This window comes from Nuphar pumila, chromosome 6 (genome assembly GCF_984573655.1).
Source record: "Nuphar pumila chromosome 6, dmNupPumi1.hap1.1, whole genome shotgun sequence".
Lineage (NCBI taxonomy): Eukaryota > Viridiplantae > Streptophyta > Magnoliopsida > Nymphaeales > Nymphaeaceae > Nuphar > Nuphar pumila.
In genome coordinates this window covers 88908920-88977412 of record NC_143254.1, presented here as the reverse complement: position 1 = coordinate 88977412, position 68493 = coordinate 88908920, and the positions used below count along the sequence as shown (strand labels likewise).

Here is a 68493-nt window from a genome sequence, read left to right as displayed (position 1 = left end):
CATTAATAATGAATGCTTTATTTTGGTTAAAATATTAAGATTCTTTATTAAATAGCCTAAGTGCATAATCAATGATGTTTTTAGGAATTAGGGTTTTGATTTTATTTTTTCAAATGACATGAATGTAACTATGGTTTTAGGATTTTTAGGTGTTTTTATTTTTTAATTAGTATTAAACATGAAAATGAATGTTTGATTTTGGTTAAAATACTAATGCTTTTTCTATCAATCGGCATAGATGAAAGATCTATGATTTTTGTTAGGATTTATGTTTTCGATTTGCATTATTTCAAACGATATAAATGTCTAATTAAGGTTTTGATAAAAAAAATTCTTTTTTTTTTCTTTTCAACTACCAATACTAGTTATTCTATGTTTGATTTCTATTAGAATTTTAGGGTTTTCTTTGTCTGTTTTTTCAATTAGCATTAATTATGATTTCTTGTTTGATTTTATTAAAATTTTAGGTTTTTGTGTTTTTTCCATGATTTTTTTCTTTTTATTGTGCGTTTGTGTCCACCCTAATTTAAATTCTTGACTCTATCCCTGATGACATGCTAAGCCAGCGCAATTAGGTCTTTGTGCCTAGTGTGGTTTCTCTGAGATATACAAAAAAAAGTGGCCCATATAACCTGTGCTCAATATGAGTTTGAGCTCTAACTCAGTTCCCCACAGAACAAGGTAAACTTGAACACCCCCTACTCTTAAGTCTTAATCGGGTCTTCTTATTTGCCACCATACCCAGATCCTATAGGGTTTGGTTCGGGGTTAACCAGGCCCGTTGACACCCCTAACACAAACTACCCTTGGGGCAAAATTTATTTTATTTTTATTTTTCAATCTTGTTATACCCATAGTGACCAAAGTTTAAAATGGCAAAATATTAGCAGCCAAAAACTCGTGAATAATTGTTTTTTTAAAATCTCACATTTTAAAAATAAATTAAAAATTAAAAATATTTTTATAAAAAATATAAATAAAAATATTTAAAAATAAAAGCACACATTTTTTATGATAAATAGCAGATAAAAACATAAATATCATGTTTAATATGCGATATTTATGTTTTTAACAAAAAACTCATGAGAAATTATCGTTTTTCACTTTCAGGTAATTTCTCGCGATATTATGATTATACCCTGTTTTGTTTGAATGATTTTCAATTTTTAGAATAACTACGTACATTTTGTTTTGTTGTATTTGTTGCGCATTCTTGATTTTGTCCTTACATCATCCTTTTAATCTTTTGAATGACTTTTATATTAGTTATAGCCAGAGTGAAAGGGTCCATCTCTGTATGGGGTGCAGGAATACTGTGAAAGGAAAATGGGTAAGCACAGATTATGGTCTCCCAATCTCTGTCTTTAAATATCCAAACATGGCTTCAATCACATTCATCACGATAATTAGAATTTATCACAATTTTGTCATGATAATGTAATAGTCCAATTTTTCTCCTAGATATGCAAACATGGTGATGAATATTGTGAGATTTCCAAAAGTATAGCAAAAACCTTGGAACATTTTGCCAGCCATTTTAAATGGTCAAGAAAACCATACTTTAAAAATATCAATATACATTTTTATCAATTATTGTTGTGTGGGTGTCTTGAATTTTGGACCCTTTTTAACCCATGCTGGCCCAGTCTGAAAATAAATATATATATGAGATTGCACAATGGGAATTTTCAATGAGATTTGCATTGATGACAGAGGTCGTGGGTTGATAAGAATTTTCAACCTGAATAGTTTTGTAATATTTTCTTTTGTATCAAGAGTTCCGGGTATATATATTGAGGATTAGAGTAGTTTTGAGAGCTATGTACGTATCTATCTTTCTATATTGAGGATTTTTTGCTCATCCTTCACCCGTGGATGTAACTATAAGTGTTGAACCATCCCTCTGCTACACGGAGCGGCTGTTGTTCTAGTAGGGGTGCCTTTTAAAAAAAAAAGTTACCCTTAAACATAATGATGACCCACATTTTCTATCTTTTGAAAATAAGGTTCAAATTAACTAAAATACCTCTCAACATGAGGAAGAAAACTCGCTAACCCTAATAGAAAAAAGATGAGTGATTAATATCACTTAACCCAACACTAACCATGTCAAGCTCACAAGAAAACAAATCACGTAGATGAGGTTCAGACCCGGAGATGGGCTCACCAAATTCAAAGCAAGTGGGATCTCATCCTACAACATAAGATGAGATATCCTACCAGTCCAACTTAATTAATGGTTATGGTTAATCCGCATTTTCATCCAAAACAAGAACTAACCCCTAGCAACTTTTTTTTTTAGAGCAACTCAAATGCATCATCATACGATAGGATCCTTTCTCTAAGTATCTAACCTTCTAACAAGCAAAAGAATTGAAAAAATAAGTTGTTTTTTTCACAACAAAATAATAATGTAATAATAATAATAATTATTATTATTAAACAAATTCAGCCTATTCTCCAACCACAGATGTTTTGCTGACTAACAAGTTGGATTTATATTATAAATGAAGCAACATTAATTGAGGACATATGACATAAACTAATAAAAGAAAATCCATCATCTCTTCCAATGAAATGGAATAACAAGCATCCAAATTTCAAAAAATGATGCAAAGACAGATTCAAGAATCTGAAGCATTAAAACTTGGTCAGGGGGAATACAATTTATTGGCATAAAGCGCACAAATTATTCATCCCTGTCAATCCTAAACCATAAACATGACAATGTGCTTAGCAATACTTTCATGTACCTAACTTCTCGATTTTCCAATTGATATAGTTGGATCAGTATTCAGACCACATCGTTTCACAATCAACATCATAATAAAAATCAGAACAAGTATCAATACAATAATCATGATTAACAGTCGATCGAAACATAAACAGGGAGCAAACATGTCAATTTCCACATAATGTCAAAATTCAGACAAAAACAAATGACCAAACAGATGCATATAACATAATAGAAACAATAAAAACATGTTAATATTATGGAATAGGCTAAGGCGTACGAAAGTACTTCCCTTAGAGAAGATTCGCCCCCACATACGGTGCAAATAGGGTCCCGCATTCTTCCCCCAGGATACAATAGCCTCGAAGATCTAGATCGATGCACTCCGACGGTAGATCGTCCTTCGAAGACAACCTTTCAAAACTATTGTTGCAGAACCCCTCCTTTTAGGAACACTCAGGAGAACGAAAGAGAAAGATAGCAGCAGAGACAAAACGAAGAGTCATGCCACTTCCTCTGTATACGTAACCCCAGCCCTAACTACGTTTTTATAACCCACGAACAGTTACAAAAGCATGAAAGAGACCTGCTATGAAATACGAAGAGTCGTGACCCGATAACGAATGTATCCGTTATACATTCTCTTAACCCATTATCTAATCCGAATAAACACAGAAAAATGGGACAAAAAGGTCATTGGACTTTGATTGGATATAGCCCTAAAGGGCCAATTACCCGAACCCGAACCCAAGCCCGGCTCGGCGCGACGCGGCGGGTGGGCACGCGCACGTGTGTGTGGTGGTCATCCCACTCCCTTGTTCTTTGGAACAAGTGTAAGAGCTTCATTGCAGGTTATAAAGCCCATAACATTCTTGAAACTCTTCAACATGGGACTATTCCACTTCATCAAGTCTAAACATACTCCAAAAAGGAGTGGTACTGACATTTTCTTTATTTGAATTCCCTCTTGTCCTCTTCTTACAGCCAACAGTATACACACACGCGCGCACACACACAGAGAAAGGTGAACCAGTTATATGAATAAAAAACCAAAGGTAACGAATCAAGGATTGCATAATTTCCCATCAGGATGTTAAAGTCAGTTGGCAAACTTGTTACTTGGACTCGAAGTGCTTGATCCTTGACTTGCTTGTCAGCAGGTTGACTGAGTGACTCGGACAAGTTAAGACTATAATTTTTCATGTTATTACACAAACATGGCAAGTAGATAATCAAAATTGAAGTTGCATGATCACTACATTTAGTAAATGATGTCAATGATTAAGCTATACTAGTATACAACTCTACATAATTATTAACATTTATGATTTAACAATATTTAATTCTTTTATAGGAAGTACCTTTACAATGTATTATAATCACGAGATGTATGTCAAAAAATACATAAAGTTCATCCCAATGGGTGATCTTGAATAAACGACTCAGCTGGGATTCGATCTTGCTGGACTCGCTGGGTTTGCCATCTATGGTTAAAATTCAAAGAGAAAACATAATAACATAGTGACAAAGGTTTTTATAGGGCAAAATCTCATTTTCAACAGCAACAATGGATGGTTTACGAATTGATTGAGCAGGAGCAATGACGTCTCCAACACCAGGAAGGAATCACAACAGCAGCTAGGCCACACACCTTAGATAGAGTACAACCACAACCAAGTGCACATGAACAAAAATCGGCTAACACTTTCTTCCCAAATTTCTGCAGAACTTTTCTTCTTCTTCAAAGAGATAGCAACCTCCTCACACTCATTCTTTCCGGATTTTTTTTAAAACAATAGCCAAAACTGCTTGTCGACCTCCCTTATTGGACTCTTAAACACCCAAAATAGAACTTCATAAAGAGGGGAAGGCCTTCTCAAGGCAGCCGCTTTCCAAGGCCAATGAAATGGTCATTTTTTAATGTGCACATTAAACTTTCTTCAACAACCATTTTGACTTTCAAAGTCAAGGGTTGGGTTCACAAGAAGGCTAGAAATGTGCACCAAAGGTGGCGCCACTTTGGTGTTAGCGGGTTTGGATCTTGAACAAGATCCAAACTAGCTATAAATCGGATCTTGCACTAAATATTGCTTAAAACAAAATGTAATAAAAAAAAGAAAACTACCATTTGTCCCCGTACACCCTCTAGTGCCACAAAAAGATCCTATAGAACACTAGAACTATTCGAATCTATATAATTCGACACCTAAAAAAATAAAAATAAAATAAAAATAAATGTTTAATATGATTTCTACTTTAACAAAATGGAATCGAAAATAAAAAATGCAATTTCTGAGAAGGTAAAAGCAAAATTCTCAAGAATTAAAATACGATAATCAAAATGAATTTTATTTCTCAAAGATTCAATTGGATTCAGATAGTCCTGCATGTCATTGGATCTGTGAGGTATTGCATCTTGGATCCAGTCTGGTGAGTTGGATTTGGATCCAACTCATCTTCACTGAATGGATGATCCGAATGCTCTACATCATCCTCTCTTGGGTTGAAAGGCTTCGTTCTCGGAGCCTTGTCCTTCACATGAGAAACTCTAAAATTTCTACAAAGATTCAAAATTACATTAACGCAGAATATGTTCCCAAGAATAAGAATTGAATTATGCAATGCAGACAACATTAGATATATAAGAGAATAATTATGCATACTCTGCAAATATTGTAAAGTGCTATCAATCATTAACACATTAACATTTTTATCATGCAAGGCAAACATATTTGGGTTTTCACTGAGATATTCACATTGATTCTCTCAACTATTTATGGTTCGATAAAAAACATGCAAAAATTAATATTCCTTGCAAAACGTAATTTAGAGAAATTTGATTGAGGCATAAAATTTTCAAGGACATGATGCTGAATCATTTTACCTTGCATCAGAGCTGTAATGATTGCAACAAAATTTGGATCATCAAAAAGCACAAATTTTCTATCTAGCATTTCACAAAAAAAATAAAATATCATATATAATTCACTCTAGGCTGCACTTTCGTTTTCAATGTTAAAAATGAAATTAATTGCATAAATCATCAATACAAATCTACTACATGAGTTTTGTCTAGAAGCAAAGGCAGTATGCAACTCATTTTTAACCTGAATCAAATCTTGATGAGCCCAAAAATTTTTTTTTGGATGTTCGCACTCAAAACACCTAATGTACTCAATTCACCTCTAGGGCTATGGTGACTTTCTAATGATTCAACTTGAGAATTTTGAATTCGTAATTGTTGGATGACACACATCTTGAGTGAATTTTCAGTATTAAGATTGGGTTTTCTAATTTCTAAATTTTCATCGAAGATGGGTTCAATAAAGACATGCATGTGATTATTGTCGAAATCTTCGCATTTGGATGGGATTTCTTCTTCGATTTCCTCATTGGATTCTTCAGAAATCAAGTTATCATAGATACGTTTCTCCTTGCAAAAGGATAGAAAATCTCTTGATTCTCATCGATAGGTTCACTAACAATCTCTCGCATAGGAGCATCCTCAACTTATGGTGAGAGTTCCTCTTCATCCTCCTCATCAACTTTATCAAATATTAGATCTCCAATGATTTCAAGAAAAGACTCCTCTAGGGGTTCTTTCGTGAAGATACCCAATGCAGGGTCAACCATTTCATCCAAAACAAGAACTAACCCCTAGCAACTTTTTTTTTTTAGAGCAACTCAAATGCATCATCACACGATAGGATCCTTTCTCTAAGTATCTAACCTTCTAACAAGCAAAAGAATTGAAAAAATAAGTTGTTTTTTTCACAGCAAAATAATAATGTAATAATAATAATTATTATTATTAAACGAACTCAGCCTATTCTCCAACCACAGATGTTTTGTTGACTAACAAGTTGGATTTATATTATAAATGAAGCAACATTAATTGAGGACATATGACATAAACTAATAAAAGAAAATCCATCATCTCTTCCAATGAAATGGAATAACAGGCATCCAAATTTCAAAAAATGATGCAAAGACAAATTCAAAAATCTGAAGCATTAAAACTTGGTCAGGGGGAATACAGTTTATTGGCATAAAATGCACAAATTATTCATCCCTGTCAATCCTAAACCATAAACATGACAAGGTGCTTAGCAATACTTTCATGTACCTAACTTCTCCATTTTCCAATTGATATAGCTTGTATATGTTGGATCAGTATTTAGACCACATCGTTTCACAATCAAAATCATGATAGAAATCAGAACAAGTATCAATACGGTAATCATGATTAACAGTCGATCGAAACATAAACAGAGAGCAAACATGTTGATTTCCACATAATACCAAAATCCAGACAAAAGCAAATGACCAAACAGATGCATAGAACATAATAGAAACAACAAAAACATGTTAATATTATGAAATAGGCTAAGGCGTACGAAAGTACTCCCTTTAGAGAAGATTCGTCCCCACATACGGTGCAAATAGGGTCCGACATCCTTCCTCCAAGATACAATAGCCTCGACGATCCGGATTGGTGCACTCCAACGATAGATTGTCATGCGAATACAACCTTTCAGAACCACTATTGCAGAAAACCCCCTTCTAAGAACACTCAGGAGAACAAGAGAGAAAGATAACAGCAGGGAGAGAGAAAATGAAGAGTCAGGCGACTTCCTCTGTATACGTAACCCCAACCCTAACTACGTTTTTATAACCCACGAATGATTACAAAAGCGTGGAAGAGACCCGTTATGGAATACGAGGGGTCGTGACTCGATAACAGATCTATTCATTATCTATTCTCTTAACCCATTATATAATTCAAATAAACACAAAAAAATGGGGCAAAAAGATCATTGGACTCTGATTGGATATGGCTCTAAAGGGCCAATTACCCGAACCTGAACCCGAGCCCAGCTCGGCACGACACAGAGCGTTGGGCGGGCGTGTGTGTGTGTGTGTGTGTGGTGGTATTCCCACTCCCTTGTTCTTTGGAACAAGTGTAAGAGCTTTCATGTAGGCTATAAAGGCCACAACATTCTTGAAACTCTTCAATATAAGACTATTCCACATCATCAAGTCCAAACATACTAAAAAAAGGAGTGGTACCCACATTTTCTTTATTTGAATTCCCTCTTGTCCTCTTCTTACACCCAACATTCCCTTACAAATTCAAAGAATAAAAACAGAAGGAAACCAAGATGCAAGATGGAGTAATTTGCAGCAGGACATATCATGCTTTCAGTAATGGTACCTTCTGGTTTGAACCACTACCTTAGTTGACTAACTTTACCTCCACAGGAACGAAGTGAACTAAAGTCTTGAACTTGAACCTTTGGTATAGGAGTGTTCATTAGCAACAACACGATAAAGGTTCTGGTTGTAATCTTTAGGGGTGACACGTTAAAGGCCATGCACCCGAATCCTGTTTTATGAGTGACTTCAAGAATTTAATTTCTTAAACTGCTGCCACACAGTAATACTCACATAGGTGAGCTTCTCCAGAGATGCACTGCTAACATCTTGCCTAAAAGGCTTCGAACCCATTCAGAGTTTTAACTCTTCCTTAACTTGCAGCTACAACACCTTTCCAGAGTCATCAGAGGAACAAACACAGATACATAGTATCACACTAAGAAGGTGCTATCCAGTTCACCCTACAACTTGTTATTACCACATTGAACCTACTTTGTGGGATCTCTACTCAGATAGGTTGGGTTGCTACTGTAGATGAACTACTGATGGGTTTCAGTCCTATCCCCTCTTTGAATTTTAGGACTAATGACTTATCTAGTCCTTTCGTTAATGGATCAATTATGTTGTCTTTGGATCCAATATAGTCCACAACAACCACTAACTGAGACATGAGTTCTCTTACAGATTTTATTCTGACTTGGATGTGTCTTCTCTACTTTTGATTATATTTTGTGCTTTTGATTTTTGCAATTGTGGCCATATTGTCACAATGCACAGATATTACAGGAATTGGTTTGCTCATTAAAAGAAGTTCCTCAAGAAGCCCCTTTAACTACTCAGCTTCCATTCTTGTGATATCTAAAGCACAAAGTTCAGCCTCAAAAGTAGACCGAGACAAGATGATCTGTTTTACTAATCTTCAGGTGACTGCGCCGCCACCCAAGGTAAATAAATACTCTGTTACACCATAACTCTCAGAGTTCATGGATATTCAACTCGGATCACTATATCCCTCAAGAACAATAGGGAATCTCTTGTAATGCAAACTCAATGAAATAGTTTCTTTCAGGTATCTAAGTACCCTGTCCAATGCCTTCCAATGAGTGCAATTTGGACAACTTGTGTATCTACTTAATTTTGTCACAGAGAACAAAATATCCGATCTTGTATAATTTGCAAGATACATCAAACTTTCAATAATCTGGGAATACCTTAATTGAGACACATGAACACCAGTCGTATTCTTATAAAGAGGAGTAGAAGGTTCATATGGAGTTGCTACAGATCTTCCTTCTTTATAGCGAAATTTCTCAAGTACTTTCTCAACACAATGAGATTAAGAAATAGTTATACCATCAGCTGAACAAGTCAGCTTTAGGCCTACGATCACATTTGCAACACTCATATCCTTTATATCAAATTTACTATTAAGAAATGACTTTATCTCATTCACAATTCTCATATTGGAACCAAACAATAGAATATCATCTACATACAGGCATAAAATGATACATGCATCACTTTTAATTTTGTAATAAACACATTTATCAGATTCATTGACAATAAAGTCAAATGATAAAATAACATTATCAAACTTCTCATGCCATTGTTTAGGGGCTTGTTTTAGTCCATATAATGACTAAACAAGTCTATAAACTTTATTTTTATTACCAGAAGCTACATAATCCTCAGGTTGATCCATATAGATCTCTTCTTCAAGATCGCCATGTAAAAAGGCAGTTTTCACGTTTATTTGATGGACCAAGAGATCATAAATGAAAACCAGCATAATAAGCACCCTAATTATGGTCATCCGAGTAACCGAAGAATATGTGTCAAAATAATCTATTTTCTCCTTTCGTTTGAACCCCTTGACAACCAGTCTCGCCTTGTATTTATCAATGGATCCATCTGGCTTCAACTTCTTCTTAAAGATCGATTTGCACCCAATAGTGGAACTACCACGAGAGAGATCAACCAATTCCCAAGTCCTATTAGAGACAATAGAGTCCATTTCACTCTTTATGGTGTCTTTTCAATGCCTTGCTTCAGGTGAAGCCATTGCATCTCGAAAAGTGGGAGGATCATCCTCGATAAGGTAAGTGATATAATCACTTCCCAAATCCTTGGTAATCCATGGTCTCTTGCTTATTCTTGTTTCAACCACTTCCTTAGACTCAATTGGTCTAGGGTGAAAACAAGATGACTCAACTCCCACATCTGTCATCCTTTCTACATATTCGAGAATGAAACCAGAAGTTGAAGGTATATCTAAAGAAGAAAGATCTTCAGGTACACCAACTTTCATGGGAAATACATCCTCAAAGAATGTAGCTTCTCGAAGCTCAACAATAGAGTTTACATCTATGCCAGATATCTCAGACTTAATTACTAAGAACTTATAGGCATAACTGTTCTCTACATAACCCAAAAAGACAACATTTACGGTTTTAGAACTCAGCTTCTTCCTGTTATGCTCTGAGACAAGTACCTTTGCAAGGCACCCCCACACTTTAAGGTATTTCAATCTAGATTTCCTATTCCTCCAGAGTTCAAAAGGGTTACTGTCCTTATGCTTCTGAGGAACTCTATTTAGATTATGGCAAGCCGTATTCAGAGCATCCCTCCACATATAGGTAGGTAATCCAGAACTCCCAAGTAGAGCATTTATCATGTCAGTTAGGATTCTATTCTTCCTTTCTGCAATCCCATTAGATTAAGGAGAATATGAAGCAGTAAACTCATGAACTATGCCAACAAATTTACAATATTCATCAAGTTTGTTAGAGGTATATTCTCCTCCTCTATCAGACCTCAATCTTTTAAGTTTTCTACCAGTTTATGTTTCTGCTTCATTCTTAAAAATAAGAAACTTATCAAAAGCTTCATCTTTTGATTTTAGCAGACACACATAACAGTATTTAGTGCCATCATCTATAAAAGTGATAAAGTATTTTTTATGATTTCTGGTTAAGACTCCGTTAAACTCACAGATATCTGTGTGCACCAGATCCAATATTTCAGAATCTCTAACAATCGTATGGAATGGTTTCCTATATTGTTTTACTTGCACACAAATTTCACATTTTTTAGTTTTATCAATGGAATGCTCATGAATCATCTTCAAGTTCATCATGCATTTTACAGAATTAAAATTCATAAGGCCCAATCTATTATACCACAAATCAGATGATTCTATATTATAAGCAACATTAGACAATGAATCAGAAGAAATATCATTCTCAAATTTATTACTGCAAATATTTTCAACACGAAGTTTAAATAAACCATTATCTAAATACCCCTTGCCAATAAAGGTTCCAGAATATTAAATAACAACTTTATTACATTTAAAGTTAAATTCATAACCCTCTCTAACTAAACATGAACCACTTAAAATGTTCCTTCTAACTACAGGCACATGATGCACTGTGTAAAGATAAAACTCATCCTGAAAGAAACTTCAGATCCACGCATCCAATCCCTAACACCTTTGCAGTCGTTGAGTTGCCCAAAGTCACAGATCTGCCTGCAACAGCCTGGTATGAGACAAAAACAGACTTATTAGCACAAATGTGCACATTAGCCCCAGTGTCAACCAGCCACTCAGTTGGCTCATAAACATGATAGATTTGCGGGTTAACAGAAGCATACCCAGTACTAGTCTCAATGACCTCAGTCACCATATTGACTTGAGGCATTCCATCTGTGGTCCCATGAGCTTTGGCTTTCTTGGAAGGACATTTCTTAGCTCAATGCTCAACATGTCCATAGTTCCAGCATGGTTTGTTCTTTGCCTTCTTATGAATTTTGACCTTAAGTTTAAATTGGTTTTTCATTGCAGGTTTCGATTTTTGTCTATTGCCTTTAAAAGATCCGCTCATCATGTTCACTTTAGGTTGTTCTGTTGGCATAATAACCTGTTTCTGACTCCTATGCTCTTCTTCAATGGCTATGGCTACCATAAGATCATCTAGGGAGATCTTTCCTCTACGGTACTTGAGAGACATACCAAAGTCTACCCAAGACTTAGAAAAATTTTCCACGATGGTCATAACCTGAAACTTCTCAGAAAGTTTCATATCAGCCTCAGCCAAACTGTGGAGCAATAACAGAAACTCGTGTGCCTGTTCAGTGACCGACTTGCCCTCTACCATCTGATATTTCAGAAACTTGGCAACTGAGTATTTCTCAAGACCTTGGTCTTCGGTATTGTACTTTTTGTCAAGTTGACCCCATAAGGCTTTAGCAGTGGTAGATAAGAAACAATATATATCGAACAAGGTGTTGGACAGAGCCAACAGAATGCAACCACGACATATATTGTCCTTCTCTTTCCATTCTACAACCACATTAACCATAGAAGGATCAGGGTCAGTCTCAAAAACCGAAGGGCATTCGAGTTTCAAAACAGATAACAGACCTATAGTCGTGAACCAGATTTTCATGCGTTGTTGCCGGTGCTTGAAATTCTGGCCGACAATTTTTTTTGGCATACCGGACATGTCCATTTTTGGTACAAAACTGGATGAAGTTGACATATTTAAAATCTTCTCTAAGACTGTTGGATCAGTATTCAGACCACATCGTTTCATAATCAACATCATGATAGAAATCAGAACAAGTATCAATACGGTAATCATGATTAACAATCGATCGAAACATAAACATGGAGCAAACATGTCGATTTCCACATAATACCAAAATCCAGACAAAAGCAAATGACCAAACAGATGCATAGAACATAATAAAAACAACAGAAACATGTTAATATTATGAAATAGGCTAAGGCGTACAAAAGTACTCCCCTTAGAGAAGATTCGCCCCCACATACAGTGCAAATAGGGTCCGACATCCTTCCCCCAGGATACAATAGCCTCGATGATCCGGATTGGTGCACTCCGACGGTAGATCGTCCTTTGAAGACAATCTCTCAGAACCACTATTGCAGAAAACCCCCTTCTGGAAACACTCAGGAGAACGAGAGAGAAAGATAACAGCAGGAAGAGAGAAAATGAAGAGCGAGGCGACTTTCTCTGTATACGTAACCCCATCCCTAACCACGTTTTTATAACCCACGAACGGTTACAAAAGCGTGAAAGAGACCCGTTACAGAATACAGGGAGTCGTGAACCGACAATGGATCTATCCATTATCCATTCTCTTAACCCATTATCTAATCCAAATAAATACAGAAAAATGGGGCAAAAAGATTATTGGGCTCTGATTGGATATGGCCCTAAAGGGCCAATTACATGAACCCGAACCCAAGCCCAGCTCCACTCGGCACGGCGTGCGCGCGCGTTCACGTGTGTGTGTGTGTGGTGGTCATCCCACTCCCTTGTTCTTTGGAACAAGTGTAAGAGCTTCCATGTAGGTTATAAATCCCACAACATTCTTGAAACTTTTCAATATGGGACTATTCCACATCATCAAGTCCAAACATACTCCAAAAAGAAGTAGTACCCACGTTTTCTTTATTTGAATTCCCTCTTCTCCTCTTCTTACACCCAACAGTATACACACGTGCACACACACACACACACAGAAAGGTGAACCAGTTATATGAATAAAAAACCAAAGGTAACGAATCAAGGATTGCACAATTTCCCATCTGGATGTTAAAGTGAGTTGGCAAACTTGTTACTTGGACTCGGAGTGCTTGATCCTTGGCTTGCGAGTCAGCAGGTTGACTGAGTGACTTGGACAAGTTAATACTATAATTTTCAGTGTTATTACACAAATATGGCATGTAAATAATCAAAATTGAAGCAGCATGATCACTAAATTTAGTAAATGATGTCAATGATTAAGCTATACTAGTATACAACTCTACATAATTATTAACATTTATGATTTAACAATATTTAATTCTTTATAGGAAGTACCTTTACAATGTATTAAAATCATGAGATGTATGTCAAAAAATACATAAAGTTCATCCCAATGAGTGATCCTGAATCAACGACTCATCTAGGATTCGATCTGATCGTTGGGTTTGCCATCTATGGTTAAAATTCAAAGAGAAAACATAATAACATAGTGACAGAGTTTTTTATAGGGCAAAATCTCATTTTAAGCAGCAACAATGGATGGTTTACGAACTGATTGAGCAGGAGCAATGACGTCTCCAACGCCAGGAAGGAATCACAACAGCAGCTAGGCCACACGCCTTAGATAGAGTACAACCACAACCAAGTGCACATGAACAAAAATCGGCTAACACTTTCTTCCCAAATTTCTGGAGAACTTTTTTTCTTCTTCAAAGAGATAGAAACCTCCTCACACTCATTCATTCCAGATTTTTTTTTTAAAACAATAGCCAAAACTGCTTGTCAACCGCCCTTCTTGGACTCTTAAACACCCAAAATAGAACTTCATAAAGAGGGCAAGGCCTTCCCAAGGCAGCCTCTTTCCAAGGCCAATGAAATGGTCATTTTTTATTGTGCACATTAAACTCTCTTCAAAAACCATTTTGATTTTCAAAGTCAAGGGTTGGGTTCAGAAGAAGGCTAGAAATGTGCACCAAAGGTGCCACCACTTTGGTGCTAGCGGGTTTGGATCTTGAACAAGATTCAAACTAGCTATAAATCGGATCTTGCACCAAATATTGCTTAGAACAAAATGTAATTAAAAAAGAAAACTACCCTTTATCCCCGTACATTCTTGAAACTCTTCAACATGGGACTATTCCACTTCATCAAGTCTAAACATACTCCAAAAAGGAGTGGTACTGACATTTTCTTTATTTGAATTCCCTCTTGTCCTCTTTTTACAGCCAACAGTATACACACACGCGCGCACACACACAAAGAAAGGTGAACCAGTTATATGAATAAAAAACCAAAGGTAACGAATCAAGGATTGCATAATTTCCCATCAGGATGTTAAAGTCAGTTGGCAAACTTGTTACTTGGACTCGAAGTGCTTGATCCTTGACTTGCTTGTCAGCAGGTTGACTGAGTGACTCGGACAAGTTAAGACTATAATTTTTCATGTTATTACACAAACATGGCAAGTAGATAATCAAAATTGAAGTTGCATGATCACTACATTTAGTAAATGATGTCAATGATTAAGCTATACTAGTATACAACTCTACATAATTATTAACATTTATGATTTAACAATATTTAATTCTTTTATAGGAAGTACCTTTACAATGTATTATAATCACGAGATGTATGTCAAAAAATACATAAAGTTCATCCCAATGGGTGATCTTGAATAAACGACTCAGCTGGGATTCGATCTTGCTGGACTCGCTGGGTTTGCCATCTATGGTTAAAATTCAAAGAGAAAACATAATAACATAGTGACAAAGGTTTTTATAGGGCAAAATCTCATTTTCAACAGCAACAATGGATGGTTTACGAACTGATTGAGCAGGAGCAATGACGTCTCCAACACCAGGAAGGAATCACAACAGCAGCTAGGCCACACACCTTAGATAGAGTACAACCACAACCAAGTGCACATGAACAAAAATCGGCTAACACTTTCTTCCCAAATTTCTGCAGAACTTTTCTTCTTCTTCAAAGAGATAGCAACCTCCTCACACTCATTCTTTCCGGATTTTTTTTAAAACAATAGCCAAAACTGCTTGTCGACCTCCCTTATTGGACTCTTAAACACCCAAAATAGAACTTCATAAAGAGGGGAAGGCCTTCTCAAGGCAGCCGCTTTCCAAGGCCAATGAAATGGTCATTTTTTAATGTGCACATTAAACTTTCTTCAACAACCATTTTGACTTTCAAAGTCAAGGGTTGGGTTCACAAGAAGGCTAGAAATGTGCACCAAAGGTGGCGCCACTTTGGTGTTAGCGGGTTTGGATCTTGAACAAGATCCAAACTAGCTATAAATCGGATCTTGCACTAAATATTGCTTAAAACAAAATGTAATAAAAAAAAGAAAACTACCATTTGTCCCCGTACACCCTCTAGTGCCACAAAAAGATCCTATAGGACACTAGAACTATCCGAATCTATAGAATCTGATACCTAGAAAAATAAAAATAAAATAAAAATAAATGTTTAATATGATTCCTACTTTAACAAAATGGAATCCAAAATGAAAAATGCAATTTTTGAGAAGGTAAAAGCAAAATTCTTAGAAATTGAAATCCGATAATCAAAATGGATTTTATTTCTCAGAGATCCAATTGGACTCAGATAGTCCTGCATGTCATTGGATCTATGAGGTATTGCATCTTGGATGGAGTTTGGTGAGTTGGATTTGGATTCAACTCATCTTCACTTAATGGATGATCTGAATGCTCTACATCATCTCCTCCAGGGTCGAAAGGCTTCGTTCTCGAAGCCTTGTCCTTCACATGCAAAGCTCTAAAATTTCTACAAAGATTCAAAATAACATTAACGCAGAATATGTTCCCAAAAATAAGAATTGAATTATGCAATGCAGACAACATTAGATATATAAGAGAATAATTATGCAGGCTCTGCAAATATTGTAAAGTGCTATCAGTCATTAACACATTAACATTTTTATCATGCAAGGCAAACATATTTGGGTTTTCACTCAGATATTCACATTGATTCTCGCAACTATTTATGGTTCGATAAAAAATATGCAATTTAATATTCCTTGCAAAACGTAATTTAGAGAAATTTGATTGAGGCACAAAACTTTCAAGGACATGATACTTAATAATTTTACCTTGCATCAAAGCTCTAATGATTGCAACAAAATTTGCATCATCAAAAAGCACAAATTTTCTATCTAGCATTTCACAAAAAAATAAAATATCGTATAAAATTCAATCTAGGGTGCACTTTCGTTTTCAATGTTAAAAATGAAATGAATTGCATAAATCATCAATACAAATCTACTACATGAGTTTTGAGTTTTGTCTAGATGCAAAGGCAGTATGCAACTCATTTTTAACCTGAATCAAATCTTGATGAGCCCAAATTTTTTTTGGATGTTCGTACTCAAAACGCCTAATATACTCTATTCTCATTTAGGGCTATGGTGACTTTCTAATGATTGAACTTGAGAATTTTGAATTCCTAATTGCTGGATGACACACATCTTGAGCGAATTTTCAGTATTAAGATTGGGTTTTCTAATTTCCACATTTTCATCGAAGATGGGTTCAATAAAAACATGCAAGTGATTATTGTCGAAATCTTCGCATTCAGATGAGATTTCTTCTTCGATTTTCTCATTGGATTCTTCGGAGATCAAGTTATCATAGATACGTTTCTCCTTGCAAAAGGATTGAAAATCTCCATGATTCTCATCGAAGATAGGTTCACTAACAATCTCTCGCATAGGAACATCCTCAACTTATGGTGAGAGTTCCCCTTCATCCTCCTCATCAACTTCATCAAATATTAGATCTCCAATGATTTCACGAAAAGACTCCTCTAGGGGTTCTTTCGTGAAGATACCCAATGCAGGATCAACCACTTCACATGGGGATTCCTCTTCTGATTCTTCAAAAGTTTCGATCTTAAGATCATAGATAGGATCAAACACGTTCATGGATTTCTCATGAGCCTCTAACTCAAAGATAAAAAGAGGTTTTAACAAATTCGTCTATTTCTAAGATATCCTCTATTTCCTTATCAGATTGAGATTTTTCTTGATGATCAAAACAAAATTCATATCAGAGACCCTCAGTTAAGAGGATGCTTAAGGCCATAACAGAGACCCAGTTTTCGTTGAGTGCCAAACATCCGTGGATTCTGCGTCATGATTTTTGAGGACGCATCTATGAATACTGTTTGACCTGTCCAGCAGGTACCTTGTGAAATTTCAGGTGGCTCTGCCCGCTGATTTATAAAATACATGGGCCTTGTACTCAAAATTTGTTAAGATGTCACTTTGGAAACTACGTGAGGACAAAGTCTGTTGGGTTTTCTCTGTTTCTATTACCTTTTTTAAGCAGATCAGATGGGTCTGAGAGCAGGCTGATTGTCCATATAAAGGGCCACACTGTGTGTCCAGGTTTGTGTCGTGGAGACAGGTTAACAGATCAGGGCAGGATTTGATATTCTAGGCTGTGCATGGGTTTGCTGAACCTCAGCCCAGCTTAGCCTGCCCATGAGGTGCAATAAAGTTGCACTGCTTGAAGTTAAGATGGGTAGGGAATGCTGGGGCAATTACTTCTAGGACTAGTAATCTTGGGAAGGTCTAGCTGTTGCTTGATTGGAGATCCTTTACCTTCGCAATAGGTAAGCTATCTTTTTCTTTTCTTCTTTTTAATAAGCAAGAGAGAGAGAGAGTTTATTTTATTTTTTTTAATTTTTTTGGGGGTGGGGGGTGGGGTGGGGGTGTTGCATTACATAAACGAAAGTTGTGGTAAGGGTTACGAGTTTAAGGTCGGTGAGCTATGCATTGAGCCCCGATAGTTTTGAGGCTTCAAGTGTCTGGTGGATTTGTATCAGATTTCAATCATATTATACAAGTGCACCGAATTTTTCAAAACGAATGTTTCCAGGACCCTCAAATTTGATTATAGATACCAAACAGCTAACCTATGCCCTACTCCAACTTTTTTCTTTTTTTAAAGGCAAGCTGGGGTTAGTCAGACCCCCACCGGTTATTACTCGTACCACTAGGTTTTGAACCTGCAATGTCCCACCATAATTAGGGTCCAGGATGGAGACAAATAAGTAGATCTAATTAAGACCCAGGTCCGGACCCGAAGGTCTGACTAATACATGGACCTGGGTATAGTTTGTGAAATTTTATACCAGACCTGGATCCAACTCGAGTTACAATTTTTCAATGTAAATATGATAAAAAATATAATTGTACCAAGTATGGTCCGGGTCTAGTTCATGTGCTTCTTATTGGATTCGGGTATGGTTTCTCTTATAATAGACTTGGATTTGGATACAAAATCATACCAAAAAATCTGGTCCAAGTCTGATTCCACGGGGGTCCCAACCAAACCTGACTGACACGCCTATTTATACCCTTAAAGCAAAGACCGTTCCCAAAGATGGTTACATCACTGTCTCAATCACTAAAGGAGTACCCTAGGCCTAAAGGTAAGGCAGAAAGGCACCACGTCCTCTAAAAAAAAACGAGCAATCCTCTCTCTCTCTCTCTCTCTCTCTCTCTCTCTCTCTATATATATATATATATATATATATATATATATATATATATATATATATTCTTTCTTAACACCTAAGGAACCATAAGGTTTCCTTGTTTTACAAGCCACTCACAATGGGTTCCCTCTGTATCCTAAAGGGACTCCTCATATGTTCAAGCCACACACAACACATGACGTTTCCAAAATATCCCACATTTTCAATGTATCCCAACTTTTTACCAGGGTTTTAATAATTTCGTATTTCTCCCACAATTTTAATTTTTAATATTTTTATGTAACATCTATCAAGTTCTCTTGATATATACCAAAACAAGAGTTTTAAGAAAATTTCAGAGTTTTTCCTTGTCAAGACTCGACAACCGCCCCCTCCCCCAAAGCGAGAACTGTGACACTCACAATCGAGCCTTGAGATTGCGAAGCAGGTTATATGTCCCCCCCCCCGAACAGGGCAGTTAGCTACATCTCATGTTCGGGGGTCCCAAAGAGCACCACGTATGTAAGCATGTGCGTCTCGTATCCCCATGTTTGTCAGCATTAATTAGCATTGGAGTTTGATGCGATTGCAAAGACTTAAGTACCCTCTCCTCCATTGGTGCCAAAAAAAATGATGATTCTTGAAAAGGAGTGGTTGTAAAGACTTAAGTGCCCCGAAGATGATTATTTAAGACTCAGTCTCTACACTGCAGGATTATCTGAGAAAGAAATCTCCCCTGGAGGAGGCCATGAACATCAACCCTCTCTCTCTCTCTCTCCCTTCTCTTTTTGCTTCTATGCACATCCAACAAAAGATCTTACATTGCTCTATCAAGCACCGGCTGACCTGCACATTGACTGTTGTGGAGCCTGATTCAGAGTTTTTACCCTTACAGGAGGAGGGTTTGGGGGCTCCTCCCAGCGTGGGTAGCATCATTCAACTAAATGAGTTGTAGATCCTGATTCAGAGTTTTTACCCTTACAGGAGGAGGGTTGGGGGCTCCTCCCAGCGTGGGTAGCATCATTCAACTTGATTCGTTGTGGAGCCTGATTTAGAGTTTTTGCCCTTACAGGAGAGGGGTCTGGGGGCTCCTCCCAACGTGAGTAGCATCATTCAACTTGAAGAGTTGTGGAGTCTGATTTAGAGTTTTTACCCTTACAGAAAGGGGGGTCTGAGGGCTCCTCCCAGCGTGGGTAACATCATTCAACTTGATGAGTTGTGGAGTCTGATTCAGAGTTTTTGCCCTTATAGGAGGAGGGTTTGGGGGCTCCTCCCAGCGTGGATAGCATCGTTCAACTTGATTCATTGTGGAGCTTGATTTAGAATTTTTGCCCTTATAGGAGGAGGGTTTGGGGGCTCCTCCCAGCGTGGGTAGCATCGTTCAACTTGATTCGTTGTGGAGCCTGATTTAGAGTTTTTGCCATTACAGGAGGGGGGTCCGGGGGCTCCCCCCGGCACGGGTCCCGGGTGTCGTGGTAAAAAAATGCACAGGGTATCGTGGTGAGAAAGACATATTTTTGTTCCAAGCAAGGTTGGAAGAAATCAATGAAAAATCCAACAAGGAGCATGCCAGAATCAAGATGTGGATGTCAAGCGAGAATGGTGTTGTGCAACTCAAATAACACAAAATAATATGAGTCTGGTTTTTAGTTAAAATGAGGAATGAAATGACAATATAAATCGTTGAAAATTTACAGAAATAAACTAGACTCAATAACAAAGACACCACTTTTTACGGATTTGAAATATGACCTCCGGTTAGGGAGATATGACCCTGACAAGTTTGTCCTAATTCGGGTAGCGATTTACAACGATTTGCTTACTGAATAACACTACAAATCGCTATAGTGATTTGCGGAAGACACTAGAAATCGCTATAGCGATTTGCGGAAGACACTACAAATCGCTATAGCGATTTACGGAAGACACTACAAATCGCTATAGCGATTTGTAGTGTCTTCCGCAAATCACTATAGCGTTTCGTTGGAGACCCGAAAATACTACAAATTGCTGTAGGAAAGCTCGATAATACTACAAATTGTTGTTGGAAGGCCCAAAAAAAATTTGGTCCTAAGGGCACTGCCCCCCGAGCCCCCGCCAGGGGCGGCCCCCCTTGGACCCCCGCCCGCTGATCCGCGCCGGGGGGGAGCCCCCGGACCCCCCTCCTGTAAGGGCAAAAACTTTAAATCAGGCACAGAAGTAGAGAGAGAAGGGAGAGAGAGTGAGAGGGTTGATGTTCATTGCCTTCTCCAGGGGGAACTCTTTACCTCCCTTGATTTCTTCTCTAGAGAGAGAGAGAGAGTTTTACAGTGTTTTACGGAGAAAGAAGAAGAAGAAGATGGCGATGGAGCAATGTAGGATCGTCTGTTGGATGTGCACAGAAGTAGAGAGAGAAGAGAGAGAGAGTGTGAGAGGGTTGATGTTCATGGCCTTCTCCAGGGAGAACTCTTTGTCTCCCTTGATTTCTTCTCTAGAGAGAGAGATAGGGTTTTACAGTGTTTTACGGAGAATGAAGAAGGAGAAGATGACGATGGAGCAATGTAGGATCGTCTGTTGGATGTGCACAGAAATAGAGAGAGAAGGGAGAGAGAGTGAGAGGGTTGATGTTCATGGCCTTCTCTAGGGAGAACTCTTTGCCTCCCTTGATTTCTTCTCTCTAGAGAGAGAGAGAGAGGGTTTTACAGTGTTTTATGGAGAAAGAAGAAGAAGACTTTGAAGAGTCAACATCATCCTCGACTTTCTGGATGGAGGACATGTTTGTCCTTTTTTTGAACGGAGAAAGAAGAAGAAGACTTTGAAGAGTCAACATCATCCTCGACTTTCTAGATGGAAGACATGTTTGTGTTTTTTTTGAATTGTTTGTTTTTTCTTTTTTGAATGAAGGGCATTTTTGTCATTTTCTCAAACCATCACTTTATGAGAAGAATAGCAAGAAAGGGTACTTAAGTCTTTGCAACAACACCAGAGTCCGATGCAAAGTTATGTCAACATACACGGGAATACGAGCCCCATGTGCTTGTATACGTGGTGCTCATTCAAAGCCCCAAACACAGACGTGGGATTCAGTGAATCATCGGGGGTGAATATACACCACCCTCTCTTGAGATAGTGATGCAACTAGTTGTAACATCAACAAGGAAGTTCAAGGAGAGCGTTTGACTGTATATATATAAAATAAAGACAACAAAACTACGAGAAAAAAGTAAAAATGTAAAAGAGTAATTTACAAAAAGCTGCCAAAGCTAGCTGCTGTATACAAAAAACTGCCTAACATTTTTATTATTACATGTAACTGCCTAGGCGTGCATATCCATGTCCTTATGACAATGTAATACATTCAAGTAGCTGCATAGAAAATGGGATAAAGCTATTTCAGATGTAATTTAAAATTCATAGGAAACAAATCAATGAAGGAGAACTTTTGAATTTCCACAAGTACAGAGAAATGGATGAACCGAGACTTGATTTACAATCCAGCTCACTAGATAAGAAATTTCAAGTTCACATCCTCTTTACGCAGTTGCATAATTTCTTTCCCGAGAGCATGCTCAAAAGGCTTCCATAGAAGAGCAGTATCCTCATTACAGACAACAGCTTTAAGACATTTCATCTGTGTTACTGATACAGGCAGTTTCGTCATGCCTATACACCAGCTCATGTCAATCTTTTCCAAACGGTGAAGTTGGCCAATCTCATCTGGGAAATCCTCAATTTTTGAACAGTGAGACAGATCCAAAATCTTGAGACTTCTGAGCTTACAAATTGAATCTGGTAGGCCTTCCAAACTATGACAAGCACGCAACCTTAGGACCTTTAATCTGCTTAACGAGTCAATTCTCTCAGGCAGCTCAATTAAATCAGGGCAGTTTGTAATGCTCAGTTTCTGTAGATTGGTAAGATCACATATTCCCAGAGGTAATGTCTCTAAACCGTTGAAATAGTCAAACTCTAGCTCTGCCACCAGAGGAAGGATGCTCGGGATATCCAGCGCTAAATCATTACTGTCTTGGCTAACCTTACAAAGCACCATTGATATCTTCAGCAGACTTGGCAGTGGCTCTGTAAATGTAGAGAGAACGGGGACCGATATCTTCTGCAGCCTGATTCTTCGGAGATTTTTCAGAGAGCCTATTGCAGGAAGGCCACTCACTTTTGCATAGTTCAAGCTGTGATTTGCAATAATCAAAACCTTGAGGTTTTCCATTCTCTCCAGAAATGGAGGCAAGCAATATGAATCGGCTGAGAAGTTCAGAATAAGAACTTCAGCATGAGGGAGTGACATATCAAACCAGTTCCAGGGAGCCATTTCATTTTCACCTGCATAAATATCAAATATAATTGCAATTTGTGATACACTTAAAAAATCAGCAAAATTAGGTGTAGCTTTCTCATGCCTACCAGTGCTTATGGAAACAATCTGAGCTAGGGATGTTTGATCCTTTTGTCGGGAAAGATCTGCTTGCCTCATGAAGAGCCTTGTGTTCTGGTGGTCATCATTCACCTGGTTAGTATAGATGGCCAATTCCCTCAGCAGATCATGCTGAATAATAAAGAGGTCACTAAAGCTGCCATCTATGTCCCCTGCTGCATCCCTATGAAGACATTGAAAAATCACAATTAACAGAGAAGACTTCAGATTGTAATGCTGCATAAGGCTAGAAGCCTACCGTGTTCTTTCGACAAGTGTGACAAGATTTCTGCTGGAGAGTTCAAGCAGAGCAACATAAGCATCATCTTCGCTTAGGTCATGGATTTCAACCCACATGTCAACGACGGAGGTAGCAGGTATCTTTTCATCCTCAGGAAAAGAACCCAGGTCCATAAAACACACTCTAAGTTCTTTCTTCAAGGTAATTAAGCTGGTGCGCAGACACTTTAGGAGATCTTCGTGTTCCTCAAAAATTTGGCCTCCTTGTTTAAGCATCTGTTCTGTCATATGCCATTTTCTCATGGGTTCCTGCCTCAGTGAACTTCCTATCACTTTTAGTGCTAATGGGAGACCTTTGCAGCCTTTCACTATCTGCAATGTAATGATTAGAGGCATCATCTTATTGGAAGAGATAAGGGTCAACGGGAACCCATGTGGGCACATGGAAGTGCATGGTGCTAAAACTGGCAGAAGACCATCCAGGTAAGTGACTAGTGCATGGTGTGCAGGCACAAAACAAATATGTGAATAGGTCTCAAGCACCTGATAGTGAACAGACATAAAACTGCCATTCATGGGCATACTGTTAAATTATGTACATAATCATATAATGTAATATATATATATATATTTTATATATATATGGTAATACATATACATATATTAATATATATGTATATGTATCTACTTATTATATATATAAAATATATATTTCCTTTTGTTTAGCCGTAGGGGTAGCTTAGTCTTTTCCTCTGTTTTACGCACATTCACTTTATGGATGTGATTGTAAATTTGTTTTTATTTTCTTTCTTTTTGTTTTTTTTTTATTTCTTTTATTTTCTTTTATGTAAAGTACCAAAAGGTACCTTGGGGGGCCCACTAACATAGACGTTGGGCCCTCTCCAACGGTCACATTTGTGACCGTTGGAGGGGCTCCAACGTCTATGAGTGGAGCCCCTCCAAGGCCCCTCTTGTGTTGTTATAAATAGGGGTTTTCCCCTTTGTATTTCCTCATGGCTTTGAGTCAAAGCCCAAGTGCTCAATAAATTGATTCCATTATTTTTATGCCTTTGCACATTTGTGAGTTATTTGTGAGTTGTGCTTTTGTGCACAAGTGTTCTTATTGTGCATTCGTGCCGGGTTTATTATCAAGAATATGAAGGTCTTGATCTTAGTATCTTATTGGAGATACTTTTACATGGTATCAGAGCCTCGTTGAAGAAGGAGGATCGTGCATACCGCCACTTGTGAAGTACCTCAAAAATCGTGCCCTCAAGTAAGTGAAGTTTTGGAGTAAATCATCTACTTCGGGCAATATTTTAGAAGCAACTTTTGTCAAGAAAAGTTTGAAAAACTTTTAAGGTACGCATTATTTTCTATCGTCTTACCTCTCTAATGGGTGAAAAAGACTCCCACTTCTCCCTTGGGTTTAAACTTAGTGGTTCGAACTACCATGTTTGGGCCGGCAACATGGAAGCCCATATCAAAGGGAAAGGCCTTTGGGGATACGTTCAAGGTTCCATATCGAAACCCGAACCCAAACTTTCTATCATAGAGAAAGGGGATATTAAGATTCTTGAAGGTGAAGATAGACAAAAGGCCCTAGAAGAATATCCAAAAAAGCATGATGAGTGGGAAATGAAGAATTTCAAAATTTTATCTTGGATTTTTTCATCCGTTGAAACCAAGATCAATGCCAACATCATTAAGTTTAAAAGGGCCTCGGAAGCTTGGTTGTACCTTGAAAAAATGTATACTTCAAGGGACTTATCTCACAAATATTATCTCCAAAAGAAAGCTTTGACTCTTCAACAAAATGATTTGTCTATTCGGGAATATTTTGCCGAACTATCATCTATTTAGGACGAGCTTGCTATGCTCGAACCAAAATGGAGCGGAGAAGCTATTGAATTAAGACACAAGCAACTAGAGGAAGATCGATTCTTCAACTTTCTAAATGGTCTTAGACCCGAATTTGAGCAAATTCGGTCCTCTCTCCTATCCGCTTTGACATCTCCCTCTATTGAAGATGTCATCACCAAGCTAAGTGGTGAAGAAACACGTATGGAGATTAGTAAAAATAACCCGAGTATCCTTGCTACACCTTCTCAAAGTGATTATGAAGTGGTTAATGCCGTGTCAAGACCCGGAAATAATTTGAAAACCTACAAACCACCCCATTTCAAAAATCAAGGGTAAGGAGGAAATGATCGATATGACAAGAGAGACTATAGCAAATTAACTTGCCATTTTTGTAAAGAACCGGGGCATATCAAACCCCTTTGTCCCAAATGGAAGAAATTTCTTGCCGCGGCTTTAGCATCTCAATCAGAGGAACGACCTTCGTCATCAAATGAGTCTCTTTCGCTTCAACAAATTATGGATGCTCTTCAACCTATTCTCAAAGGAGGCCTTTCTGGAGCCGTTATATCATCCTCATCCTCTCTCGGTAAGACATCTTGGCTCCTTGATTCCGGTGCTTCATTTCATATGACTCCAAGTCCTTGTTTTCTTTCTGATTATTCTAAAAATTTTCTTCCATCTTTTGTCTCAACGGCGGATGGAACACCTCTTGAAATTAAAGGAATGGGCAATTTTGAAAAACAAGACTTCTTTATCCCAAAAATTCGTCTTATACCAAAACTAAACTTAAACTTACTTTCCGTTTCTCAACTCTCGGACCATGGTTGCGATATAAAGTTTTCTTCTGATAAATGTTGGATACAGGATCGCCAGTCCAGGAAGTTGATTGGGGAAGGCTCTAGGAGAGGAGACCTCTACTATGTTGGTTTTCTTAAAATTCCCAAGAATCAATTTTGTAATGTTGCTCAAAACAAAGATATTCATGTATGGCATAAGAGATTGGTGAAAGTTCGAGAGATACCTGTGGAATGAGAAAAGAGAAGAAAAAAACAGGAGAACAAAGGGTGCGGCTGTCACGATTTCAATAATATGAAATCGTGACCTAAACATGGTATTAATAAGTGTAAATGAACAGAGGGTCCGGGTCTGGTGTAATGTCCAGACCTGAAAGACCAAAAACAAGTAGAACATACAATGGACCATACTTAAGACTCGGGTCCTAATATTCAAACTGTATATACAATGGACCCGGGTCTTAATATATATCCAGAATACACTTTTTCACCCCCCTCAAGTTGATCATGGTTTTGGACCATGAACAACTTGCCTTTAAGCAACCAAAAACGATCTTTTGTCAATCCCTTTGTAAATATGTCTGCAACTTGTCTTTCAGTATTGACGAACTCAGGTTCGATCTCTTTTTCTTCAACCTTTTGTCTCACAAAATGTTGGTCGATCTCAATATGCTTAGCACGACTGTGATGTACGGGATTGAATGACATGTTGATGGCGCTTTGATTGTCACACAACAAGGTAGAGTGAGATATCTTTTCTCCCACTTCAGTTAGTAGATGTCTGATCCAAGTGGCTTCGGCAGTAGCGGCAGCCATGGATCTATACTCAGCCTCAGTGCTTGATCTAGCGACAGCCTTTTGTTTTTTGCTACTCCAAGAGACTAAATTTCTACCAATGAAGACACAATATCCCGATGTAGATCTTCGTTCATCAGGGTCTCCTGCCCAGTCTGCATCACAATATACAGTAAGTTCATGCTTATCCTTGCTGCCAGATGATTGTGGTGAATATATCAATCTGTCCCCAATGGTTCCTTTCAGATATCTAAGGATCCTCTTAACCGCTTCCATATGTCCAGTACGTGGTGCATGCATAAACTGAGACACTTGATTAACTGAATAAACAATATCAGGACGAGTGAATGTGAGATATTGTAACATCCCTATTAAACTGCGATATCTGGTGGGGTCCTCATACAGGTCTCCATCATGAATGCTAAGTTTTTGGTGAAGCACACTTGGAGTTCCTAGAGGCTTGCAGTCTTTCATACCTGCCTTACTGAGAACATCTACTGTATACTTGTGCTGAGTGAGAGTCAAACCATGAGCCTGGCTGTCAACTTCTACACCAAGAAAGTAACGCAAGACACCAAGATCTTTCATTTTGAACCTCTGGCCTAGCAAGATTTTTACTTCTTTGATGTGAGCTTCAGAGTTTCCTGTGATGACAATATCGTCAACATAGATTAACAGTAGGGTGGTCACATTCTGACTTCTAAAAATGAATAATGAGTAGTCCAGTAGGGAATGTGAAAATCCATGCTTTTGAATCTCAAGCGAGAAGCTGTCAAACCAAGAACGAGATGCTTGTTTTAGACCATAAATAGCTCTCTTTAGCCTGCACACATGGCTTTTACAGTTTTGTTCTTGATATCCAGGAGGTTGTTCCATATAGACCTCCTCCTTCAAATCCCCATGCAAAAACGCATTTTTTACATCAAGCTGACTCAGTTTCCATCCATGTTCAACAGCCAGGGAAAGAATGATTCGAATCGTTCCCATTCTCACCACCGGGCTAAAGGTCTCATCATAATCTTGTCCTGCTTCTTGGGTGAACCCCTTTGCCACCAGTCTTGCCTTGTATCGTTCAATGGTTCCATCTGGTTTATACTTTATTTTGTAGACCCATTTGCATCCGACAACATTTTTATCAGGTGGTCTGAGAACAATTTCCCAGGTTCCACATTCATGTAAGGATTGCATTTCATCATTCATGGCTTCTACCCATTTGGTAGAAGTAGCTGCCTGACAGTACATAATAGGTTCATCTTCCTTATTGAGGGCTGTTAAAAACAGCTGAAAGTCCAAGGAAAAGTTGTTGTAGCTCACCCATCTATCAATAGGATGTCGTATGCGATTTGACCTCCTAACTTCAAGGGTATGAGAAGGAGTAGGGTCGGTTGCTGAGACGGGATTTAGATGACTTGATGTTCTCATTCTCTGTCTAGAATAGGAAATGCCCTTGTATCTGCTCGGTACAGATGATGATACTTCTTCCTCATTCTGTGATCTCGATGTCCCGATGGTTTCAAACATTCCTTCTTTTTGCTGTACACAATCTGGAGGGCAGTCTTCATTGGAACTGGTAAAAAGTTTTGAATTCAACCAAGGATAATAAACTTCAGTTGGGTTAGATGGCATGTCCGTTGTGTTGACTCTGTGATCAAAATTTTGCTCATCAAAAACAACATTCCTTGAGATTCTGATGCGCCTGTTGGTTGGATCATAACACCTATATCCTTTGTAGTCGTCTGCGTATCCCACAAATCTACACTTTTGAGCCTTATCCTGAAATTTATTTCTCAAGGACCGATCAATGTGCATATAACAAACACATCCGAAGGTACGCAAATCATGATAATTAGGATGAGCTCCAAAAAGACAGTAATAAGGGGACTTATTTTCCAGAACAACCATAGGCAGTCTATTTATCACATGTACGGCAGAATGAAAAGCTTCTGTCCACAAATTGATGGGAAGATTACTGTCATGAAGCATACTCATGGCACTTTCAACGATATGCCTATGTTTTCGCTCAGCAATCCCATTTTGTTGAGGGGTGTGTGGACAGGACACCCTTCTTCCTATCCCATTATTTTGAAGGAAAGAAATAAAATCACTAGAGCTGAACTCCCCACCTCCATCACATTGGAAAAATTGGATAGACTCAGAGAATTGATTTTTTACTAAGGAAAAAAAATTTTGAAACAAAAGGAAAACTTCTGACTTATTTTTTATGAAATATATCCAGAAGTATCGAGAATAGCTGTCAACAAAGATTAGATAGTATCTGCTTCCAGATCCAAAGACAATTGGGGCTGGTCCCCATACATCAGAACAAATTATCTCAAAAGGTTTTGAAGCTCTCTTATTAATAGAATGAAAGGGCAATACATGACTTTTGCATAAAAGACAACTGGAACACTTCTGACTTTTCTCATTCCCATTGAGACTTTCTTTTGGGATGAGATTATTCGAGACAAGTTTCTCAATAAAATGACTCCCACAATGTCCTAATCGACTATGCCATAAGAAAGGCTTATTACATTCAGAAATACTAAAAACATTTGCAGAAGAGGAATAACACGACTCTAATGAAGACTTTGAATCCAGATGAGCAGGGGGGACAAAATGACATGGAGCTTCTTCAAAGACATACATATTGCCTCGTCTCTTTCCTTCAGCGAATGTTTCCCTCGTGCGAAGGTCCTTGACCTGCACAGAGAAGGGAGTGAATTCAACTGAAGCATGATTATCATCAATAAGTTTGGAAACAGAGACAATATTTTTCTTGATGTTGGGAGCATGAAGAACATCAGAAAGTTCAAGGGTGGAATGTGACATGGGAATGACAGTGTTTCCAACATGAGAAACAGGATGGTGGGATCCATCGCCAGTGACAATTTTACTTTCACCAAAATAAGGAATAGGGTTGGAAAGTTTCCCTGCATCACCAGTCACATGAGTTGCTGCCCCTGAGTCAACGAACCAAGCGCCTTGATCTTTCTGCTTCAATTTCAATTCTGACAAGACGGATATCAACGGGTCTTTAATCTCTCCACTGTCTCTGATATTGGTGAAATTTCTTTTGGGTTCTGTTTGTGAAGCCTTTCCTTTATTTTCTAGATTGTGCCAACAATTCGCCTTGATATGCCCCCTTTTGTTACAAAGGAAGCAAGTGGGGATGGATCTTTGTCCCTGTGCATGAGTCATCATGTTCGGAGTGGGGAGCAAACCACGTCCCCCGTGTCCACTTCGCCCTTGCCCCCCCTCGTCCTCTTCCTCGGCCGTAAGTCACCCCTGTGACAAGAATTTCTTGGGAATTTTTATGAACATGAGTTTCTTCAAAAAAACCCTTCAGAGTCATTTCGTACTGAATTAATTTAGCTCGTAACTCATCAAAGGTAGGAAGAGCAGGTAGACACAATAGTGAAGTAACGATCATATGGTAGTCAGATCCCAATCCACTCAAAGTTTGTTGCACCATATCACTGTCACTTACCGCACATCCTATAACTGCTAGCTGGTCTGTGATAGTCTTCATCTTGTTCAGATATTCCATGATGGTCATGGAACCCTTTTTTAGCATCTGAAATTCCCTCTTGAGAAAAACCATCCTCGCCTGTGAAACTTGTGAATACGTCTGAACCAATCTCTCCCAGAGTTGCAGGGCTGTACAATTGTCAGGAATGGCAACAAGGACCTCTTGGGACAGGGTAGAAGTGATATATGCAACCACTGACTGATCTTTCCTTTCCCAGTTGAGATACTCCACATTTTTAACATACACAATTGAACTTACTGTAATGAAATATGCGGAAAAGAAATGTATGTCCTACAATGGACATTCACACATAGAAATCAAAGAACAAGTCCAAAAGAGGACATACACAAAAGCCAATAATGGCTAGAAAGCATAAAATCTTATAAATGCACAAAAGGGCTTGAAGAAGCCACACATTACAAAGGGGGAGACCCCACTTATTTATAAGCAAGAGAGGAGTGAGGGAGAGTTAGAGAAAAGCAAGAGAGAGGGACCATTGGGAGTCCCAACAAGGAGTCGTTGGGCTCCCAACGGTCACAATTGTGACCGTTGGGGGCCCAACGACTCTTTGTTGGGGCCCCCAATGGCTGTGCATTAAATGCACAAAAAGAAATAAAAAAGACAAAAAAAGAAAAAGAAAAAAATAGAAAAAGAAAAAGGAAAAAAGAAGAAAAGGAAAAAGTCTAAAATGCCTCTATTGGGCGAGATTACAAAACTACCCCTTATCGGGTAGTGAATGAGAACTATATTATATATATATATATATATATATATATATATATAAATATAGGTATTACATATATTTTAACACCCTCCCTCAAGCTTTACGGGGATACAACGGAAAGCTTGTTGAGAAGAAACATGAAACGAGGAGCAGCAAGAGCTTTGGTGAAAAAGTCCGCCAACTGGTACTCGGATGTGACATAGGGCAGTGCTATGGTTCCTTTTAGGTATTCATCTCGAACATAGTGGCAATCCATCTCAATGTGTTTAGTACGCTCGTGGAAGGTGTGGTTGCTTGCAATATAGATAGCACTCTTGTTATCGCAACACATCTTCGAAGGAATTGAGATGACGATGCCCATATCACAGAGGAGACTTCTAAGCCACACAAGCTCCGTGGTTGTAGTGGCCATTGCACGATATTCCGCTTCAGTTGAGGACAATGATACTTTATGCTGCTTCTTGCATCTCCAAGAAATCATAGTCACCTAGGAAAACACAAAAACCAGTGGTTGAGACTCTATCATTGGGATTTCCTCCCCAATCAGCATCTGTATAAGCAATTAAATCAAGGGATGATGAAGAGGAAAGAAAACCTCCCTTAGTTATGGTGTTTTTAATATATCTGACAATTCTTAAGACTGCACTCATGTGCACAGTTGTAGGTGCATGTTGAAACTGACTGACGGAGTGAACTGCATGAGCTATGTCTGGCCGAGTGATGGATAAGTATGTCAGAGACCCAACGAGTTGACGGTAGGGAGTAGGATTCTCAAGAAGTGTCCCATCTTCCAGTCTCAGCTTTGCATTGATAACCTCAGGGGTTTCTGTCTTCTTATCATCCGAAATTCCAGACTTGGCACAGATGTCAGCAGCAAGTTTCATCTGAGAGAGGATGTACCCTCGAGGTGAATATGCAACTTCAATACCTAGAAAATATCTTAAGAAACCAAGGTCAGACATGTCAAAATTTTCTTTTAAAATTTTCTTAATATCATGGATTCCTTGCTCATCACTTCCAGTGATGATCATATCATCAACATATAGTAGTAGAATAACTACAGAGGACCCTGCACTTTTCACAAATAACGCAGTGTCAGTATAACATGAACGAAAATTTAAGCTAGTCATTACAGTACTAAATCTGTCATGCCAAGCTTTCGGAGCTTGTTTTAACCCATATAGTGCCTTTTTTAGTTTAAGAATTTTGTTTTCACCAATAGATACTCCTGGTGGAGGATCCATATAGACCTCTTCACTTAGTTCGTCATTAAGAAATGCGTTCTTAACATCAAATTGATAGATAGGTCATTTTTTAACGGATGCAACCGCAATAAGAGTCCTAACACTAGTCATTCTAGCTACGGGAGCAAAGGTTTCTTCATAGTCTATTCCGTACTCTTGAGCATATCCTTTGGCTACCAACCTAGCTTTATAACGTTCTAATGACCCATCACTTTTAGTTTTAATTTTGAAGACCCATCTACATCCAATAGACTTCTTTCCAGTGGGTAATGAGGTTATTTCCCAAGTTTTAGCCTTTTCAAGGGCACTAAGTTCAAGTTTCATGGCTTCAACCCATTGAGGAATGTTTTTTGCTTCATTATAGTGTGATGGTTCATGATAAGAGTGTAATGCAATTAGGCATGCCCTATATTTAGGTGTTAGGGACTCATAGGAAACAAACCTATTAGGAGGATTGGAGATCCGGCTAGATCTCCTTAAAGAGGTTTCTTCTATGTTGGAATTTTGAGAATATTTTTCTAAAGCGCTAATGGGAGTTTCTTGACCACACCTAGCATAGGTTTGAATGGACCTATTTTCAACATCATTACTTGCATTTTCAACATTACTAAGAGGAGTATCCTCTAAATCATTAGGAACATCCTCTTCGTGAGGAGTCACATCTTCTTGAGAGAGAAGATCAAATAAGAAAGCATATTCGCTTTCATTAATATCTTTATTTTTCTCAAAACCGTTCTCATTTTCTAAAAATGTAACATCTTTGAATATATATAGTTTGTTGCTTTTGGGATCGAAGCACCTAAAACCCTTTTGATTTTCTCCGTATCCTAAGAACACACATTCGATAGCCTTGGGAGATAACTTATCTCTTTTATGTGTAAGGACAAAGCACTTACACCCAAAAATTCTTAACCTATTAAAATCGGGTGTTCTTTCAAAAAGTTTTTCATATGGAAATATATTTTGTAGGGATGAGGATATCATTCTATTTATTAAATAAGTGGAGGTTAAGGCGGCTTCGGCCCAATAGCATTTTGGAATTTCTTTGGAAATAAGAAGAGTCCTAGTGGTTTCCAAGATGTGTCTATGCTTTCTTTCGGCTAGACCGTTTTGTTGGGGAGTCCTAGGACATGACCTTTGATGACAAATTCCATTGGTTTCCAAATATTCTTAAAATTCATTTGATAGATATTCTCCACCGGAGTCGGATCGAAGAATGGAGATATTAGTTGAAAATTGATTTTTGACAATCATATGAATTTTTTTAAAGAAGTTAAAAACTTCGGATTTTAGATTGAGAAAATAGATCCACACATATCGAGTGAAATCATCAATGAAAGTAACATAATATGAGTATCCTCCTTTTGATATGACCGGAGAAGGACCCCAAACATCCGAATGAACTAATTCAAAGGGTCTTTTTGACACAAATGTTCTCTTTGGAAATGGGGTGGATTTCATTTTTCCAAAAATACAACTCTTGCAAACAAAATGTTTCTCATTACAAAATTTCTTTCCAAAGGGAAAGGAGTACATTTTTGAGAAGCTTGGATGTCCAAGTCTTTGATGCCAAGTTTCTATATTTTTATCTTGGAGATGATTACAAAATGAGTTAGTAGGAAGTTTCAAGTGGGTCATGTAGTAGAGATCTCCCCTCCTATGACCTTGCCCAATCCGCTTCCCGGACTGGAGATCCTGTATAGAACAATCCTTGGTTGAGAAGGAGATTTCACATCCATGATCACATATTTGGGAGACCGATAAAAGATTTAAATTAAGTTGAGGTACTACTCTTACATTTGGCACAAAAAAATCTTTTGAAAAATCTAAGGTTCCAAAACTTTTAACTTGTAAAGAGGTACCATCGGCGGTGGAAACAAAGGAATTTTTGGAGTTGCTACATACATTGGATAGTCCATTTTCAATAAGGGTCATATGAAAAGATGCTCCAGAGTCAAGGATCCAAGAAGGCGTACCTGGAGGAGAAGAAGAGGCAATGACGGCTCCCGAAGTTGATGGCGACTTGAGTAGAATTTGTAGTGCTTCGGATAGTTGAGCAAGGGAGAAGGACTCTTTCCCTTTCATTGTCTCCTCCTTCTTTTGTGGGATTTCTTCAATAATAGCAACTTTACCTTTTGGAGGTTCATTTATCTTTGGACAATTAGGTCTTATATGACCCGGTTCTTGACAATGATGGCAAATGGCTTTCCTATAATTGCCATTATAGTTATTTTGCCTCCCAAAGTGTGGAGGCTTATATGCTTTCATATGATTGCCGGGTTTAGACACGGCAAGAACTTCATCTCCTCCTTTAATCATGCCAAGACGTGTTTCTTCTTGGCATATTTCGGCTATGGCATCTTCCAATGGAAGTGGTTTGGATCTATGAAGGAGGGAGGACCTAACTTGTTCATATTCGGGCCTAAGCCCATGTAAAAATTGAAAAAAGTGTTCTTTCTCCATTTGTTCTCTCCTCATTTCAACATTTTCACTTGATACCCATTTGGGTTCAAGAAGGGATAGCTCATCCCACAAAGGGCCAAGAGTGCTATAGTAATCTCTTACACTCATTTCACCTTACTTAATGGTACAAATTTTTTCTTGGATGAAGAATTGACGAGCAAGGTCTTTTTGGGTATACATACCTTTCATAAAGAACCATGCTTCATTTGCTAGGCGGAATTTAGCAATGTTGGCGCAAATCTTTAACTCCACGTTGTTCATGAACCATGCAAGAATTTTTGCATGCTTACTTTCCCAATCTTCTACCTTGGATTGGTGATCTTCAATAGCTTTCATGCGAGCATTTCCTTCTAGAGCTTTTTCTTGATCACCATCAATTTTCGTAAGTTGAAGTTGAGGTTCCCTAATGGTGCCCATAACGTATCCCCAAAGCTTTTTACCTTTGAGGTTGTTCTCCATGGCGGCGGCCCACATCATGTAGTTAGTACCATTGAGCTTGAAGGAGAGATCAATCTTTTGTTCTCCTTCCATTATATAATCAAGAATGAAGGACAAACAAAGAGAGATAAAACAAGACAACTAGCAATATGAATCAAGAGCACAACCAAGGCTCTGATACCATGTAATGAAATATGCGGAAAAGAAATGTATGTCCTACAATGGACATTCACACATAGAAATCAAAGAACAAGTCCAAAAGAGGACATACACAAAAGCCAATAATGGCTAGAAAGCATAAAATCTTATAAATGCACAAAAGGGCTTGAAGAAGCCACACATTACAAAGGGGGAGACCCCACTTATTTATAGGCAAGAGAGGAGTGAGGGAGAGTTAGAGAAAAGCAAGAGAGAGGGACCATTGGGAGTCCCAACAAGGAGTCGTTGGGCTCCCAACGGTCACAATTGTGACCGTTGGGGGCCCAACGACTCTTTGTTGGGGCCCCCAATGGCTGTGCATTAAATGCACAAAAAGAAATAAAAAAAAGACAAAAAAAGAAAAAGGAAAAAATAGAAAAAGAAAAAGGAAAAAAGAAGAAAAGGAAAAAGTCTAAAATGCCCCTATTGGGCGAGATTACAAAACTACCCCTTATCGGGTAGTGAATGAGAACTATATTATATATATATATAAATATAGGTATTACATATATTTTAACACCCCTTTGTCATCTTTCTCTTCTCTCGTAACAAATTCTAGTGGTACTGGAGTGGTTCCATCCAGGTGACCTAAGAGTCCTTGGCTCCTTATAAAAGGGATAATTTGTCTCTTCCAGATCAAAAAGTTTGAGGTGTTTAGCTTTTCGGAAACAAGTTGATTGAGGAAATTCGAAGAAAGGCTCGATTGAGAGGAATGCAAATCCATGAAGAGAAAGAAAAAAAAATTAACAATAACAATCACGAAGTGAAATACTCAGTTTGTTGCCGAGAAGGGTATTGGCCCTTTTTTTTTTTTTTGCTGCTCGGCTGTCACTTTTCAAGAGATTGGCGATCTGAGTCTGTCAGACCCAAAAAAAAAATTCTTTTCCCCCTTTTTTATAAGGCTTATGTTGAAGCAATACAAAAATTAAGTGAATAACAGACAAAGCACAGGTAAAATAACATGGACTGTCAACTGTTTTCCTGAATACCAAATAAGACAGTGAGAATAAAAATAAAAAATGAGGATAGAGACACGGGTTAGGAATGAATTGATATTTCAGTCAAAGAAAAAAAAAAAAAAAGTGCCTCAGATCTGTTGCAAAGATGCAATCAGGTCTGGGTATATCAGACGAAGAAGGAGGAGGATTAGGGATTTCACGCGAAAAAGGAAAAGTGCCTCAGATCTGTTGCAAAGATGCAATCAGGTCTGGGTATATCAGACGAAGAAGGAGGAGGATTAGGGATTTCACGTGAAACGTGAATCCACAGAGAGGAGATAAAGGAGAGAAGTGCGATTATGGAATTGGGAATTTCACGTGAAACGTGAATCCACAGAGAAGAGATTAAACACGAGAGAGTTAAAACCTCAAACCTCTAGTTCTGGTGAAACCCTTCTTTGAGGAAGCCTCTTCGATCCTGGATCTCGGCTTTGATACCATGAAAGTTCGAGAAATACCTGTGGAATGAGAAAAGAGAAGAAGAAAACAGGAGAACAAAGGGTGCGGCTGTCACGATTTCAATAATATGAAATCGTGACCTAAACATGGTATTAATAAGTGTAAATGAACAGAGGGTCCGGGTCTGGTGTAATGTCCAGACACGAAAGACCAAAAACAAGTAGAACATACAATGGACCATACTTAAGACTCGGGTCCTAATATTCAAACTGTATATACAATGGACCCGGGTCTTAATATATATCCAGAATACACTTTTTCAATTGGGTCATCCCAACATTGTTAAAATCTCTTATTTGCCTTTTATTAAGCATCTTTGTAATGAAAATTTTGTTTGTAATGAATGTATTCTTGGAAAAATGAGAAGTCTTCCTTTTCCTCAAAGATCCATGTTTACAACAAGACCTTTTGAAATTGTTCACTCCGATGTATGGGGTCCGGCTCCGGTGATATCTAAGGGAGGTTGTTCATACTATGTTATCTTTGTGGACGATTTCACTAGGTTTAGTTGGATATATTTTCTTAAACATAAACATGAAGTTTTCTCAACTTTTAAAACATTTCATATGATGGTTTTAAATCAATTCAATGAAAATTTAAAAATTCTTAGAACCGATTCGGGTGGCGAATATCTTTCCAATGAATTCAAAAGTTATCTTGAAAATTATGGAATTCTTCATCAAAAGTCTTGTCCTAAAACCCCCCAACAAAATGGGTTGGCGGAACGAAAACATAGGCACATTATTGAAACAACACGAACTTTGCTCATTTCACAAAATATTCCGAAAAAACTTTGGGCTGAGGCAGCCCTTACATCTGTCTATCTCATAAATAGACTTCCATCTAAAAACTTAAACAAGATTTCCCCATTTGAGAAATTATACGAAAAAGAACCTGATTACAGCAGGTTAAGGGTTTTTGGATGCAAATGTTTTGTCCTTACTGATAAAAATGACAAACTCTCTCCTAAGGCCATTCTGTGTGCCTTTCTTGGTTATTCTGAAACTCAAAAAGGCTTTCGCTGTTATGATATTAAAAGTGATAAACTATATGTTTCCAGAAATGTAAGCTTCTTGGAAAATATTAGTGGTTTCGAAAAACTTGAAACTAATGACGAGAATATTGACTATTCATTTTTGTTTGATTTATTGACTGATGATGATGATACTAGTGATGATGAATCAAATCAAAATAACTTAAGTAATAATGAAACCCATTCTGAGTCCTCAACACTTCATCAACATATCAGTGAAGAACCACATAGAGATCCCATAACCTACTCTCGTAGAGATAGGAATACTTTCAGAAGTGCCCTCGAAAGATATGATAATGAGTCTACACCTTCGAGTGAAGAAAACCTTCGTAGGACCGAAAGACTAAGAAGACCCCCTTCTAGGTTCATTTCATATGAGTCCTTTTCGCCTAAATATAGAGTCTGTCTAAGCGCCATTCACTCTTACATAGAACCTAGGAACTTCGAGGAAGCACGAAATTGTCCGGAATGGATAGTCGCTATGAATAATGAACTTGAAGCTCTAAAGAAAGCAAAGACATGGGAGTTTCAAGACCTCCCTAAAGACAAGAAAGCAATAGGGTGTAGATGGGTGTTTAAAGTCAAGACTAAGAGTGATGGGTCCCTTGAGAGATATAAGGCCCGCTTAGTTGCAAAAGGATATGGTCAAAAATATGGGATTGATTATGAGGAGACCTTTGCCCCGGTAGCTCGGATGGTCACCGTCCGATGTCTTATAACCGTTGCCTCAATCAATAAATGGAACATCTATCAGATGGATGTTAAGAATGTTTTTCTAAACGAAGATCTAAACAAAGAAGTATATATGGATGCTCCTCCTGGAATGGAATCTCCTAAAGGAAAAGTGTTTCGCCTTCGGAAAACACTTTATGGTTTAAAACAAGCTCCCAAGGCTTGGTATGATAGGTTTAACTCTGTAATGTTAGATAATGGTTTTTCATCCTGCTTTACTGATACTGCTTTGTTTGTTAGAAAATCTAATGCAGGGATTGTTATTCTGCTACTATATGTGGATGACATGCTTATAACTGGGAGCGATTCTAATGGGATTAAAAGCATAAAATCCATTTTAAAGGATAAGTTTGAAATGTCTGACTTGGGTTTCTTAACTTATTTTTGGGGTATTGAGGTAGCATACTCTCATAGAGGATATTTTTTGTCTCAAACTAAGCTGGCATCTGAGATTATTGACAGGTCAGGTATTACGGACGATAAAATTTGTGAAACTCCTGCTATAGTAGGAGCTAAAATGAAGATTGATGATGGTGTTCCTCTCTCCGATCCTACTCCCTACAGGCAGTTAGTAGGATCGTTGATGTACCTAAGTATCACCAGACCAGATATCTCACATGCGGTGCATACGGCAAGTCAGTTTCAGCATGCACCAACTTCTGTTCACATGGGTGCTATCTTACGTGTCGTGAGATACCTAAAACACACTATTAATAAGAGAGTTTTTCCGTCTTCCTCTTCTGAGTTAAAATTAATTGCTTATACTGACTCTGATTGGGGAGGTGACCCAAATAACCGTCACTCCACCACTGGTTTTTGTATATTCTTAGGAGACTCATTGATCTCATGGAGATGCAAGCAGCAGCAAAAGGTGTCTCTATCATCAACTGAAGCTGAATATCGTGCCATGGCGACTACTACCATGAAAATTGTTTGGATTCATCAGTTGCTGGAAGACATGAGAATCACAATTGAAGGGCCCACCAAGCTATGCTGTGACAACAAAAGTGCGATTTATATTGCTAAAAATCACACTTTTCATGAGCGGACCAAACATATCGAGATGGATTGTCACTATGTTCGGGAGGCGTACCTCAAAGGAATCATTGACCTTCCATATGTCACGTCCGAGTATCAGTTGGCAGATTTCTTAACTAAAGCCTTGTGTGCTCCGTGTTTCAACTTCCTTCTTAGCAAACTCTCGGTCATCCTGCCCTAAGTTTGAGGGGGGTGTTAAATTATATACATAATCATATAATGTAATATATATATTTTATATATATGGTAATACATATACATATATTAATATATATGTATATGTATCTACTTATTATATATATAAAATATATATTTCCTTTTGTTTAGCCGTAGGGGTAGTTTAGTCTTTTCCTCTGTTTTACGCACATTCACTTTATGGATGTGATTGTAAATTTGTTTTTATTTTCTTTCTTTTTGTTTTTTTTTATTTCTTTTATTTTCTTTTATGTAAAGTACCAAAAGGTACCTTGGGGGGCCCACTAACATAGACGTTGGGCCCTCTCCAACGGTCACATTTGTGACCGTTGGAGGGGCTCCAACGTCTATGAGTGGAGCCCCTCCAAGGCCCCTCTTGTGTTGTTATAAATAGGGGTTCTCCCCTTTGTATTTCCTCATGGCTTTGAGTCAAAGCCCAAGTGCTCAATAAATTGATTCCATTATTTTTATGCCTTTGCGCATTTGTGAGTTATTTGTGAGTTGTGCTTTTGTGCACAAGTGTTCTTATTGTGCATTCGTGCCGGGTTTATTATCAAGAATATTAAGGTCTTGATCTTAGTATCTTATTGGAGATACTTTTACACATACATGCATGTGCATGACTTTCTATGGATCTGTTATAATATATATCACATGGGTGCGGGTGCGGTGCAATTTTAAAAATTTTGGACACGGGGACTCGGCTATATATATATATATATATATATATATATATATATATATATATATATATATATATTTTAAAAATATATATAATAATATATTCAGTGTGTGCATATATGTGGATATTGTCCTCTAAAAATATATATAATAATATATTCAGTGTGTGCATGAGTGTTTTTACAAACTTTGCAAATTGTACTTTTGCCCTTGCAGAAAGGGGGGTCCGGGGGCTCACCCCGACGTAGGGGGGCAGTGCCCCCCGAAAATTTATTTTTCTGGGGCTTATGTTTGAGACTCATGGTATATATATATATATATATATATATATATATATATATATATATATATATATATATATATAATTTTTTAAAAAATATATATATAAAAAGATCATTTTTTCTTTGTTTTTTGCACTAAAAATGGACATTTTTGGACTCAGTCAATGTTGACAGAGTCCAAAACAAGGACGGACTCGGCCTCGACTCGTTGACCGAGTCCGATTCGGCGACCGAGTCCGGGCCGTGTCCATGTCCGCACCCGTGTCGGGGCGTGTCGACTCGGGTGCGGTGCCTCCCTAGCCGAGTCCGTGTGACTTAGGCTATATATGACTATGACTAGCCTGTTAATGCTTGCATGTATTTTTTTGTAAGCATGCATTTTGTCAAGAAAAAAAAATAAATCAGATCAAATACTGACCTCTTTCACCAGCTCACCATCCACTTTATCAAGTGCTTGGTCAGGGGTAAAAGCCCAGTGACAGAACAGATCCATGGCATCTTTTGGTCCCAGAAATTCTAACGTGTAAACTGAATCGAGTAGTTTAAATTTGATTCTAGATGTGACAAGAGTTCTTAAGCCTGCGTTCCTGAGCTGAAGCTTTTCAAGAACTTTTTCAGACCAAACATCATCAAGAACAACCAAGACAGGGTCTCGCCTTCTCTTGTTTAGATTGCTTGCCAGCAGATTAATTGCATCGTTCTCATCCATGAACTCAGGTATTTGGTAGGCATTGATCAGCTCTGCCCATAGTCTCCGATAGATCTCCATCAAATCAGGAGACTCTGAAACAATTATAAATACAATCTTTCGAAACGTGGCTGGAGATGTCAAACAAAAAAAGCAATTAGCAATGCAGCATAAATCAGCTATGGTACCCTTCTTTCACAGGGAGGACCACAAATAACTCTGAACATAATATTTTGGTTTCTAATATAGAAAATTATATTATGTTCGGAGTTATTTGATGTTCCCTAGAAAAAGGCTTTAGATGTCATATTTTTAAAGAACAGAAAGTTTTCCGGAGCTTGAGGGAAATAAATTATGTTCCAAGGAGACAAAGAGCTTTCCAGAGGACTATACAATAGAGAATGCGAGAACCTGAAATGTTTGTCTGATGATAAAGTTTCAAATCTCAATGCATATAAATTATAGAGAATTAGAAACATCTTTGACAATTAAGAAAGCAGGGAAGGATTATAGAAATAACTTGAATTAGTGCATATTAACTACATATAGAGTGTAGCTCTTACTACTTATTTTATAGTCTTAGTGGCATGAAAATCTCGTGTCTCTGGTTCGTTTAGTCATATCACCCAGAAACTTGGAGATGAATAATTATGTTACTTTTCTTTTGTTTTTTCTTCTCAAAGCTTACATTATTTTTCATACTATTTTGATTTTTTTTTATTGTTTCACCTCAAAGCTTGCATTCTTTTTTCATACTATTCAGAATACTGATATCCCATGTAGAATTCAGTTGCTCCCAGTTCACATTCGATTTTCCCCTGCTTAAATAGGAAAGAGTAACTTCGACCAAACTTTACCAATTCTGCCAAAAAATGTGAAGCAAACACTTTGTAGTTGTGGAAGAAACTCTATAATTGTAAAATTTGAAGCATTATGTGCTATTCTCTCTATACAAATAACTAAAAGCTCAATTAATGAGAATCTATAAAATTGACAGGAGGAGAGGGTTTGGGATGGGCAGCATAGATCTATCCGTACTTTTTTCCCTTGTTTTTATATTTCCACTTTTCTGTCGTCTCTTCATCTTTTTTACTAATATACTATGATAGATTAATGGCTCTTATGTTTGTCAATCTGCTAGCTTAATGCTGTCGTGCAAATTACTAATATGTGCCCACACACGCACACTATGTGCAAAAACTGTCAGCTTGTACTGACAGAATTAATGTTTAAGAGGTAGGTGGTGTAAGAGAAGTGGAAAGGATATAAGGCAGAAAATAAAGTTGTACCTTTAACTTCCTCATCTTGACAGAGTTTTGTCACCAAGGTCGTTTTCCCGCATCCTCCAGGTGCGCATACTCCAATCATAGACACATCTTCACCCAACAACTTTCTTTTTAACTTTTCCAAAGGAGCATGCAACCCGACAATGTTACTTGGAAGTTGAGGCATGGCACAACTAGAGTAGGGAAAACTTCCACCTTGAACACTGGAACACAAACTGATGCTACTAATCCTCCTGATCAACTCTCTCATATTTATTGAACTCGTTCTTGATTCTGCCCACATATCAGCCTGCATATTGATCTGTGCAAACCTTGCCAACTGTTCATCTAAGTTATGTAATTTCTTGGAATAATTATATTTCTTCCAGATTTTCTGATTGGGCAGCTTGGAACACTTATTGATCAACTCTATGCCATTGTTCAAATACTCTATTAATTGAGACATATCCTTTTTCCTTTGAAGTGCTAGATCATCAATCTCTGTGCTGTCTGTTAGTTCTTCATCCAATTGTTGAACCACGCGTAATGTAACAACCAATGCATCTAGTGTTGCTTTTAGCCGATCAAAGTGCTCTTTAAACTCCACAACGGTATTCCCTGCCTTCAAAACAACATTTAGTAACTCTGCAACCACAGCACCTACTACTGCTCCACTAACTAAATCTGCCATTTCAGTGTGGAAGCTTAGGTGCAAGGCAAATACTGTGACTTCACAATGAAATAAGAATGCCCCCCCCCCCCCCCAATCACTGTCTTCAAGCTCCAATAACAGGTTCAAGCTCACTGTCTTTGGTTTTCAGTCTCTCCAGATTTAGACAAAAAGTGCAGCTTTTGATCTTTCAATTGCACGAATAAGGAAGCACTCTCCATCTTATCCATGTTCATCCCGATCTTATCCATGTTCATCCCGATCCTCTTATGGAAAAGACTGAATTTTGATTGCGGACACCGAAAAAACAACTCCAGTAAAATTACAGAAATCTAGATTCAGAAATATAAAAAAGAAATTTTGTTAGCATTCACTTCTTAACTCCATGGGTCATCTAGCTCTTTTGACTAAAATCAACAAATCTTTAATAACATTTGGAGAAAAAATAGCAAAACTTCTTGGTTGCATCAACCCCAAAAAGGGTGAGTGTAACTAAAGTTGGAATTCAACCATATATCCGAAGCAATTCTGAGGGTACAGTCACAGAACTAAAAACTAGGACCAAATTCAAAACCAAGAGAATCATACATACAAAACCAGAAAAAGGAGGAGGAATATGGAAATTGGGAAAGCTAAAAACAAAGGGAAAAGTTACACAACAAGAATTAGGCAAAGAACATTAAAACATGCCTCATGAACCAAATATTTCAAACTTTCACTAAATTTGTCAATTGTCCACGGGGGAAAACAACAACAAAAAAGGTAGCAAACCATTTTTAAGCATACAATCACAAGCGATCCAGCGTGTGACGAAGTTGGTCAACCCCAAAACCAAAAATCGACCTCTGAAATCAAATGTAGAACTTAATCAAAGCATCCCCAATGCACCAAACCGAGTCAACAGTAGAGAGACGGTAATGGGCCTCAGCAATCTAAAGTCTAAACGCCAAAAATAAGAAGAATGGTTTTGCAGAAACACAATCTAAAGACCCTTCTTGAAAACCAAGTTGCAGTACCGAAACGCACCTCTTCTTATTCAGAGTCCTCCCGCCGGAATTTCAACACTTGAGATCTCAAGGACGAACCGAGAGAAGGAAACGAGCGACTCCCTTTCTCAGAATGATCTGAAGGACCGTCAGAATCACGACAAGATTTTCACTCATTCTCTTACTTTCCACGGCATCCAGTTTCGATCGTACGGACGACGAGTTGACGATTCCGCGTCATGGAGGAGGACCAGTGGCAGTGAGAAGTCGCAAACCGGGTCGATCCTGATCCACAGACCCGGTAACCAGAGTAGTTCACAGAAAGCTGCTTCACGTATCAGATATTTACGGAAAATGCTAACATATCAATGCATTTTAAAAATATCACGATTTTAACTTGTATTGACCGTTGTTTTACTGTTTAAAACGCGATATTTAAAAAAAAAATTAACGAGATATTAATTCATTCAAGATATTTTTCTTTTTTGTAATTTTATTATTATTTATACGTTACTACATTTATATGTATTGCATAGTTTTTATGTTTTAGAATATAATGTAATTTTATGGAGATCTTGAGCAAAAATCAAAACTTTTGAAAATTACCTCCCACGCTTTCCCTTCACCGAGAATGAGATAAGGGCCCCGACCTGTATTGAGGTCCTAGCCCAGCCCGACCCAGTTACAGTCGTGCTCGTATGCCCGACCCAGTTGATAGGCCTGGCTTATCAGGCCCTATGCATTTTGCATATGGGCCCGGCCTGATTAGGGCCCAATTATCTAATCTGGCCGGGCCCAGCACGATTTATTCATGCCTGGGCTGCAAAGTGCAGCCCGACCTCGACCTGATTCGGGCCGGGTACCTGAAGCCCGACAAGCAGCCTGGCCCGATGGCCACCCTTATTTGTGACTGAAATTTGCACTTGGAAAAAAATAATCACTTATTATCTGATCCATATTGCCAGATCCAGACAACATCTATTCTAACCTGGTCAGACTTATAACACGTACAGTTGGATCTATATATTCAGGTCCGTGTCTAAATTTGGCAAACAAAAATTGGTCAGATTGATCAAGATTGGGCTTAACCTTCCCCATTTTGCATCTTCCGACCCAGATGAAAACAGTACAGTTTCCTATTTTCAAGGATCCAGTACCACGGTGTTGCAAGTCATAATAGGATTCAGAATAATACTATAAAATTAAAGTTGGATTTGGATCTGGATTCATTTTTTGAAATTTAAATCTACTGATGCGTCAAGCCTTACCTAACTCTGAGTTTTACGAACACTGGTATGACAATCGTAAGTATGACATGCAGGGGCGGAGCCACATTGTGCCCACCCTGACCCACAAAAGTTCTCCAAAGGGCTACGGGTCAGGGTGGACAGTGCCCACCGTGACCCACATTTTATGTGGGTAGTGCCCACCCTATGGCCTTTGGGTTTTGGGCTCTCCCCCTACCCTAAGCTCCACTCGTGACCCCACCCACCCTGGTCCACCTCCTTCTTGCTCCCGCAGGCTTCAAGCGTCATCTCCACCCGCATCTCTCTCTCTGTCGTTGGCTGTGACTCATGCCTACCCCATCCCTCTTCTTCTGGGGCTTAGGCGCCTCCAACCCCCTTCGGGTCAACCAACTTGCTCTTTCTTCTATCCAAGAGGCTTTGAACGATTGGGGGCTCGCCTTCGCCCTTCGCCGTCAGGGTGCTTCTGTTGCCCTCCCTTTTCGCCTATCTTTTCGTGTGTTCTTCTCCCTATCGGAGGCCTTAGCGTCCTGTCTCGCCGTCGGATCGCTGCTTGCTCGTAATGTCGGGCGATTCCTTCGAGTCGTCAGGGTGGAATCCCTTCAGGCTTGCTCTGTTGACGCCACTCTCCGGGCTTTGTTTTTCTTTCGTAGGCCTCCCAGTTCAAGCGTCGATCGGGGTTGGCAGGAGGTGAAAGCAACCTGACAACAGTCTTTCTCCAAATAGCTTTCTCGTTCTCGTCATCCCCGGGCACAACCAGGTGACTGGTGGTGCGCGGGTTGCCTTTCGCTCAACTTTCGCAGGCGTCGTGCTTGCCTCCATTGTGCCTCGTTGTTTAGGTCTCGGCGGCACCCGGTTCTCAGGCGCTCGTGGGCGGTAGCCTCTCCTTCATCCCTAGGGCGAGCCTCTTCGCGAGGGATGCACCTCCCTCGCAAAACTTCATTCGTGCCTTGGGTCCAGATTGGCATATTGGAAGATCCTTCAACATCGTTTTTGGGAATCAAGATCGGCTCTGTTTGGGTTCTGATGTCGTCGTCGCCGACCGCACCGATGTCGTTCTCAGGGAAGTGTTTCAGTCTCAACCATCTTTGTCGTGACCGCCCCAGTGGATCACTAGCTCTCATGGGTCGGGTCGATTCTTGCTCTGCTTTGTCGGACCCGCCTATCCACTGTCATTCCGTCGTCTCTGAGGGCCCCTCTTCCAGTGATTCTTGCAGCTCGGGGGTGCAGACGACAGTCTTGGGGGTGCAGGCGGCATGCTCTGGGGTGCCTGTGATTTCTCAGTCTGTATCTCTTCGTCGAAGCTCGGGGGTGCAGGTTGCGTGCTCTGGGGTGACAACGATTTATTCATGTTCTTCTTTTCGACAAAGGTACTATTACTCTTCTTTCACCTTTTTTGATTTTCGAGGAGCTGGTATGGCCAGAGGGCAGACAAGCAGGCTCTCCTCGATTCATATAACAAGATCTCGCCTCTCCTTGTTTTGGTGGTCATGATGGCCACTCGGTTATCACGCCATTCGACGATCGGTGGTTGGTGTGGGCCCCTTTATCGACGTCGCGAGGTCCTCTTGGGCGAGCAGGGATTCTCTTTGTCCGCTGTCATCATCTTGCTCTCCCTCGGGGGCGTTGGGGTACAAGCTACCTCGGCTCCTTGGCGGTGTATGTGCCCCTGTGTTGGCTGGGGGCTTTTTGCAACCTCGGGGTGAGAGACTGCTGTCATCATCATTATTTGTAGTATCATCCTTTCTGGGCTCGTTGCTCGAAGGCGGGCGGGCTATCAGGTGGATTGGCGGGTGTGACGAGGCATCTGTGCCTCAGTCAGGAAGATGCTTGCGGTCATGGAAATTCGGTCGGTCTGAGTCTCGGGTTATGTTGCTGCGGAACTTTTTGGTGGATCCATTCTTCGAGGTTGATGAGGATCGGGGACTGTCAAGGGTCGCCTGGGCGACTAAGGGTTCTCTCAGCCTCTATGCAGTTGCAACATCTTCAATTTCGTTTGCTACGTCCTATGGGGAGTCTGGTATTGGGCCTTTCTTACAAAAGAGGTCTCATCTTTCGGAGGACTCAGTTATTGCTCGGACCCACATGTCGCCTAGTATCGGAGTCTCGATCCGACAACATTTTTTCTGCAGGCTAGTTGATGGCCTTTCAACATTGGTTTCGTCTATCTCAAACAATAACATCGTTTGTCCGCTTCGCCTGGTCTCCATCAGTTTGGTAAGTGCCCCTTTGTTAGCCGTGTATTGCAGGGCTCCGCCTGCATTGAACAACACCTCTTTCATTTGGGAGGGCGACTTCGAAGGCATGGGGGGTTCCCCAAACTCGGTCTATCCGTCGCTTGCGGGTTCATCATTTATGAGTGGTCATCTTTCATCCATTATGGGTCGGTCTGTGGACGATGCAGCTCGGCGTCTCGAACTCGCGCTTACCCAAACCCAGTTACTCAGCATCGATTCTGTTATGTGTGAGTCCCTGGCTGCGATCGTAGAGCGTTTACCGACCTTGGTCGTGGATGAGGGGCGTTTCACGAACGTCAGCGCCCTATCTCCTTCGGTCGGGGGGTTATCTCAACCTGAGCGGGGTGGTCTCCCAATAAGGAGACATCGTCGGCCTTCGCTTTCTCCAGCCGGTGAGTCTAGGGTCTCTCCTAGGCAGTCTGTGAGGATTCGCACTCCTCGGGGATTTCCGGACTTTCAGTTATGAAGATCTTGTGTTGGAATATTCGGGGACTGAATTGCCTCTCCAAACGTCTTTTCCTGGCGAGTTGGATCCGTCAAGAAAAGCCTGCTCTGATTGCACTTTGTGAAACGAAGATGACAGATATCCCGAGCTCCGTCGTCTCCGAAATCTAGCGTGGTGCAGATTTCTTCTTCAAGCCTGCGATTCAATATGCGGGAGGCATCCTCATCCTCGGGAAGCATTCTCTAGCCTGACAACAGGTGGATGAAGGTACGTTTTCCATATCCATCACTCTTTCACTTCCTTCAAACGCAAATCCAGTTGTGGTCACTATGGTGTATGGTCTCCACCGTCAAAGCCGGCGGGAGGTGTTTTGGTTGGACTTGAATAGGGTCATTACTTCATTGAGGGACCATCATATTATCATGGGAGATTTCAACTGCCTTCTGTCTCCTATCGACTCAAGTATTCCGGTGTCCTACTCGGCTTCAATAAAAATTTTCCAAAACTTTATTCAGATGAACCGGTTGTACCACGTTCCCCATGTAGGCGAAGCTTTCTCGTGGACCAATCAGCGATCTAGACCATGCTTTCGTCTGCTAGACAGAGTACTTGTTTCGTCAGATCTGCTGAGGTCTATTAATGACATTTTATGTTACCTACTTCCACCATTTGTCTCGAACCATAGTCAGATTGTTATTCGATGGGGACAAGGCTTCACCAGTGACAGATCCTTTAGATTTGAGCAATGGTGGCTGAAGGAGGCGGGTTTCAAGTCATTAGTCCAACAATCTTGGAGTAGACCTTGCTATGCGGTCCGGGCGGCTACTAGATGCATGGTTAAGCTTTTTCGTCTATCCCGCGATATCAAATTTTGGCTTACCTCCAATAAAATAAATTATTGCTTTGTCTAACATGAAGACTTAAAATTAGGAGTGTCAACAGGCGGGGTTTGACTTGGACCCAACACGTACCAAACTCTATAGGGTTATTAAGGTTTGGTGATAAGAAAGGAGGTCCTATTAGAACCTGGGCTAGACCCAAAAGGTCTAATTAGTATTTGGAGCCATTATGGTTTGCTAATTTTCATACCAAACCTGTGTCCTATCTAAGTTCTGATTAAGATATATTTGTTTTTAATGTAAAAAAGATAAAAAGTATTATTTTATCAGGTATGGTCTAAGTCTGGTTCATGTAATCCTATGACCCAGGTGGTGGGTCTGGTCCTAATACTTGCACCTCAAATTCAGATTTGGGTTCGGATCCACCTGTGACTAAAGCAGATCTAACCTCTTGACACACCTTATTTGAAAAGGCAATGTCCGTTAGCCTAGACTAGACTTGCAGGGGTAATAATAATGCCAATAACCTCTTTGATTTTTTGAAAATTTTTATAACCTAAAGTAACTGCACCTGGCACCAAGATAGAGTCGGCTTGCCATACCTACGACCATTATGCCAACAGCCTAAAACTCCAATGCTAGGACCTTCGTCCCGGGCCTATGTTGGGTGTTGGCTTGCACAAAAAGGAGATGCCCACGGGAATGGGACCTTGACCACTTGTCTAGCGGCCAAGGTCCCACCCAACTACACCAACTAGGGGTGTCAACGGGTCGGGTTTGATTCGGACCTAGGTGAAACCAAACTTTGATCAGATTTTTGGGTATGGTATCGGGTCCAGACTCGGGTCTAATCAGGTTCACTATAAGAAAGCATACTCGAATCTGATAAGAACTACATGAATCTCAGGTCGGGTCCTGGTCTGGTATAAAATTTCACAAACTATACCTGGGTCCATGTATTAATCGGACCTTCGGGTCTGGACCTAGGTCTTAATCGGGTCTTCTTATTTATCACCATACCCAGACCCTATAGGGTTTGGTTCGGGTCGGGTCTAGTTAACCCGACCCGTTGACACCTCTAACGCCAATCACTTGGGACAAATTTTATTTTATTTTTATTTTTCGATCTTGTTATATCCATAGTGACCAAAGTTAAAAATGGCAAAATACCGGCAACAAAAAACTCATGAATAATTGTTTTTTTTAAATCTCACATTTTAAAAATAAATTAAAATAAAAAATATTTTTATAAAAAAATATAAATAAAAATATTTAAAAATAAAAGCACACATTTTTTATGATAAATAGCCGATAAAAACATAAATATCATGTTTAATATGCGATATTTATGTTTTTAACAAAAAACTCATGAGAAATTATCATTTTTAACTTTCAGGTAATTTCTCGCGATACTATGATTATACCCTGTTTTGTTTGAATGATTTTCAATTTTTAGAATAACTACGTACATTTTATTTTGTTGTATTTGTTGTGCATTCTTGATTTTGTCCTTACATCATCCTTTTAATCTTTTGAATGACTTTTATATTAGTTATAGCCAGAGTGAAAGGGTCCATCTCTGTATGGGGTGCAGGAATACTGTGAAAGGAAAATGGGTAAGCACAGATTATGGTCTCCCAATCTCTGTCTTTAAATATCCAAACATGGCTTCAATCACATTCATCACGATAATTAGAATTTATCACAATTTTGTCATGATAATGTAATAGTCCAATTTTTCTCCTAGATATGCAAACATGGTTATGAATAGCAAAAACCTTGGGACATTTTAACAGCCATTTTAAATGGTCAAGAAAACCATACTTTAAAAATATCAATATACGTTTTTATCAATTATTGTTGTGTGGGTGTCTTGAATTTTGGACCATTTTTAACCCATGACCCAGTCTGAAAATATATAGGAGATTGCACAATGGGAATTTTCAATGAGATTTGCAGTGATGACAGAGGTCGTGGGTTGAGACGAATTTTCAATGTGTTAACCTGATTAGTTTTATATTTTTTTCTTTTGTACAAGAGATTTGTGCCTTTGGTTGTGTATGTTGCTATTTCCTTTTGGAGTTGGGTACGAGAGTTTGGGGTATATTGAGGAGCTATGTATCTCTCTTCTATGTTTCTTCACATCTTGCTAGTGGATTTTTTGCTCATCCTTCACCCGTGGACCGTAGGTATGAGTGTATTTTGCTTCGGATTTATTGGCGGTTTGCATAACAACTATAGATAGGGAAACTTGGATTTTAGTATTAAATCTCAAGATTGACCTCCGCTTATCCTAACATTAACAACCATTTATCCTTTTTTGGGGCGTTGGGTTGGCTCGAGTAGGTCTTATGTTCTTTTTCCAACTTCTATGATGAGAAAAAGTTGCCCTTAAACATACCACCGAGGTGGTATCCCATGTGGTAACGTAGAGGTGGCAAAACCTGACACGACCCGCCAACCTGCCTCTTAGGCGGGTTCGGGTTTGGCTTAAACTAACCCGTTTAATAAACGGGTCGACCTGCCTAACCCGTTTATTAAACGGGTGAGGTTCGTGTTAGGGGTATGCCAACCCGGCTAACCCGTTTAATAAATGGGTTAGGCGGGCGGGCCAACCCGTTTACCCGAACCTGACCCACCAACCTGCCAATCCGACCCTGACCCGTACGCCAACCCAACCCGCCAACCCGCCCGCTAACCCACTAACCCGTTTACCCGACCCAACCCGTTTATTAAACGGGTTGACGGGTCGTGTCGGGTTATCCGTTTACTAAATCGATCGGGTTTGTGTTTGCCACAGCTGACCCGTTTATTAAACGGGTCGAGTTTGGGTTGAGGTATGCTGACCCGCCAACCCAACCCGATTGCCACCCCTAGTAGTAAGCGGGGTCCTGTGTCAAGCTGAAGGCCCAAGATCGAATCCCTCTGCTACATGGAGTGACTGTTGTTCTAGTAGGGGTTCGCCTAACCCCAGCTAGCCTTTAAAAGAAAAAAAGAAAGTTACCCTTAAACATAATGACGACCCACATTTTCTCTCTTTTTGATAATAAGGTTCAAATAACTAAAATACCCCTCAACATGAGGAAGAAAACTCACTAACCCCAATAGAAAAAATATGAGTGATTAATATCACTTAACCCAACACTAACCATGTCAAGCTCACAAGAAAACAAATCACGTAGATGAGGTTCAGACCCGGAGATGGGCTCACCAAATTCAAAGCAAGTGGGATCTCATCCTACAACATAAGATGGGATATCCTACCATTCCAACTTAATGGTTATGGTTAATCCACATTTTCATCCAAAACAAGAACTAACCCCTAGCAACTTTTTTTGTTAGAGCTCAAATGCATCATGATGCGATAGGATCCTTTCTCTAAGTATCTACCCTTCTAACAAGCAAAAGAATTGACAAAATAAGTTGTGTTGTTTTTTCACAGCAAAATAATAATGTAATAATAATAATAATTATTATTATTATTATTAAACGACCTATTCTCCAACCACAGATGTTTTGTTTTGCTGACTAACAAGTTGGATTTATATTATAAATGAAGCAACATTAATTAATTTAGGACATATGACATAAACTAATAAAAGAAAATGCATCATCTCTTCCAATGAAATGGTATAACAGGCATCCAAATTTCAAAAAATGATGCAAAGACAGATTCAAGAAGCTGAAGCATTAAAACTTGGTCAGGGGGAATAAAGTTTATTGGCATAAAATGCACAAATTATTCAACCCTGTCAATCCTAAACCATAACCATGACAAGGTGCTTAGCAATACTTTCATGTACCTAACTTCTCCATTTTCCAATTGATATAGCTTGTATACACACGCGCACGCACACACACAGGAAGGTGAACCAGTTATATGAATAAAAAACCAAAGGTAATGAATCAAGGATTACACATTTTCCCATTAGGATGTTAAAGGCATAGTTGGCAAACTTGTTACTTGGACTTGGAGCGCTTGACCCTTGACTTGCGAGTCAGCAGGTTGACTCAGTGACTCGGACAAGTTAAGACTATAATTTTCAGTGTTATTACACAAATATGGCATGTAAATAATCAAAATTGATGAGGCTGCATGATCACTAAATTTAGTAAATGATGTCAATGATTAAGCTATACTAGTATACAACTCTACATAATTATTAACATTTATGATTTAACAATATTTAATTTTTTATAGGAAGTACCTTTACAATGTATTAAAATCATGAGATGTATGTCAAAAAATACATAAAGTTCATCCCAATGGGTGATCCTGAATCAGCGACTCATCTGGGATTCGATCTTGCTCGACTCGCTGGGTTTGCCATCTATGGTTAAAATTCAAAGAGAAAACATAATAACATAGTGACAAAGGTTTTTATAGGCAAAATCTCATTTTCAGCAGCAGCAATGGATGGTTTATGAACTGATTGTGTCGCGCCTAGAGTTCGCCGCTTATTTCTTTCCCTTTTGGTTTCTTCCGCACTTGCGCTCCTGTTTTTTTTTTTTAAATTTACCCTAAAATCCAAAGGATTTTACAAGTCGGAAAATCTGGGGGTGCGACAGATTGAGCAGGAGCAATGACGTCTCAAACGCCAGGAAGGAATCACAACAGCAGCTAGGCCACACGCTTTAGATCGAGTACAACCACAACCAAGTGCACATGAACAAAAATCTGCTACCACTTTCTTCCCAAATTTCTTCTTCAAAGAGATAGCAACCTCCTCACACTCATTTTCCAGATTTTTTTTAAAACAATAGCCAAAACTGCTTGTCGACCTCTCTTCTTGGACTCTTAAACACCCAAAATAGAACTTCATAAGGAGGACAAGACCTTCCCAAGGCAGCCTCATTCCAAGGCCAATGAAACAAACATTTTTTAATGTGCACATTAAACCCTCTTCAACAACCATTTTGACTTTCAAAGTCAAGGGTTGGGTTCAGAAGAAGGCTAGAAAAGTGCACCAAAGGTGGCGCCACTTTGGTGCTAGCGAGTTTGGATCTTGAACAAGATCCAAACTAGTTATAAATCGGATCCTTCACTAAATATTGCTTAGAACAAAATGTAATAAAAAAAGAAAACTACCCTTTATCCTCGTACACCCTCTAGTGCCACAAAAAGATCCTATAGGACACTAGAACTATTCGAATCTGTAGAATCCGACACCTAAAAAAATAAAAATAAATATCTAATATGATTCCTACTTTAACAAAATGGAATCGAAAACAAAAAATGCAATTTCTGAGAAGGTAAAAGCAAAATTCTCAGAAAATGAAATACGATAATCAAAATGGTTTTTATTTCTCGAAGATCCAATTGGACTCGGATAGTCCTGCATGTCATTGGATCTGTGAGGTATTGCATCTTGGATTGAGTCTGGTGAATTGGATTTGGATCCAACTCATCTTCACTGAATGGATGATCCGAATGCTCTACATCATCCCCTCCTGGGTCGAAAGGATTCATTCTCGGAGCCTTGTCCTTCACATGCGAAGCTCTAAATTTTTTACAAAGATTCAAAATAACATTAACGCAGAATATGTTTCCAAGAATAAAAATTGAATTATGCAATGCAGACAACATTAGATATATAAGAGAATAATTATGCAGGCTCTGCAAATATTGTAAAGTGCTATCAATCATTAACACATTAACATTTTTATCATGCAAGGCAAACATATTTGGGTTTTCACTGAGATATTCACATTGATTCTCACAACTATTTATGGTTCGATAAAAAATATGCAAATTAATATTTCTTGCAAAACGTAATTCAGAGAAATTTGATTGAGGCACAAAATTTTCAAGGACATGATACTTAATAATTTTACCTTGCATCAGAGCTCTAATGATTGCAACAAAATTTGGATCATCAAAAAGCACAAATTTTCTATCTAGCATTTCACAAAAAAAATAAAATATCGTATAAAATTCACTCTAGGGTGCACTTTCGTTTTCAATGTTAAAAATGAAATGAATTGCATAAATCATCAATACAAATCTACTACATGAGTTTTGTCTAGATGCAAAGGCAGTATGCAACTCATTTTTGACCTGAATCAAATCTTGATGAGCCCAATTTTTTTTGGATGTTCGCACTCAAAACGCCTAATATACTCAATTCGCATTTAGGGCTATGGTGACTTTCTAATGATTCAACTTGAGAATTTTGAATTCCTAATTGCTAGATGACACACATCTTGAACGAATTTTTAGTATGAAGATTGGGTTTTCTAATTTCCACATTTTCATCAAAGATGGATTCAATAAAGACATGCATGTGATTATTGTCAAAATCTTTGCATTCAGATGAGATTTCTTCTTCAATTTCCTCATTGGATTCTTCGAAGATCAAGTTATCATAGATATGTTTCTCCTTGCAAAAGGATAGAAAATCTCCATGTCTTTCATCGAAGATAGGTTCACTAACAATCTGTCACGTAGGAACATCCTCAACTTATGGTGAGAGTTCCTCTTCATCCTTCTCATCAAATACTAGATCTCCAATGATTTCACGAAAAAACTCCTCTAGGGGTTCTTTCGTGAAGATACCCAATGCCGGGTCAACCACTTCACATGAGGATTCCTCTTCTGATTCTTCAAAAGTTTCGATCTTAGGATCATAGATAGGGTCAAACACGTTCATGGATCTCTCATGAGCCTCTAACTCAAAGATAAAAAGAGGTTTTAACAGATTCGTCTATTTCTAAGATATCATCTATTTCCTTATCAGATTGAGATTTTTCTTGATGATCAAAACAAAATTCATCGTCCCACCCAGAACTTAGTCTTGATGTACCCTCCATCCTAACCTTCAATGCAACTTCGATGGTAGGTGGATTTGGAAATTGGGTAATTGAGGAAGAGAATGACACGCGAGTACCCCGACTCAGATTTTTATAACAGGGATTTGTATGACTTAACATACAATGCTTCAGGCTCATCTCTCCAGGGTAGATATGGGGTAGGAACTCAACTCTAAGCTTTCGTTCCCTGTAATCCCATTGGACAATAGGATCCTTACTCAGACAAGAACAAGATTGTTTGAGCCGTTTCCACCAAGTGGCAACTTGAGTCTTTAACCTAAGACCAACTAACTCTACCTTCTTGTGTTCGGAAATATCCAAAGACTTCAGACTGATTTTGACAGTTTCCAACCATTCTAAAAAATCTTTAGAGTGAGATGTTGCCTTAAATTCTGGGATTTCAAATTCGTTGCCTATCCTCCGGTTAGATTTCTCAGGCTTGTCAGGTGTTCTACTCGAACATGTTTGAATAGAAATATCATGTTTGTTTTCAAGACCAAATTGATGAATTCTTTCTCCTTTTCTAGAGAATTCTTTCATTTTCTGACTTATATCTTCTATTTTTCTATTATTTTCTTCGACTTGGCACCGCAAGTCACGGTTCTCATATCTAATAGCTCGTGTGTCATTTTCTAGTTATGTAACTTAAGTGTTCTTATCCTAATTTAAAGAGGTTGAAAATTTTGGATTATCTTTGAACTCTGATGGTTTGACATACCTAAACCCACAAATTGGATAAAACAGGAAAGCTTTTTAAAGGTAATTAGTTGTCTGAACCCTTAGTTAAAGAGGATGCTTAAGACCATAACAGAGACCCAGTTTTCGTTGAGTGCCATAAATCAGTGAATTCTGCATCATGATTTCTGAGGACGCATCTATGAATACTGTTTGACGTGGCCAACAGGTTCCTTGTGAAATTTTAGGTGGCTCTGCCTACTGATTTATAAAATAAATGGGCCCTGTAGTCCAAATTTGTTAAGATATCACTCTGGAAACTACGTGAGGACAAGTATGTTGGGCTTTCTCTATTTCTATTACTTTTTTTAAGCATATCAGATGGGTCTGAGAGCAACCTGATTGTTCATAAAGGGCCACACTGTGTATCTTGGTTTGTGTCGTGGAGACAGGTTAACAAATCAGGGCACGATTTTATATTCTAGGTCGTGCATGGGTTTGCTGAACCTCAACCTAGCTTAGCCTGCCCATAAGGTGCAATAAAGCTGTACTGCTTGAAGTTAAGATGGTTAGGGAATGCAGGGGCAATGACTTCTAGGACTAACAATCTTGGAAGGTCTAGCTGTTGCTTGATTGGAGATCCTTTACTGGGAACAATAAATCAAAATTGCGATCGTGCCATACCCTGAAAGTGCTCTATGAGTATAAATCTTTCAATTGTTATAATGATTGCATTATATTTTCTTGTATAAAACTAGTTGTGTATAATAGTAATAAATGTTTTGATATAGTGTGTAACTTTGTGTAATGTTGAAGTTGTATTAGATGCATATAATGCTAGAGGATATAATTCTATAGGTTTTAACGACACTCGCAAAGTAGCAATTGTATTAAAGGGATATAATTTACCTATTGACCTAATCCTACTGGATATGTCTGAATTCGATGTCATATTGGAGATAGATTGATTATTTAAAACATCATAACCAAGGGAAAGTAGACTTGGACCGACTCGGATTGTCGTAGGTTGAGTTTAGCCTCTCCAGACCTATGACAAAGATTTAAGTTGTATCAATACTAATAGTCCAGAAGTACCCTAAATTTTGTTTTCGTATAATCACCTACAAGTAATTTCGAGGACACAATTCTTTTTAGGGGATAAGTATGTAATAACCGCAATTTTTATGCATTTTTTATGAAATTATTTAAAAATTTATGTGATTCGGGCTTGGGGTCCACTTTTCAGATCCATATGAATCATATATATATATATGTATGCATATATATATTATAATATATATATATAATAAATAAATAATTTTGGGTAGGATCTACAGTTGGACTCATTTAGATCCAACCTGTGGATCCACAATTATAACTAGACCTAGAACCAATTCATGGTTGAATCCCGAGTCGCGGGCTTCGGACCCGGACCTGGTTGCATCTAAAGGTCTCAGATAAAGAATCGTGCCCTAGCACGATTCTTGATCTGTTGGGAGAGGGTCACTTCTTGTTTAAAGGGGGAGAGGGTCTCACCCTCTTCCTTCTGCTATCATGCTCTCTCCCTTCCCTCCCACCTCGTCGGAGCACCCCTTCTCCTTGCCGCCGCCGACCACCGGATTTCCTCCTGCTCTCTCTCTTTGACGATGACCAATGGCCATCTCTCATGTCGTCTCACTGCTTAGTACTTCTTGTCGCCAAGCCGCCTCCATCATCGTCGTCCCAAGTTCCACTGTCGAGATTCAGGTTTCAAAAAAAAACATAGCGGAAGAAATGAAAAAAAAAAACTGTCCAAAATGCTCGTCTCTCATCTCCCTCTCTGTTCACACCTCCTACGCAGCAGCAAGCCGTCGGTGCTGGAGACCTTGTTCTTGCGACAATGACTACCTTCTCATCCTCCTCCGATCGTCGAAAAATGGTAGGATTCTGTCTTTTTTTTTTGTTGGGTGTGAACTGAATCCGTTTGTGGTTGGGTCGGTCAAGAAGAATCCTGATTATTTTCTCATGATCTGAACATTTCAATGTATTTCTTGGCTGCCGAAAACCCAACTCTGTGAGTCTGGGTTTTCGGTAGTGGTGACATTGATTTGGGGGTTTTTCTTCGCTAACCCTAATCTCGAAACCCTAAATCGTTGATTTGGGAGTTTCAGTATACTTGTAAAAAAAAGGATCGAGTCTTAGATTCAAAATCTTGAAAAAAATGGGTTCCCAGTGGCTGCTACTGCATATTTTGAGGGTTTGGGATGTTACATGCATAAATTCTTGTTTCTTTTATTCTTGGTATTCTAGGTGGTAATTATGACATGCATCTAGTAGACAATGCTTTATTTGGTCTTTACTTGAGAATGAGATGAGATATGTGAAACAATTGAATAAGATCCACATTAGAAAGCAGTTCTATGTTTTCTTTGGGATGCTTGCAAGGGTAAGAGATTGGAATCTTAGATCGTTAAATCTTTAGTTGATGTCAGGTTCTGAGATCTGCTGTATAGAGTAAATCTTGGTCATGATATGCCTCTTATTTTTGGTTTTGAGGTCAATGTAATGATGGCATTGCCAAGCAGCCTGTCTAGCTGGGAAATAAACATTCTAATCATACTGGGTAGACTTTTCAGATTGCAGCACATTCTACCTTTTGTCCCACTTTTACTTTCCTCGGCACTTGATGCCATTATATGGTGCAAGAACTTCTATAGTCACCGTAAGCGTCACATTTTCTGTCATTATAAATATAGGCTAGATTATGGGTCTAGATATCCTGGAACAAAAAGATTCCTAGGAGCCATTGCTGCAATGGATGTACAACCTTCGGATTGAGGCTGTGCAACAGCACATTCTGATGATTGAGATGATGGGATGCAATTTTTCTTTTCGGCAGTAAGGAGTCCTTTAAAGAAAATGTTCAGTCAGTGATCTGGCCTATCCACTTCATTTATGTCTGTTACGCTACCTGAAATGATGTTTTAAAACATACCATAAGTGGCTAATAAAAAAAGAAGAAGAAGAAGAATCATGGCCACATTGCACAATCTGTTTACAAGGGGGTTGATCTGATGACTTATCTGACTCAACCCAGTTGACCCTCCTACCAGGTCAAATTTTTTAGGTTTAAGTTATACATGGGTAACATCAGAACTTATGACGATAGGAAGGGACTTTAATTGTTTTATTTGTGCATGAACCCATTCCTCATGCTAAATTTTCTTTACAATAGAGCATGCTATCCGTTCCAATTACAAATATTTGCTATTTTAGGTTCTGATGTTGCTTTTATATTGAAACTCTACTTTATCAATGCCACAGTTTCACAGTTAAGCTCTCTTTATGGACGTGAAGTTTATACACCACACTAAATAGTTGATAATGGAAAAATCCTGAATGAGGATATCTGACTTGGAGATTCAAATATGGAAAATGCCACAAACATAAAACAAGGTAAACATATGGTTTATATGATGTTTTGTTGACAGTTTAAATACTTGAGTAATATGTTATTTTTTGTGGATTGTATCAAATCTGATTTCTAGATTTTATTATATGATATCTTGTGTTCTGTCATCAATTCTGATTTTTATATTATTATATTGACTGATATCCAAGATAACTATACGTCATTTTACTGACTATATCAAATCTGTTTCAATGTTGGTTTAATAACTAATATCAAATCAGAATACATATGTTTTCGTTATCTATTATCATGCTTGATTTCAAGTTATTTTATTACCTATTATCAGACTTGAGTTCAAAGTTATTTTATTTCCCTTCATCAGTATTGACTTCAAATAGTTATGTTGGCTGTAATCAGATCTGAGTACATGTGTTCATGTATAATCTTATACAAGTTGTATGCATGATATTGTGTGAAATTAAATATGCTTAAGAGAGAGAGAGAGAGAGAGAGAGAGAGATTATTTTTTTATTTTGTTTTTTTTGGGGGGGGTGGGGGGTGGTGGGGGGGGGGGGGTTGGGAGTGTTGCATTACATAAACGAAAGCTATGGTAAGGGTTACGAGTTTAAGGTCGATGAGCTATGCATTGAGCCCCCATAGTTTTGAGGGTCTGGTGGATTTATATCAGATTTCAATTATATTACACAAGTGCAGCTAATTTTTCAAAAGGAATGTTTTCAGGACCCTCAAATTTGATTATAGATACCAAACAGCTAACCTATGCCCTACTCCAACTTTTTTCTTTTTTTAAAGGCAAGCTGGGGTTAGTCAGACCCCCACCCGTTATTACTCGTACCACTGGGTTTTAAACCTACAATGTCCCACCGTAATTAGAGTCCAGGGTGGTGACAAATAAGTAGATCTGATTAAGACCCAGGTCCGACTAATACAGAGACCTGGGTATAGTTTATGAAATTTTATACCAGACCTGGATCCAACTCGACTTACAAATTTTCAATGTAAATATGATAAAAAATATAATTGTACCAAGTATGGTCCGGGTCTAGTTCATGTGATTCATATTGGATTCGGGTATGGTTTCTCTTATAATAGACTTGGGTTTGGATACGATATCATACCAAAAAATCTGTTCCAAGTCTGATTCCACCGGGGTCCCAACCAAACCTGACCGGCACCCCTATTTATACCCTTAAATCAAAGACTGTTACCAAAGATGGTTACATCACTGTCTCAATCACTAGAGGAGTACCCTAGGCCTAAAGGTAAGGCAGAAAGGCACCACGCCCTCTAAAAAAAAGAGCAATTCTCTCTCTCTCTCTCTCTCTCTCTCTCCTGAAGTCATTCACTCCTTACATCTTAGTGGCCAACCCTATTTTTCTCTTAAATTAGATTTTCATAAAGCCTTTGATTCTGTGCATTGGCCCTTCTTATTTCAAATGTTATCCAATTTTGGCATTGATCATTGTTTTTCTGGGTGGGTGAGGGAATTGGTCTCTAATGCTCAGACCATGATTAAGATTAACGACACTAGAGGTGGCCAGATCAAATTGGGGCATGGATTAAGGCAAGGCTGCCCTCTCTCGCCTTTGTTGTTCAATGCCATTGTTGAGGGTCTCGTGGTGTTGCTCAAGCGTGCTGCGAAAAAGCGCCTGATAGATCCTCTGGATGTTCCGGATTTCTCGGACCATATTCTTATTTATGTCGATGATATGATTATTTTTGGGCGAGCAAAGGTGCAGCTGATGCTTAGATTCAAGCTTATTCTCCAGTTCTTTCTTTCTCTTTCTGGGCTTTCCCTAAATGATAGCAAATGCGCTCTTACTATGTTCAATGTCCAGTCTTCTGTGCTTGCAGCAGGTCAACAGATTTTTAATTGTGCAATCTCTGAGTTTCCGATGATGTATTTGGGCCTGCCATTACAAGTTAAGCGCCTTTCTTTCGCTGCTTGGGCTCCAACTATTCAAAAAGTGAAAAACAAGCTTTTTTCGTGGTAGGCGTTTTATCTCTCCATTGCTGGCCGTCTGACTTTAATCAGACATGTTCTTTCTTCTATCCCTGAATTCTTCATGTCAATGTTCGTGATGCCTGTGGGCGTTGAGAAGCAGATTTGTCGTTTAATGATGGATTTTCTTTGGTCTGGGTGTCAACTTAAGAGTAAGTGTCATTTGGTTGGTTGACGAACGATGGTGTTACCTAGGCGTATGGCTGGCTTAGGTGTTTTTGCTCCAAGACAAAAGAGTATTGCTCTTGTGGCCAAGCAATGTTGGATGTTCCATCAACCAGGTTCTCCATGTGCTTGTTTGCTTCATGCTAAATATGGTGCTTCTCATTTATCTCATTTTTGTCATGGAACCCGAGGGTTGGCGATCTCACACTTGCGAAGCATGTGGTTGAGAGCCTTATCGTCCTTTAGAGATCAAAATGAGTATGCATGAAATTATGATCAGTGGTTGCAATGGGCGATTGCACCAAATGTTGTGTTCCACACCCACAAAGTGTATAGATCGTTGCTCCCCCCAGGGGCAAATTGGTTTCCTGAGTGTGCGTTATGGGGTAAGGGCCCTTCCCCAAGATCTCGGGTCTTGGCTTGGTTAATTTTATATGATAGGGTTCAGACTCACAGTTATTTAAAGACGTTGGGCTTTCAGTTTCCAAGTTGGTGTGTGCTGTGTCAAGCTGCTGAATAAACTACTTTTCATTTATTCTGGTCCTGCCCAATTTTTGTGGCCCTATTTAATAGAACGTGGAAATCTCCGAACGTAATTGTCAAAGAGGAGTCTTTTGCGCTTGATCTGCTCCTAGGCCCTATTGAAATTAGACGATGCAAGCGGTGGAGACTGATCTAAAAGACATGGTTGCTTACTACTTGGTGGTTTGTTTAGATGGCACACAATGATGCTACTTTCTGTCAAATACCGGTCATCCTTAATATTTTTGTCCATAAAATCCTGGTTGATGTATATATGATTCTATGTAAGCATCTTAGGGACCTCTCCTTCCGTCTGAACAACGTTCACTCATCGGTGGCTTCTTCTAATGCAGCGGATCCTGGTTGAGCTTGGCTTTGTTGTTTATTGCTAGCTGGTTGTAGTTCCTTTTCTTTAGCTTTTGTTTTTCTATATTTTAGTTTTTGTTTTCTATTTTGTTCGGTTCATGGGTTCAACATTTTGTTGATCTTCATGAGTGATAATGTTGATCCTCTCTCTCTCTCTCTCTCTCTCTCTCTCTCTCTATATATATATATATATATATATATATATATATATATATATATATATATATATATATAAAAAGGAGCCATAAGGTTTCCTTGTTTTAACAATGGGTTCCCTCTGTGTCCTAAAGGGACTCTTCACATGTTCAAGCCACGCACACACACAGACACACACACATGACGTTTCCAAAATATCCCACATTTTCAATGTATCCCAACTTTTTACCAGGGTTTTAATAATTTCGTATTTCTCTCACAATTTTAATTTTTAATATTTTTATGTAACATCTACCAAGTTCTGTTGATATATACCAAAACAAGAGTTTTAAGAAAATTTCAGAGTTTTTCCGTGTCAAGACTCGAGAAAACCCCCCAAAGCGAGAACTGTGACACTGACAATCGAGCCTTGAGATAGTGATGCAACTAGTTGTAACATCAACAAGGAAGTTCAAGGAGAGCCATTCACTGTGTATATATATATATAATAAAGACAACAAAAACTACGAGAAAAAAGTAAAAGTATAAAAAGAGTAATTTACAAAAAGCTGCCTAAGTTAGCTGCTGTATACAAAAAACTGCCTAACATTTCTATTATTACATGTAACTGCCTAGGCGTGCATATCCATGTCCTTATTACAATGTAATACATTCAAGTAGCTGCATAGAAAATGGGATAAAGCTAATTCAGATGCAATTTAAAATTCATAGGAAACAAATCAGTGATGGAGAACCTAATTTCCACAAGTACAAAGAAATGGATTAGCCAAGATTTGATTTGCAATCCAGCTCACTAGATAAGAAATTTCAAGTTCACATCCTCTTTAGGCAGTTGCATAATTTCTTTCCCGAGAACATGCTCAAAAGGCTTCCATAGACGAGCAGTATCCTCATTACAGACAACAGCTTGAAGACCTTTCATCTGTGTTACTGATACAGGCAGTTTCGTCATGCCTATACACCAGCTCATGTCAATCTTTTCCAAACGGTGAAGTTGGCCAATCTCATCTGGGAAATCCTCAATTTTTGAACAGTGAGACAGATCCAAAATCTTGAGACTTCCGAGCTTACAAATTGAATCTGGCAGGCCTTCCAAACTATGACAAGCACGCAACCTTAGGACCTTTAATCTGCTTAACGAGTCAATTCTCTCAGGCAGCTCAATTAAATCAGGGCAGTTTGTAATGCTCAGTTTCTGTAGATTGGTAAGATCACATATTCCCAGAGGTAATGTCTCTAAACCGTTGAAATAGTCAAACTCTAGCTCTGCCACCAGAGGAAGGATGCTCGGGATATCCAGCGCTAAATCGTTACTGTCTTGACTAACCTTACAAAGCACCATTGATAGCTTCTGCAGATTTGGCAATGGCTCTGTAAATGTAGAGAGAACGGGGACCGATATCTTCTGCAGCCTGATTCTTCGGAGATTTTTCAGAGAGCCTATTGCAGGAAGGCCACTCACTTTTGCATAGTTCAAGCTGTGATTTGCAATAATCAAAACCTTGAGGTTTTCCATTCTCTCCAGAAATGGAGGCAAGCAATATGAATCGGCTGAAAAGTTCAGAATAAGAACTTCAGCATGAGGGAGTGACATATCAAACCAGTTCCAGGGAGCCATTTCATTTTCACCTGCATAAATATCAAATATAATTGCAATTTGTGATACACTTAAAAAATCAGCAAAATTAGGTGTAGCTTTCTCATGCCTACCAGTGCTTATGGAAACAATCTGAGCTAGGGATGTTTGATCCTTTTGTCGGGAAAGATCTGCTTGCCTCATGAAGAGCCTTGTGTTCTGGTGGTCATCATTCACCTGGTTAGTATAGATGGCCAATTCCCTCAGCAGATCATGCTGAATAATAAAGAGGTCACTAAAGCTGCCATCTATGTCCCCTGCTGCATCCCTATGAAGACATTGAAAAATCACAATTAACAGAGAAGACTTCAGATTGTAATGCTGCATAAGGTTAGAAGCCTACCGTGTTCTTTCGACAAGTGTGACAAGATTTCTGCTGGAGAGTTCAAGCAGAGCAACATAAGCATCATCTTCGCTTAGGTCATGGATTTCAACCCACATGTCAACGACGGAGGTAGCAGGTATCTTTTCATCCTCAGGAAAAGAACCCAGGTCCATAAAACACACTCTAAGTTCTTTCTTCAAGGTAATTAAGCTGGTGCGCAGACACTTTAGGAGATCTTCGTGTTCCTCAAAAATTTGGCCTCCTTGTTTAAGCATCTGTGCTGTCTTATGCCATTTTCTCATGGGTTCCTGCCTCAGTGAACTGCCTATCACTTTTAGTGCTAATGGGAGACCTTTGCAGCCTTTCACTATCTGCAATGTAATGATTAGAGGCATCATCTTATTGGAAGAGATAAGGGTCAACGGCAACCCATATGGACACATGGAAGTGCATGGTGCTAAAACTGGCAGAAGACCATCCAGGTAAGTGACTAGTACATGGTATGCAGGCACAAAACAAATATGTGAATAGGTCTCAAGCACCTGATAGTGAATACACATAAAACTGCCATTCATGGGCATACATGCATGTGCATGACTTTCTATGGATCTGTTATTGCATGTATATTTTTTGTAAGCATGCATTTTGTCAAGAAAAAAAATAAATCAGATCAAATACTGACCTCTTTCACCAGCTTACCATCCACTTTATCAAGTGCTTGGTCAGGGGTAAAAGCCCAGTGACAGAACAGATCCATGGCATCTTTTGGTCCCAGAAATTTTAACGTGTAAACTGAATCGAGTAGTTTAAATTTGATTCTAGATGTGACAAGAGTTCTTAAGCCTGCGTTCCTGAACTGAAGCTTCTCAAGTACTTTTTCAGACCAAACATCATCAAGAACCACCAAGACAGGGTCTCGCATTCTCTTGTTTAGATTGTCTGCCAGTAGATTAATTGCATCGTTCTCATCCATGAACTCAGGTATTTGGTTGGCATTGATCAGCTCTGCCCATAGTCTCCGATAGATCTCCATCAAATCAGGAGATTCTGAAACGATTATAAATACAATCTTTCGAAACGTGGCTGGAGATGTCAAACAAAAAAAGCAATTAGCAATGCAGCATAAATCAGCTATGGTACCCTTCTTTCACAGGGAGGACCACAAATAACTCCGAACATAATATTTTGGTTTCTAATATAGAAAATTATATTATGTTCGGAGTTATTTGATCTTCCCTAGAAAAAGGATTTAGATGTCATATTTTTAAAAAACAGAAAGTTTTCTGGGGCTTGAGGGAAATAAATTAAGTTCCAAGGAGACAAGGAGCTTTCCAGAGGACTATAGAATAGAGATTGCGAGAACCTGAAATGTTTGTCTGATGATAAAGTTTCAAATCTCAATGCATATAAATTATAGAGAATAGAAACATCTTTGACAATTAAGAAACCATGGAAGGATTATAGAAATAACTTAAATTAGTGCATATTACCTACTTAATGGACATGTAGGCATTAGTAGGGATGGATTTGAGAATATCCATGGAGGCTATGGTATAGGAGAAAGAAATGAAAGTGGAGAAAGGATTTTAGATTTTTGTTTGTCCTATGATATGATCTTAGCAAACACTTGGTTTAGGAAGAGGGAGTCTCACCTAGTAACATTTAAAAGTGGGGTTAATACGAGTCAGATAGATTTTTTCCTACTTAGAAAGAGAGATAGGGGTTGTTGCATCGATTGTAAGGTTATACCAGGAGAAAGTGTAGCTACACAACATAGAGTCTTAATTTTAGATCTTAGAATTAGACAATGCCGCAAAAGGGATAGACATAGGATAGATCCTAGAATTAAGTGGTGGGCACTGAAAGGAGCTAAACAAGGAATGTTTGTAGAGCAGGTAGTTAAGGAAGTTGATTGGTGTCTTGAGGAGGATTCAGAATCAATGTGGAATAAGATAGCGGGTGGTATGAGAAAAGTAGCTAAGGAGGTATTGGGTGAGTCTAAAGGCGGTGCACCACTAGGTAAGGATACATCATGGTGGAACGAGGATGTCAAATTAGCTATTAAGGTTAAAAGAGAGTGTTATAGAAATCTAAGTAAGAGTCGTGATAATGAGAATTTGGAGAAGTATATGATAGCAAAGAAGGAAGCTAAAAAAGTTGTTCGAAACGCGAGGGCTAAGGTATATAAAGAGGTTTATGACAAGTTGGATACCAAAGAAGGCGAGAAGGATATTTATAGGCTTGCAAAGATGAGAGATAGGAAATCGAAGGATTTGGGTATGGTTAGATGTATCAAAGATGAAACGCAAAGGGTTTTAGTCAAAGATGAGGAGATTAAGGAGAGATGGAAAGATTATTTTGATAAGCTATTTAATGATAGTCATGCTCAAGATCTTGGAGACTTCTCCATTCCTTTTCATGAGATAAATCGTGACTTCATGCGCAAGATTCAAAAGAAAGAAATTGCAGAGGCTTTGAAGAAATTGAAATCAAGAAGGGCAGTTGGCCCAGATGGTATACCTATCGAGGCTTGGAAATGCTTGGGAGAGAAAGGTTTAGAATGGTTGACAAATCTTTTTAACTTGATTTGGCGAACAAATAAGATGCCTAATGAGTGGAGGAAGAGTACTTTGGTGCCTTTATATAAGAATAAGGGTGATATACAAGATTGCACAAACTATCGTGGTATAAAACTCATGAGTCATACTATGAAACTTTGGGAGAGGGTGATTGAGTCTAGGTTGAGGAAGGTTGTCATGATATCGGAGAATCAATTTGGTTTTATGCCTGGAAGATCAACCATGGAAGCTATACATCTTCTTAGACAACTTATTGAAAGATATAGAGAGAGGAACAAAGATTTACATATGGTTTTTATTGATTTAGAGAAGGCATACGATAGAGTACCTAGGGACGTTCTCTGGTGGACAATGATGAAGAAAGGTGTTTCTCTCAAGTACATTAGTATAATTAAAGATAT

At 38.7% G+C, this 68493-nt stretch overlaps 2 protein-coding genes across 3 annotated transcripts in view; both read right to left on the bottom strand.

The window, feature by feature from the left end:
* Positions 1-22211: 22211 nt before the first annotated feature.
* On the bottom strand, positions 22212-44025 carry LOC149835085 (putative disease resistance protein At5g47280). The gene is made up of 5 exons (XM_090010394.1): positions 43048-44025; positions 41489-41889; positions 23625-23977; positions 23356-23549; positions 22212-23274 (listed from the first exon to the last, which is right to left on the bottom strand). The coding sequence occupies exons 1-5, from the start codon at positions 43712-43714 to the stop codon at positions 22439-22441; spliced, it is 2451 nt and encodes an 816-aa protein (XP_089866520.1). The 5' UTR covers positions 43715-44025; the 3' UTR covers positions 22212-22438.
* A 20056-nt stretch (positions 44026-64081) lies between these two features.
* LOC149835084 (putative disease resistance protein At5g47280) overlaps positions 64082-68493 on the bottom strand; it is a 7968-nt gene continuing 3556 nt past the window's right edge. Inside the window, exons 3-6 of one of the 2 annotated variants that reach the window (XM_090010393.1) lie at positions 66196-66596; positions 65532-65884; positions 65263-65456; positions 64082-65181 (exon numbers count right to left, since the gene is read on the bottom strand). In XM_090010393.1, coding sequence (XP_089866519.1) covers positions 64346-65181; positions 65263-65456; positions 65532-65884; positions 66196-66596 — 1784 coding nt within the window. In that variant the 3' untranslated portion in view covers positions 64082-64345. Of the gene's footprint in view, positions 65457-65531; positions 65885-66195; positions 66597-68493 lie in introns of both variants that reach the window. The other variant, XM_090010392.1, reaches the window with a different exon arrangement.

Bases quoted from the DNA above. Each gene is read 5' to 3' on its own strand.
- LOC149835085 (XM_090010394.1), bottom strand. From the start codon at position 43,714: ATGGCAGATTTAGTTAGTGGAGCAGTAGTAGGTGCTGTGGTTGCAGAG. The intron at 23,978-41,488 runs GTCAGTATTTGA...ATTACATTGCAG, and splicing joins ATGGTGAGCTGGTGAAAGAG to ATAGTGAAAGGCTGCAAAGG. The intron at 23,550-23,624 runs GTAGGCTTCTAG...ATGTCTTCATAG, and splicing joins ACACTTGTCGAAAGAACACG to GGATGCAGCAGGGGACATAG.